Consider the following 72,089-nt stretch of genomic DNA (forward strand, 5'->3'; position numbering starts at 1 on the left):
TTGGCCATGTCGTGTCAGGAGGTGGTATCTTAATTGATCCAAGTAAGATAGAAGCAGTGGTTGATTGGGTGAAACCAAAGAGCGTGCAGGATGTTCGGAGTTTCCTAGGACTGGCTGGGTATTATTGGGGGTTCATGGAGGGATTCTCTAAGTTATCTGGCCCTCTAACACCGTTGACGAGGAAGGATATGAGATTTTATTGGACCGACAAGTGCTAGCTGAGTTTCTAGGAGTTGAAACACCAACTGGTCACTACTCCGGTTTTGACCATCCCATCTGAGGATGGTGGTTTTGTGATTTATAGCGACGCATCCCTGAAGGGTTTGGGATGTGTGCTGATGCAACAAGGGAAAGTAATTATTTATGCTTCTCATCAACTCAAGGAGTACAAGAAGAATTACCCCACGTATGATCTGGAGTTGGCGGAAGTGGTGTATGCACTAAAGATCTGGAGAGACTACTTGTACGGTGAACAATGTGAGATCTTCACGGACCACAAGAACCTCAAATACTTTTTCACATAGAAAGAGTTGAATATGAGGCAGAGAAGGTGGCTGGAACTGATCAAGGACTATGATTGCACCATTAGCTATCATTCGAAGAAAGCTAACGTGGTAGCTGATGCGTTGAGTTGGAAGTCAGAGCATGCATCAGTATCTGCAGTGGTAGGTCAGCATCATATCAGACGGGATCTGGAGGGGCTTGGCATGGAGTTGGTGGATGGTAATCATCAGGTTTTCATTGCTAGCTTGATGATCTAGCTGACATTATTTGAGAGGATTAAAGCCACGCAGGCTAATGACGAAGAGTTAGTCGAAGTTGTAGAGAAGGTACAATAGGGGTTAGCTGTAGATTTTAACATCTCCAAATGAGGTGTATTAAGGTTTGGAAATAGACTTTGTGTTCCAAATGATTAGGGGATAAGGAGGACGATTCTGGAGGAGGTGCATCGTTCTTTGTATACAGTACATCCGAGTAGCACAAAGATGTATTGGGATTTGCGCGAACCTTTCTAGTGAAGTGGCATAAAAAGAGAGATTACTCGATTTGTGGAGCAATGTTTGACATGTCAGTAGGTAAAGCCTGAGTATCAGAGGCCGGCAGAGCCGTTGCAGCCATTGAGCATTCCAGAGTGGAAGTGGGAGCACATCTCCATGGACTTGGTCACCGGGTTACCACCAGCAGTTCACGGGAAGAATGCAATCTAAGTGATCGTGGACAGGTTGACTAAGTTTGCTCACTTTGTACCGATGAAGGTTAGCTACTCCTTGAGTAGGCTAGTAGATCTATACATGCAGGAGATAGTCAAAATGGACAGGGTACCGGTGTCCATTGTTTCAGATCGACACCAAAGATTCACTTCTCGGTTCTAGAAGAGCTTACATGAAGCATTGGGGACGAAGCTTACTTTCAGTATAGCGTTCCACCCCTAGAATGATGGAAAGTTAGAGAGGACGATACAGATCTTATAAAATATGTTACGGGCATACGTGTTAGACTTCAACGGTAGTTGGATTCGGTTCCTATCATTAGTGGAGTTCTCCTATAACAATAGCTTCCAAGCTAGTATTGGTATGGCACCGCTCGAGGCATTGTATGGTTGGAGATGTCGGTCTCCTCTATACTGGCATTAGGTAAGTGAACGATAGATATTGGGTCCTGAACTTGTACAGTAGGCTTCTGAGAAGGTTAAATTGATCAGGAATATAATTAAATCAATTCAGAATCGGCAGAAGAGTTACGTGAATGTTCGCCGTCGTGAGTTGGAATTCGAGGTGGGGGGTAAGATATTCCCAAGGATCACTCCGATGAAGGGAGTGATGAGATTCGGGAAGAAGGGCAAGCTAAGCTCGAGATATATTAAACCATTCAAGGTATTGAATTAGTGGGTCCGGTAGCCTACAGGATTGCATTACCCCCAACGCTCTCTAGGATTCACGATGTGTTCCACGTATCCATGTTGAGGAGGTACGTGCCGAATCCGTAGCATGTGATTAGTTATGAATCTTTAGAGATTGGGGATGCTTTGGAGTATGAGGAGATACCCATTCAGATTTTGGACTAGAAAGTTCAGAAGCTACGTACCAAGGAGATACCATTAGTGAAAGTATTATGGCAAAATCATGCAGTTGTGGAGGCTTCTTGGGAATTAGAGACGAAAATATGTCGGAAATATCCACATTTTTATGAGGAGTAATGTTTACAGGTATAGTTTAGGTAAGTATGTGATGTATCTATTGTTTAGAGTGTTAATGTGCGGTTAGTCTTGGGGAGGGTTTTGTGATAAATACTCCCAAGACCCTGTGTATGTAACCATGGTATTCTTCCGCCATAAGTGAGGGTATGTTATATATTTGGGATGGGCTGCTATATGGGTAGCCGCCGGCTCTTCCTAGAGTTGGATGTGTGTTTGGTTATGTTAATGAGTCATTGAGTGAGAGATTACAAATTTCGAGGACGAAATCTTGTAAGGATAGGAGGTTGTAAGAACCTGACCCGAGAAATGTGGATTAAATAAATAAGAAAAGAGAAAGGAAATTGAAAGGAGAAAAATAGTAGAACTCGTCGACGAGGCTCCTTCTCTCATCGACGAAGTCCCTTCTACTGCTCGGCGACGAAATTCAGAGGTTCATCAACGTGTGAGTACCGAGAGATTTAAGGAATTTTGAAATCTTAGGCTTGTCGACAAGGCCAACTCCATCGTCAACAAACTCCCTTCTTATGCTCGTCGACAAGGGCACCGTCTCGTCGACGAGGCTAGCCGGGTCAACTAAATTATAAATATCTATCTCATTACTTAATGGAGAAGAAACCAAAATCCTCTCTCTTCCTTTCTTTAGAACTCGAACCAACCCTCTCTCTCTTTAAGATTTCAGGCTATTTGTTACCCATATCGACGATCCGATGTTACTACGTGGATCAGGGGAAGAATCACTACGATTATAGCGGATTAGATTTTTGTTTTGAAGATTTTCGGGTTTTGATCCAAAATCGAGGTAAGGGTTTAATTTCATTTTCGGTTCGGTAGATTGGTAGTGGTTGGGTTTATATTGAAGTCGTGTTCTTCAATTTTTAGGCTTTGGGAACTCAATTCGCTGTTTTGGAGCCGTATAGTTCGTGTTTTGGTTATTGGGGAAAGGTAAGGGGTTTCTATTTATATCAGTTATTTTTGTAATCTGAATCGGTAAAACTATGCTTTACAATTCTACAGATGTTTTGGTTACTTATTTGGGAAAATCTGCCGGGTGAAAATACGGGATTTTCGGGTTATATTTTCGGGAAAAATAGGGGGTGGTTTTGGGTATCATCTCCGTTTTTGTTGAAAAAGTATATATTTGGTTAAACTGTAATATAGAGATGACTGTACATTTGATTATGTTAAACTGTATTTTCGTGATATCTGATATAAGATTATTTGTTTCCCCAAATGAGTGTGGAATGAGCTGATATATTGAATGAAGTGTTTTGTGAAAAAGCGTGTCGATTAACTACCGTAGGTTGTGAATGATGTATTTTGTGGAAAAGCGGGTTGATTAACTACCGTAGGCTGTGAATGATGTATTTTATGGAAAAGCGTGCCGATTAACTACCGTAGGCTGTGAGTAATTGAAATGAGATATTGGAACATGAGTTCCAAATTGTACCAAGTTTTGTGAAAATGCCGAGTTGGGATAAAACCAAAGGCCTAGGACAATCGAAGCATGCCGGTTAACAACCGAAGGCTGAGATATGAGGCGTGCCAAAACAATACCGTAGGCGGCCGAGTCGGTTAACTACCATAGGCTCAGATATCTAGCTTGAGGCCGAGGGTGTGAAATACCACTTATGATTCTGGTTGGTCACCGAAGGGTATAAGTTTGTACCATGTTTGCACCGATTGAACGCTGTGGGGCTTAGGCTATGCCAGGTTACCAGAGCCGCCGTGTTGTGCGACCGGCTTAGGCCGAAGAGTACAACACTAGACCAAGGTGTTTTTTGAGATGTATACAAGAACTGTTTTGTGAAAATACAAGAATTGTGAAATGTTTATGTAATGTCCTGCTAATAAAATAAAATTTTTTTCCCCTAGTTTTAAATCCAATCATTAACCTAAACAGTGGAAGACCACTCATATAAAATAAATCCACACATAATACAATACCAGAGTGTCAAATCAACCCACGATATACAATCATCACTATTCTCTCGACACTACCCTTACTGATACCAAGAGTTTACAAAAAAACATGCCACCCCAAAAATACTCACTCTAAAAAAGGGCAGTACAATAGCCCCTCTACCTGCGAGCCTGCTCCACTCGCCTAGCTGGTTCACCTGAAAAATAAATCCACGCTGGGATGAGCCAACACTCAGTAAGACGAAACATGCTATTACTCGTGTGTGGCTACTAAGTTATATTTTTGTATTAATAATCTAATTTCAAAATAATATCAAGGATAACTGAAATTGTTAGTGTTGGTATAAATAAGATATATTAAAACTATATAAATTTACTTTTCATAATACTACTACTATTTCTGGAAATCTACTTATATTTATAATATCTGAGAAAATTTCCCTGGATTGTTGTATGTCATGATTTAACCCCTCATGATAGGGTTGTGCAGCCCGAAGGTGGGACCTATCCTGGCTGGCCGACCAGGGCAAGTCAACTGGACTCTGACAGTCTGATCAGCCCCTTCAATCCATATCTGATGGAGAGTCTGTCCTAACGTGGGCACGATCGACCTCATACCACTTACTATCTGAGTAAAGTGGTTGCGCTTTGAACTAAATATCTGTAGCTACAGTACCGTACTCTGTTGTCTGATCCATCAGGGTTTGATACTATATAGGTAATATATGTAATATACTGTTTTTACAGAGATTTATAAAATAATCATAACCCCATAGAATTTATCTGAAATTCTAAATAAACTAACTAAAAATCTGATGTATAATTGAATTGTTGTTTGAATATTTGTATATTGGGGCGTTATGGAATTGATAAACATGTTATTCTGAAATTACTAAAAATGCATATTTTTGAGTATACTGTACACTGAAAAATTCGTCATTCTATAAACATGCAAATATCATGGTATTTCTGTTAATAACTATAAACATGGTATTCACAAATTCTATAAATATAGTACTGTTCTGTTATCAACTCATGCCACACAAATAAATATTAATATTATCAAGTTCTAGAAACTGTAAATATATATATAATCTAAATAATAATTTGATAAAAACATATAGTTTGTACTGAAATCGTAAAAGGGTTTCCTAACATAGCATATTTCCCTTACCTGACTACTGCAAAGCCCCTATTAAATATCTGTCCTATACCCGCAGGGTTTCGCACTCAACTCCCTAAAAACAATATTCACCAGAACAAAACATCATTATTTCTTTGTCTACTTCATTTCCTACAACCGCTGGAAAGTCTAATTTCAAATAAAAGGTCTTACCTTGATTCTGGGGAGAAATTCGACTCGATCCCACCAACGATCCACCCCAGTAGACTTGAAGAGAACTTCACCAGGAGCGTCATGGTAGCCTCAGATCATCAATCCGGTGAATGACGGGGCCAAAATCGAAGAGAGATGGAGGAGAGACCGTAGGAGAGAGAGAGAAAGAGAGAGAGTCTCTGTTGAAAATCCTACATAAAAATCCAAGGTTTACACTATTTATACCGCGGCCTTCATCGACGAGTCTAAGAAGTAATTTTTTAACGAGCTCTCCCCTTCGTTGACGAAATTTAGAATCGCCCAAAACGTCCTCTCGATATCTTCTCATAGACGAAACATGCCCTCATCAACGAATCCCCTGTGTTCGTCGATGAGGCCATGAGAAAATTCCTTGGGTTATTATATCCAAAGTGCAACATTATTCTTACTGATATAACACTAGTAATAGCATGAGAAAAGTCGGCTGCCTCCTTCTATTACTGTTTCCATTTCCCTTCCTCTTTATTATTTAAATATCATAATTCTTCGGATCCTTACAGTTTATGTTTTATTGTTAAAATAACACTCATGTATCCACACACTAATATAATATGTTTCTCCCTTACTGAGAGGTGTCTTACTCCTATCATATAAATGTTTTTCAGATCTTTCAAGTAACCGACACTAGTGTCCTAGCATTTCAGGAGCGTGGTTGTTAGTTAGCTTTGTAGAAGTACTTATGTAAGTACTGTTCTTTGGCCGGATTGTCATTTTGGGTTATATAGACACTCGGGGTATGTTATGTATTTTGGGAATTAGACTATGGTTTTGTTAGACTTTGGTACGGTTTGATGGTATGAAATGGATGTAATAGGTTGTATAATTTCGCTGCGTATATTGTGTATGTGATGGTGTATAGGATATACGTGCACCCTGCGGGGTCGGACCCTTATACTGTGTAGTATCATAGATGGTTGTATGATACAGGGAAATGTTAGGTTACTAAATCACACCTGAGGCCCATTTTCGAGTTCGGGGCGTGACATCTATATATATATATATATATATATATATATATATATATAGATAATATCATTTTATATTATTATATTTATTTATTTATTTATTTTTGCACTTCTATACATATTATTTTTGGGGTCGTTACAACAATAACATGAATGTTGAACTTCTTGCGTTCTACATTCTATATTACATTTGGTTCAAAATCACAAAAAATCCAAACCATGGCTTGGACTCTTACTACAAAATTATAGAAGTTGGGGGCAATTGTCAAAGACTTCTATCCCAATTCCTATCCACCAAATGCATTGTGCCATGTAATGAATTATACATTTAAAACTTCCAACGCATTGAATACTTAAGCTCTTCATTAACAATATATGTAAGTTAGGGTTCATAGCTATTAAGAAATTTGTTTTCAATTTTCCCTTAAATCCATGTAAATATTGCCAAAAGTCGCAATTTCTCACAATTTATCCACATATTAAGGGATTTTTTTTGGACATGGAATTTTAGTAGAGTTGTTTGGATTGGAAGGAGGAAAAGCAACCAACCTCAATTTATCCCCATTTTCTATTATATTTTATAAACAATGCTCAAACTTTCTTCTATTATTTTCTCTTGTCATGATTAGTCAGGTAAAATTTGACGAAACCTCCATAGTAGTCATGGAATAGGGATCTCTTTCGAATTTCAAATATGGATTAAATTCATTGCATTGCCCACCATTACACATAGCAATAGCACATGCAACACCATGACTTATTGAACTCAAACATTAACCCAACTAGTTACATTTATTGCATTGCCCACTATCATTAAACTCCAAACTTTGCTACAACCAATTACACATAACATCACCACTCAGTACTTCTACTCAAACCTTAACCCGACGAATTATTGATCTAATTACACATGATTGTTCTGCATGCATAATAGCTTCCCATATCATGAGGGTCTTTCCTCCAACATGTGAAAGACTACGAAACAAAGTGCATTTAGAAAATTGAGGCAGAAGTTATGTTTTTAGACAAATTAAAAAACAAGGGCACTTCAAGTTTATAAAGTTACATTTATTTGCACTTAAACTAAAATCATGTTAAACAACAAAGTAGTAACATGATAATCATTGCCATTAAATCATGCTAAACAATAAATCAAAATTAATTGAAAACAACATCTTCATTGCCACCGCATAGTTATATCAACTTTGACTCATTATTATTTAGTTTAACAAAAATCAAGGACACATCACTATAGCCACAAAAAGGCATTATACAATTACATAACAATAAAAATATTTCTACATTGCATTGCCTATGCTAAGGACACAATCCTAGATCGGCCAAGGTCAACTATATGCTTCCTAGTTCCTAAGACACCAAAACATCACATGTAACATCAACTTGCATACACAACAAGATCAAAAGAGAATCTCCACTTTCAACTTCTTCGTGCCACTTATTTTTCTCAAACCTCCACACTTTTCATACCAAGGGAAGAATCACATCCTTGGCTCATCATACGCTACATAACTAATATTTTAAAAACTAAGAAATTCTTAGTAAATCATGGGAGTAACAAAAGTTATTGATGAAACTCAAAAAGCTTCATAAAATGACCAAAAATAAAATAAAATTGATGAATAGAATCAATGATAATAGTTTCCATGTCCAAGGAATCGATGCTTTTATTGAAGTTGTATCGCTATAGTAGTATATTGTTACAACAACATGCAAGGATGTGTATGAGTTTGAACTAGGCATAATTATAATAATGTGTTCCTTCTAGAGTTAGGGTTTGATTCCTATGTTTGAATAGTAGTAGAGGTCCTTCTTTTGCTTACTAGGGTTCAACCTAAGTTAGAGTTTGAATAAAGCTCCAATTAGTGCGACTTGTTCTTCAAGAACTACATAGGATTGATGAAATGAAGAGGTGACAAAATTTTCGCTAATAAGTGACTAGTTGCTAATAAAAGCCACGTCGGCCTTCCTTCCACTATCCTTAAATAGACACTAGGTTTTGAATGAAATTGAATAAATTTTGGAACTGCAATTGTAATGCCCCAAAAATAATTATTGCAGGAGGATGTGAGGGTTCCTGCATCATTCTGGACGTAGGCAGGTAAAGACGTTAGTTCAGGAAACTAGGTTTAGATTAGCAACTTGGAATATAGGGACACTTACGGGTAAAAGCATGGAAATTGTTGATACAATGAATAGAAGAAGAATTAATATAATTTGTCTTCAATAAACTAAGTGGGTGGGGGAGAAAGCTAAAGAAATTGATAAAGCAGGATTTAAACTTTGGTACACTGGAAAAGAAAAACATAAGAATGGAGTAGGCATTATTATAGACAAAACTTAAAGATAGTGTTGTGGATGTAACTAGAGTAAGGGATAGAATTATAAAAATCAAGATGGTATTATGACAAGAGATAATAAATATCATTAGTGCTTATGCTCCTCAAGTTGGCTTAGTAGAAAATCTTAAGAGACAATTTTGGGAAGATATGGAGAATATTATACAAGGCATACCAGGGACTGAGAAAATATTTATAGGAGGAGATCTGAATGGACACGTTGGAAGAGATAATAAAAATTGTGAGAGGATACTTAGAGGATATGGATATGGAGACAAAAATGAGTCTGGGGAGATGATCTTAGACTTTGCTATGTCATATGATTTTAGTATAATGAATACTTGCTTTAAGAAGAGAGAATAACACTTAATAACCTTTAAAAGTGGACAAAATAGAAGTCAAATAATTTTTTTTTAAACTAGGAGGATAGATCGTTTAACATGTAAGGATTGTAAAGTTATTCTAGGTGAAAGCCTAACCACACAACATAGAGTCTTAGTGTTAGGTATATGTATTAAAAAATTGAGGAAAAATGATAAAATAAACCAATGTAGAAGAACTAGATGGTGGAACCTAAAAGGAGAAAATATAATAAAATTTAAAAGACAAAATGATCAAAGATGGGGATTGGACCTTAGAGGATGGGATAGATACAAATATTCTTTAGAATAGATTAGCTAGCTCTATTAAAAAGATAGCAAAAGAGATTTTAGGTGAATCAAGGGGAAGATTCTCGAATAGTAAAGAAAGTTGGTGGTGGGATAAAGATGTACAAAAAATCATAAAGACAAAAAGAATTTGGTATAAAACGTGGCAAAAATGTAGAAATAGAGATAACCTTGAAAAATAAAAAGAGGCAAGAAAAGATGCAACAAGGGCCATTAGTGAAGCTAAATATAGATCATTTAATAGTTTGTATGATAGATTAGGTACAAAAGAAGGGGAAAGAGATATATGTAAATTAGCTAAAGCTAGAGAAAGGAAGAGCAAGGACTTAGGAAATGTAAAATGCATAAAAAGTGAGGATGATATTGTCTTGGTTAAAGACAAAGATAGTAAAGAAAGATGACGAAGTTACTTTAGTAGGTTGTTTAATGAAAACCAAATAGAAGGCTTAAACTTAGAATTGTCAAATAAGGAAAATATTAAAAATATAAGATTTATTTGCAAAATTAGAGTTAACAAAGTTAAGTTTGCACTAAAAAAGATGAAAAATGGGAAAGCTATGGGATCGGATAACATCCCAATTGAAGTTTGGAAATGCTTGGGTGATAACAAAATTATATGGTTAACTAATTTATTTAATACAATTGTAAAAACTAAGAAAATACCAAATGAATGGAGGAAAAGCACTTTAATACCTATATACAAAAATAAAGGAGATATTCAAAATTGTAATAACTATCGTGGAATTAAACTTATGAGTCATACGATAAAACTATGGGAAAGAGTAGTTGAACAAAGATTAAGGTTAGAAACGAAGATTTCAGAAAATCAATTTGGTTTTCTGCCTGAGAGATCTATCACATAAGCTATTTATCTTTTAAAAAGATTAATGGAAAAGTTTAGGAAAAAGAAGAGGGACTTGCGTATGATATTTATTGACCTTGAGAAAGCATATGATAAGATACTTAGGGAAGTTCTATGGTGGGTTTTAGAAAAAAATGGTATATGTTGTAGGTATACCGATGTTATTATGGATATGTAAGATGGAGTAATGACTAGTGTAAGGACTATACATGGAGAAACTAGAGAATTTCCAATTACCATAGGTGCACATCAATGATTTGCTTTTAGTCATTATCTTTTTGCTTTAGTGATGGACCAATTGAATAAGAGTATTCAAAAGGAGGTTCCATGGTGTATGTTTTTTGCAGATGATATTGTATTAATTGACGAAACTAGGGATGAAGTAGATGTTGAGTTAGAATTATTGAGAGAAATTTTGGAATCTAGAGGCTTTAGGATAAATAGAAATAAAACAGAATATATGAAATGTAATTTTAGTAATGATAGGAAGAATATTAGAGATAAAGTTAAACTTGATGATGAAAAAATAAATAGCACTTGTAGATTTCGATATCTTGGATCTATTATGCAAGCTGAAGGAGAAATTGAAGATGATGTAATGCATAGAGTTAAAGCAGGTTGGGTAAAATGGAGAAGTGCTTCAAGTGTGCTATGTGATCGTAGAATACCCTTTAAATTGAAAATGAAGTTTTAGAGGACAGCTATAAAACCAGCTATGCTATATGGATCGAAATGTTGGGCGATGAAGAAACATAATATCCAAAAAGTAAAAGTTGTCGAGATGAGGATGCTTAGATGGATGAGTGGTATAACATTGAAAGATAAATTAAGGAATGAACATATTCGTGGTAAGTTAGGTGTAGCTCCAATAGAAGATAAGATAAGGGAGGGACGACTCAGATGGTATGGACACTTGCAACGTAGGCCTTATAGTGCATCTGTGAGGAAGAGTGACTTAGTTACTATGGGGGGCAATAGAAGGGGTAGGGGTAGACCTAAATTAACTTGGGAGGAGATAGTGAGTAAGGATTTAATACCCTTGAATATATCAAAAGAAATGGTTCATGATCGCATAAATTGGCGGAAAATGATTCATATAGCCGACCCCACTTAGTGGGACTAAGGTTTGGTTTTGTTATTGTTGTATTATTATTATTATTATTATTATTATTATTATATCCAATGTTTCCTAAAGCTTTCTTCAGGAAGCATCTGAAGAATTTGAAATCGGGGAGAGAAGCCGTAGACCCCCTTTCTAAGTCTCTCTCTCTCACTCGTCTCCGTCTCTCTCCCACTTCTTTCAATTTCTTGACTGATTTTCGCCTGATCGAAAATCAGAAAATATCGCTGGACTCCATTCTCCGCCACCAACATTTCTATTGGAGCAGATTTGTCATACGAGCGGCGTAAGCATATCTCCTGGGGTAAACTCAATTCTAACCTTTACCTCAATTTCTCGTAAATCTTAAACTCAATTGACGATCGGACACCACTACGAGAATTTAAAGATGATTCTCTACAAATATAGAGTAGCAGATATCTCGTGGGGTCATCGTATGCATAACCCCAAAATTAAGCTAAAAGGGTTATTAAGGAGCTAATTATTATTTAATTATTGTAAATTTTGAAATGTTAAAATTGGGCATTCTAAGGTTGAATTAGGGTCATTGAATTCAGGGCTCGGGTAAGCGTCGCGGGGGTAAGTTCGGGACCCTGCGGGCATAGTTCAGGAAAACCAAGGTAATTTGATTATTTTGGAGTTTTACAATTTATTTAGGTTATTGGGAGCTTAAAAAATATTTTATGGAAATTATGTTGGAATTCTGTTGAATGTTCTAGGGAAATGAAAATTATAAATTTTGTGCTGGAAATGTCACGGGCTCAGATTTAATTGTGTGAGCATCTCAGTAAATCAGGTAAGGGGAAAAACTAAGTCAGTCTTTTTATAAAAATAGATTTATTATTTTATAACATTTAATTTTAGGTAAATATGTATATCGTAGAGTTATGTTTGGGAAATACTACTGTGAACAGGGATATGATTTAAATATGTTTTATCAGGAAATATGATCTTAGATTAAATTTTATACCAGAATGTTATCCATCTTGTGTGGCATGAGTATTATTTACCATGAAAATTATGCTTATGGAATATTATGTTATTTCAGAATAAACATGTATTTCCAATTTTCAGGAAAATTATAAAACAGTGTAGAAACTATGATTTCGTGAATATTATGTAAATAATTCAAGAAATTTATGTTCAGTATATTACGATTTGTCGGCACAGATACTGAGTTTACATGCTATGTTATACCGGCGTAGATGTCGTGATTCATGTTGGTGCCGATGCCATAATCATGTGTGATAAGACAGAATTCATGCAATATTATCATGCCAGATATTATTATGAAATACGAAACAGTTATGTTCAGTATGTGAAACATATTATACGTTATCAGAACCTGAATGGTATGGTTTAGTTCAGTTTTCAGGAGCATGGTACCGTAGCTATATGTTTAGAATTATGATAGTGCTACCACACGACTAGTAGTGTGGGAGATGACAGTCGATGTGACTTTAGTGTAGAGTAGAGTTGTTCTCCTTGCAGTTCGGGACCAGGTGGGACAGACCCATCGTACTTACAAACTTATAATTGATCTAGCATGGTCGGCCAACCATTGTTAGGTTCCGCTTTCGGGCTGTACAACGTAGTCATGTGGGGGTAAGATATGACATCAGTTAGCTATCCATCCTGAATGTTATTTCAGTATTGTACAGTTATATAAGATGATTTTCATATATAGAAATCTAGCATGCTTTATTATTATATGACAATCATGTTTTACTCAATTCTGCTACAGACAGATTTTACCAAATATGCTTATTATATTGGTTATATATAACACGAAAATGCTCATAACGCTACACACTGATATTAGTTTATTTTCTTTACTGAGAAATGTTTCACCCCAACTATATGAACATTTCAGAAAATTTAGGTAGATGAGTAGTTAGAGCTCCACGACAATAGAGTTTGACTGAGCTACCCTGTCAGAAGGATGAGTTGTTGAGTTAGGGTTGAATTTATTTTTGAGAAGTGACCCTAGGCTACTTTTGGTATTTTGTGAATGATTGTATATATATATAACAGTTTTAGTACGATTATGGTATTATGGTTGGTTGTATGATATGTTTGTAAATTACGTTTCCTGCTACTTAGGTATTAGAGTTGTATTTTAGGTATATCCCTAGTACCCATGAGTCCATGTTGATTATGTTTTAACAGTTGAACAGGATAACATGATTATTATATTAAATGATATTATGAAAAAAATTATTATTATGATAAAATAGACAGGTCCTTACAGCAATGCACAAACTACATCAAATTAAAGTCTAGTAGCCATTTTGAACTTATCTCACAAATTCATTGACTTAATTAATTAACTCACAAATAAGAATAGAGATCATTCTCTTAGTACCAATCTAATTCAAAGAATACATGCATCTTTAGAACATGAACTATAATGTTGGTTTTGTTATAAAAAAAAATATTATTTTGAATAAAAAAAGGGAAATTCATTAGAAGAAAAGGGGAGAGTACAAAAGGGCTAAAAATCTCCATTTATAAAATGCTAAAGAGACAAAGAAATAAAACAAAATTTAATTATCTGTTTTTACCACAGAACCAAACAAAAATTTGTGTTGACAATTATTATATATAATTTTCCCTCATTTATTGTTTTCAGAGGTTCTGAATTTAAAATTATATTAAATTTAAATAAAATATAATTTAATACAATTTTATTAAAATTAAATTAAAATTTATCAAAATTCAACCAAATTTAAATTCAAAGTTCCATTTCGGAACACTAATTTTGTATTTTTCTGCATTAATTTTAGAATTTTTGACAGGGATAACAAAAAAAAAAAAAAAAAACCCTTACAAAACCACTGAGGCCCTGATCAATTTGCACTCCGTACTTCGCAGTCCCCCTTTTCGTTTGCGTGGGCGAGTAGATGGGAGCTGAAACGAATCTAGCAGAGCCGGCGCCGGCCGAAACGACGCCGGAGATTGTGGAGGCCTTGATTGAGGTAAAACTCACAGCTTTATTTGTCATCTTCTGAAAGCATTCAGTTTTATGCTGTTCTGTACTATAGGTCCACTGTTTGGTTGCTGAGAAACCTGCAAAATCCCAGGGTTTGCCTTCGTTTTACAACTATTGTGGTCGTTAGAGTGCCCCCATAGTCATGCCCAACTGTTCAAAACAGTTATACCCTCAGTCTAGGTTGAATTTTAAGAGCTCGTGTTTGGGATTGGTAAGTGTAGGAAATGTGTTAAGAGGGTCTAGAAGAATAGCTTTTGGTAAGTTGATCATATCTCTTGAGAGGCAAACACAGACTAGCTTTTTCCTATACTAGATTTCCAGTTCACCTTGTACATAATGCTGGATACAATTCGCATAAATTTCAAATATTGTGAGCAATAAAGACACGTAATTGATCACAGATGCAGTTTTGGAATCATCAAAACATCATCAAAATCAATTTAAAACAACAAATCAATGAGAAGGTCATTGAAATAGATTACTCAGGGTAAACTCTTCCAAATCTCTTCACCGCACTAAGGTGCAAACCCAGATAGGTTGTCTGAATCTTTCACTCAAAATTTGCTTCCAATCTCTTCAAATTCCTTACCTCCCTTGTCGGGAAAAAGTTGACTATTTTTGGTGGCAATAGTAAGGTGAAGAAAGGCTAGCAGGAATTAGCAAAGTTGCAGTGTTCTGTTAATTAGATGGAAAGGGTTTAAAGGGGGCTTGTTTACTTAGATTTTGTGAAGTTATTTATATTTATTTTTCTTTTTTTGTGTTTTGGTTTTTCCTTTTCTTTTCTTTCTTTTTTTTGAGAATTTCTTGTCTTATCATGGTTGGAATTCTTGTCTTCCTTCTTGATACATATTATTTTATTATTAAAAAAAAAAAAATCACATTTTGATGTTAATCCTTAGCCTCAGCAAAGCTTCAAACTGTAAGAAGAACCACCTAATATACCATAATTTTATCTTCCTCAGCCCTGCAAAAAATGTTAGTCAAAAACAGCAAATGAGACACTTCTGTGCTGAATTATTGGATAGACCAACTTTAAAGCCTTTGATGAAACCCAACTCACCACTTTTTCTAATAAAGCAAAGTGGCACCCCTATAGTGAGGATGTTGAGGTAAGTGGAAATAGGGTTTCCTTGTCTTAGCCGGTTGGCCCTCTCAAGTTCAAAGAGCCTTTTAGAGTCTCATTGATGATGATGGAGAATTCAACCGAAAAGCTTGAAGTTTGATACATTTCTTCTGTTGAAGCTCAAATCCATTTTGTTAAGAATTATGAAGCAGAAAATCCCAGCAGATATGGCTGCAAATCCATTTTACAAATTAAGCTTGGTTTTGCTCTCCAAATCTGGGCATTCATTTCCTGCAATGACAGCATCCAACATCTGTCATCCAAGAGAGACAAATTACCCTACATTCTCTTTCAATCTGTAGGCAAGCACATTAGTAATCAGCTTGTGCACTCCCCTAATCAAGCTGATCAGTATAAAAGTCTTTGATATCCACTGCTCCACCTTTTGCAATTTTCAAAGACGACGCCACATCCTCTTTGGAGGTGGCTCTTTTTCTGGGATCTCATTTCTTCAAGAATCTCAATCGTAGAGAGATTGATGAGCTTCCTTTTTGTTGGAAGCTTTGGACTCCTTTCTTCTCCCATTTGTTGGAAAACTTCCAGTACTCATTATTTGGAAGGCTAAGACTCCTATTGAGATTAGGGCTTTCTTAGTGGACTTTGAATACTAATAACTTGTTATAGATAAGGAGACCCTATAAGGCTATTAGTTTGGGTATATGCATTATGTTTCCAGAGTCCAGTGTAAAACCAGTGAGCATCTTTTTCTCCATTGTTGGGTGGCTAAGCATATTTGGGATAATCTTTTCACTGTTTTTGATGAGGGAATGGAACTACCACAAACTACTGATGCTTTTTGGTGGGTGTGATTTTGGGGTTTTGGGAGAAGTAAGAAAGGGATGGTTTGGTGGAAGTGTGCTGTGTTTACTCTTTTTTTGGACTTTGTTGCTTGAAAGGAATGCTAGGATTTTTAATGACAGATAAACTACTTCCCATTTCTTACGGGAAAAAGTTATTTTCTTGCTTTGTTTTGGGCACACTCTTTGAGGTTTGCTCAGAGAGTTTTGTTTGATCTTCAGAGGAATTAGAGGGACTAGTGGGGCCTCTATTGTAATTGTCTTTCTGGCTGTTTTTAGGAGATGTATTATCCTCTGTGCTTTTGTGATTCTCTCTCTTTCTGTTAATGGTATTCTTTCTTTATCCAAAAATAAGAAGATCTAATTTTAACTATTATAAAACTGCGCAATATGGTTAGAAACCTCCTCCTCTTCAAAATAGCGTGCCCCCTCAATTGTAATTCTTTTGATGTACATTCTCGTTTGATGCATATTAGATATTTTATAGTATTTAATTTTACTAAAAGGGAAAATATAGGTTGTTATAAATCTAAAATTTTTTGCTAAAAATTATATGCCAAAAGCTTCTTGCCCATGGAATAATGTGTTTAAGTTGTTTAGAAAATTATAATTATATTCAACTTCCATCACCCATGACATGCCGAGGCTTGATATACGTTGTTACCATCAACTTGATGGCTTAAGCTTCAAGATAATGTTATTAGAGCATTAGTGCTAGGAGGTTTTGGGATTCTTGTCTGGTTGCTTGCATTTATTTTATGGCTGTTAAAAATTATCTTATTCCGTGTAAGGAGTGCTGGTCATCATTTGTTTCTCTCTTGGTCCGCAATTGGACCATATGTGTATACATATATAATATATTGTTGGCTCACTACCAGCAAGCTTTATGTGAAGTGATGATCAACACCCACTTGTTCTCTCTTACGTTTTATTTCTTCTTCACTCCCTTTTTATTCTCTTGTTGTGAAATCCCGAGGATTATTAGAAATCCTGAGAATAATGGGTTAATGATACTAGAGATTGTATAGGGATTTCTAGTCTAATACTTGGGCAAATTTCATGCTCCTATTTTAGGCAATTCTTTCCTTGTTGATATACGGTTTGTATTATTTATAGAGAATTGTGATTGTACAGAATTATTTTTCAAGAAATACAGAAATCATTCATTCTAATTTCATGGTATTAGAGCTAGGAGATTAAACCTAGCTATCAATGGCGGAAACCGCTAGCCAAAGCAGAGGTTCGATGACTTCTGAATCTAACGAGGGTGAGAACGAAGCTATCTCCACCATGGGCTCAACATGACTCGACAACTCATCCTTCCAGCTCACGGTGGAGAAGATGAATGGCAAGAATTTTCGAGAATGGGCACAATCGATCAAACTTGTGATCGATGGCAAGGGAAAGTTGGGATTTCTTATCGGCGAGACACGAAGACCTGCCTCAATCGAAGCTGCCGCCCTTTAGAAATGGAAATCGGAGAACTCCATGATCACGGCGTGGCTGGTGAACTCCATGAAGCCATCAATCGGGAGGACTTATCTCTTCCTGCCGTCGGCGAAGGAAGTCTGGGATGCTGTTCGTGAGACCTACTCCGATGCTGAGAACTCCTCCCAAATCTTCGAGCTTAAGTCGCGATTATGGCAGGTGAAGCAGGGAGAAAGGGATGTTACGGATTACTATATGGAGATGACTACTCTTTGGTAGGAATTCAATCTGAGTTTTGAAGAAGAGTGGGAATGCTCGGGAGATAGTGTCCGATATAAAAAATGCCTTAAAAATGAATGGGTGTTTGAGTTTCTTGCTGGTTTAAATCGGGTCCTTGATGATGTCCGTGGAAGAATTCTGGGTTGTCGTCCCTTACCATCAACACGCGAAGTTTTCTTAGAAGTAAGACGAGAAGAAAGTAGGGGTAAGGTGATGCTGAAGGAGACAGTCTCTACTGACCATACTAGACTAGAAATGTCTGCCTTGGTGTCTCAAGGGACTCTTCCAGGATCTAGTTCAAGACAATAGAAGGGTCGCTCATCATATTCACCTTGTGCTAGAAGTTTGAAAGTTAAAATTGCAGATGGATCACTCTCGTCTATTGCAAGCAAAGGGAATATCTGACTCTTAGCTCCATCACACTGGAGTCCGTTTTTCATGTTCCTAATTTATTCTGCAACTTACTATCCATTAGCCAGTTAACTAAGAATTCCAATTGTTCTGTTAAATTTCTTCCCTCTCATTATGTTTTCCAGGACCTATCATCGGGGAAGACGATTGGCAATGCTAAGGAGTGTGAGGGACTTTACTACTTTGAGGAGGCTAATGTGAGTGAACAATGTCAAATTGCTATCTGTGATTCTGCATCTGTTCCTAAGGATAGTGATATTTTGTTATGGCAATTTAGAATGGGTCATCCCAATTTCCAGTATTTGAGACAGTTATTTCCTTCCATTTGTTCGATAAAACATCATTTGATTTTCAATGTGAGATTTGTGAAATTGCAAAACACCAACGTACTTCTTTCCCAAAGTCCAAATACAAACCAACCTCACCATTTACTATGATTCACAGTGATGTATGGGGCCCGTCTAGCACTCTCAATCGTACCCACACAAAATGATTTGTTATGACCCGTCTAGCACTTTCAATCGTACCCACACAAAATGGTTTGTTACTTTTATTGATGACCACACTCGTATTTGTTGGGTATACTTGTTGAAAGACAAAACTGAAGTGCATTCTATATTTATCAATTTTCATTCCATGATTCAAACACAATTTCACACGAAAATTCAAATTATGCGTACAGATAATGGCACAAAATTATTTAATCATATATTGGGAAATTATCTCCAAGAACATGGAATAATTCATCAAAGTTCTTGTGTCGACACCCCCTTAACAAAATGGGGTTGCCAAACGAAAAAACAGACATACCCTTGAAGTAGCTCGTGCATTGTTGTTTACTACGAATATGCCAAAAATGTTTTGGGGTGATGCCATTCTCACAGCTACATATCTCATTAATAGAATGCCTAGTCGAGTTCTCTCTTTTGCCTCACCTCTTCAAAACTCCAGTCATTTTTTCCAAACTCTCATCTCATCTCAAGTCTCTCTCTCAAAGTGTTTGGTTGTACTGCTTTTGTCCATATACATCATCAACATAAACTGGATCCACGCGCCCTTTCTTGGCTATTCTCCTACCCAAAAAGGGTACAATTGTTATGATCCTGCAACAAAAGGGGTATTTGTTAGTCTTGATGTTACTTTCTTTGAAACTACTCCTTACTTTCAAAAGCCCTCATTTCAGGGGGAGACTTTGAGTAGTAAAGAAGCTTAAGTTTTGGACTTCAATACCTTTATTATTGAACTTGAGCATGTCCCAAACACTGAGCTTGTCTTGAAAAGTGCTTCTAATATGCCAAATACAGAAGAAAACTTAAATTTAGGGGGAGATGCAGGAAAATAATACTTTGTCTACAGGGTGTTGTGCTTTTACCCATTGCTCTTAGAAAACAAACTTGGTCATGTACTCTCCATCCCATTTCCAAATTCATGTCTTACAATACTTTGTGTACAGGGTGTCGTGCTTTTGCCTCTAATATTAACAGGATAAAAATTCCAAAGAATATTCAGGAAGCCCTTGAGATCCCTGAATGGAGAGAGGCAGTTATGGAGGAAATGCGAGCCCTGGAAAAAAATGTAATGTGGGATGTGATGAATCTACCGAGAGGAAAGAAACCAGTGGTCAGAAATGGGTGTTTACTGTGAAATATAAAGCTGATGGGACAGTGGAACAGTACAAAGCTCGCCTTGTTGCAAAAGGGTTTACTCAAACCTATGGCATTGACTACACAAAGACTTTTGCACCCGTGGCAAAATTGAATATCGTCTGAGTTCTCCTAGCCTTGGCAGCCAACCTGGATTGGCCACTCCAGCAACTTGACATCAAGAATGCTTTTCTGAATGGCGAACTAGAAGAAGAAGTCTTCATGACGATACCACCAGGCTTTTGTAAATGGGGTGAAAAAAACAGAGTATGCAAACTTAAAAAGTCCCTATATGGACTCAAATAGTCTCCAAGAGCCTGGTTCGATAGATTTACAAAGGTGATTAGGAGCCAAGGATATCGGCAAGGACAATCAGACCATACTATGTTTTTCCAGCAGTCTAAAGATGGGAAGAATACAATTCTGATTGTATATGTCGATGACATCATCCTAACTGGAGACAAAATAGTAGAGATGGACAGGTTGAAGAAAGGCTTGGCCACTGAGTTTGAGGTAAAAGATTTGGGACAAATGCGGTATTTTTTTGGGATGGAAGTTGCTAGATCAAAGAAGGGAATCAGTGTTTCTCAGAGGAAGTATGCCTTAGACCTCCTAACTGAAACCGGCATGCTCGGGTGCAAACCAAGCGATACCCCCATTGAAGCCGGAAAAAGAAAAGAAGACATCGGAAAACCTATTGAATGAGAAAGGTATCAGAGATTAGTTGGCAAACTAATTTACTTATCACACACTAGACCCGACATCGCATATGTAGTAAGTGTGGTGAGTCAACATATGCATTCACCAAGGGAAAGTCACTTAAAAGCAGTGTACAAGATTCTTAGATATCTCAAGGGATCTCTGGGCAAAGGACTATTCTTCAAAAAATGTGAAAGCAAAGAAATAGAAGTCTTCACAGATGCTGATTGGGCAGGATCAGCAGAAGATAGAAGGTCCACTTTCGGGTACTGCACCTTTGTATGGGGAAACTTGGTGACTTGGAGAAGCAAAAAACAGAATGTTGTGACGAGAAGTAGTGCTGAAGTAGAGTTAAAGCAGTGGCGCAAGGGATATGTGAAGGACTGTCGTTACGGAAACTCTTGGAGGAGTTGCATGTCACGGTAAAGTTCCCTATCAAACTCTATTGTGATAACAAAACAGCCATTAACATCTCTCTCCATCCAGTCCAGCACGACAGGACCAAACATGTAGAAGTGGACATGCACTTTATCAAGGAAAAGGTTGAAGAAGAGACCATTTGCATGACTTATGTTCCTACCAAAGAACAAACAGCCGAAATCTTCACCAAAGGACTACCTCGACAAAGTTTTGATGATTTCACATACATGTTGGATATGGTTAACATTTATGATCCAACTTGAGGGGGAGTGTAGAAATCCCGAGAATAATGGGTCAATGATACTAGAGATTGTATAGGGATTTCTAGCCTAATACTTGGGCAAATTTCATGCTCCTATTTTAGGCAATTCTTTCCTTGTTGATATACGATTTGTATTATTTATAGACAGTTGTGATTGTATTGAATTATTTTTCAAGAAATACAGAAATCATTCATTCTAATTTCACTTGTTCTTCTTAACTGTTCTTGGGGCAAGGCATGCATAGTTCTACTAGTATAATTATCAAAACATACTTTCCAAAATTATCCATCTGAAAGCAAAGTTGTTTCATTGAATGAGAGTTTGTTATGCAACTAGTGAACAGTGTGAAACTTTGTTAGTAAGGTTTGTGCTGGAAGTGATATGTCACAGTGAGATTATTTTGACAGGACTTTGTTGATGAAGAGAATGAGTCTGAGCAAAACACTTGGTGACAAGACGCAATCTTGAGTGGCATAAATGCTGCGACTTTGATCCTTCTCAAGCTCCATAAATTGGCTTTGTCTCTTAATTATTAGATTGTGGTAGATATGCAGATGCCTATGATTATCATATTATATGATGCTTGGAGAAATAAATAGAAACCCTTTTGAGCAAGAGGATGATGGTATAAGATAAATTTATAAAAACTTTTCCAGCCAAGACTTCTTCTTTGCTTCAGCATGGTAGTCATTGAGAAAGAAATTACTATAAAGCGACATCTTTATTTGAACTCTAGTAACCTCTTGTGCTTCTAATTGTAGTAAATAATCTTTTGCATGGTTATGCAGAAATTAATATCATTCACAAAAAAAAATAAAAATAAAAATTAATGTACCATGTTTTAGAACATTCATGCCAATTCGCAATTTGATAGATTATTAACATTTTTCGAAAACTATGATTTGGCCTAAATGCTCTTCCTATGACCCCCTGTTGGATTATGGTCTAGGTGAAGGGCCTTCCAGGCATTTCTTGTGGAATGATCCTGTGATGTGAAAGACGAATGGGATAACCCGTGAATTATCAAGGTTGACTTCAACGTGGTCTTATATCCTCATGGAAGGTTAGGGAGATCTAGGGATGACCATAATTCGGTTAAAACCGAATTAACCTAGTAAATTCGGTCGGTTCGATTTAGTTAAAAATTTATTCAGTTCGGTTCGATTTTTATTTTTGTTGAATTTCGATTTTTGGTTTGGTTTTTGATTTTTATATATTTGGTTAACCGAATTAACCCAATAGTATAAATTAATAATTAATCATTATATATATTAAAATATTTTATATATTATGTATATACTAAAATTATATATATTTTATATATTAAAATTTTATATATATATATTATATATATATATATATATTAAAATATTAAATTAGTTACCGATTTAATCAAAACTCAGTTCGGTCGGTTTTGAGTTCGGTTAATATGGAATTTCGGATTGATTCGGTTAATGAAAATTTTTAAACCGAATTAACCGAACTGACCAAATGCTCACTCTTAGGGAGATCCTCCGAGTCCATTAACATGCAGGATTTTCTTGATTTCGTGAGTGTTTATGCTCGTATTGACCTCCCTCTCATTGGTGGCCCTTTCACGTGGTCAAACTCGAGGGACAAATTCTTAATTTTAAATGATTGTGAGGAACACTTCTCAAGGCTTACCCAATCCTTGCTCCCTCTCTCCATCTCAGTTCACTTTCCTATCCTCATTGACATAGGTGGAGTCAAGTTGGGGCCAAACCCTTTCTACTTCGAGAACATATGGTTTAAACATGATGGATGTGATGATTAGCAAGAACTGGTGGCTTGAGCTGCAACTTGAAGGGGAAATCAAAAGAGGCATTTGCAATTTCTTTAAAACCTTGCATACAGAACCAGAGTCTTGGAGTACGAGTATTGATGGTATTATGTTTAGAAACCTGAGCCTCTCCATAGCTCGTTGGCTTGAGAGGCCCTTTGAGGAAGAGGAAACTGTCCAATCTATGAAGGGTTGCAACGGGGATAAAGCTCCCAATCCTGATGGCTTTTTGACATGGATTTCTTCTAAAATATTTTCAAGCTGGAAATCGTTGGAGTTTTTGAAGATTTCCATAGAATTGGAAATTTACTGAACCTTTATCTCCTTGATTCTAAACTCTTGGGGCTTGCAACATCATAGACTTTCACCAGATCAGTTTGGTTGGCAGTTTGTACAAAATCCTTTTCAAAGTCTTTGCAGCAGGCTCAAATATGCTATTCCAGAAGTTGTCATAAAGCACCAGCATATCTCCATTGCAAGTAGGAAAATCGTGGATGTTGCTTTGATTGCCAATGAGTTGTGGATGCCTACATTAAGGGTGGGAAAGTACGAGTGGTGTGCAAGCTAGATATGGAGAAGGCATTTGACTATGTAAATTGGAATTTTTACTCGTAGGAAAATGGGTTTTGGGGAATCTTGTTGTAGTTGGATCAGTCAGTGTGTCTCTACCCCATCTTTCTTGGTATTAGTAAATGGTTGCCCCATTGATTTCTTCAGATTGTCTCGTGGTTTGAGACAAGGTGACCCCCCCTCTCTCTCTCCTTTTGTTTATCACGATGGAAGTTTGGAGTCTTATGATGACTAATGCCAATGAAGGTGGCCTGCTCAAGGGACTTATAATTGGAAAGAACCCCAACTCTATGGAAATCTTCCATCTTTTTGCAGATGGCAATATCATTTTTTTTGAGGATGAGCTCGAGCAAATTCTTGATCTTAGATGCATTCTCCATGGTTTCAAAGTGGTATCAGGCTTAAAAGTAGCAAAGGTGAGATCATTCCGATGGGGACTTGTGATTGTGGACCTTTGCTTGCAGGTCTTTAAGGCTGCAAACTTGGAGCCTTTCCTATTGCCTACCTTGGTCTTCCCTTCAAGGATAAGGTTGGTTGGGACCCCATTGTGGGTAGGCTTGAAAAGAAACTTGCTGGTTGGAAATGGAACTTTTGTCAAAAGGTTGAGTACTCTATCCAATCTCTTAGTTTCCTACATGTCTCTTTTCTTTATCCTTGTGGTAGCCAAGAGATTGGAAGGTACTCAAAGAATATTTGTTTGGGGAAACACAAGTGTTAAATGGGGATTGGTTAAACAACCTTTGCAAAAAGGCGGTCTTGGCCTTAGGTCCCATCTCATCTTTAATAACGCCCTTTTGGGGAAATGGCTTTGGAGATTCATGACAAAGAAAAATCACTTTTGGAAGGATGCCATTGCCATCAAGTATGGTCCCATCATAATGGTTGGACCTCTAAAGAATCGAAGGAAGCTCATGGTACAAGTGTTTGGAGATACATTAGGAGAGGATGGCAGAAATTCTTCTCACATTTACTTTCATGTGAGGAATAGGGAGGATGTGTTCTTTTGGCATGATATTTGGTGTTGCAAATCCCAGATACGCCGCTTTTTTCCGTTCCATCTTTAGGCTTCTTGCCACAAGGATGCCCTCATTAGCCAATCGACACCTGGAGTTCACTAATCAGGTCATGGTTTGGAATATTCCCAAGAATCTGAATGCTTTTTATTGGGAGCTTGATACTAGAATACATTTTTGCAGATGTCTCTTAAGATCCAGTGCCGGGTGACTTCCAATGAGCCTATATGGGTTTTTAGCTAGGACGGAAACTTCACGGTCAGAACATTCTATAAACACCATAGCTTTAATTTGGAAAATGGCAGCCCTTACAAATGTTGCTTTTTTCACATGGGAAGCAACTCTTGAGGATCCTTGCGATATAGACAATCTTCAGAAAAGGGCTTACCTCTTGTTAATAGATGCTTTTTATGCCTGGGGCTGGTGGAAACGGTTGATCACATCCTTTTACATTGCTCTTGGACCAGGACCACAAAAATGTGGAACTTGGCCATTCCCATGGTAAAGTAGAAGTGGGTCACTGCAGTTATGGTGGAGGGCGAATTGTGGGCTTGGAAAGAGAACAGATGAAACAAGGAAGGAAGAAAGTCTCATTCCCTCATTCCCCTTGCTATTTTTCGGTCTGTGTAGAGGGAAAGGAACAAAAGAGCCTTCAAAAGAACTTCTTCTCCCATTCAGGTTGTCATGTACCATTGGTTTGCTACAATCTCTAGCTGGGCATACTGAGTTAGTTGGAAGAGACACCTTTGTAATCCTTGATACTTTTCAGTAAGGGATGTATCACTCTTGTTGTGTACTTGGGTAGCGTCCCCTTGATGTCTCTATTTAATAATACTTCTCTTTGCTGATTAAAAAATACAACCCCCTATTGTATAATTTGTTGTTGTTTAGTCTTGCCAAACTGGCACTGTTTGATAAGTTTTTGAAATTCTTGTGTATAGATGTTTGACATCCTTATCCCTCCAGTTCAGTGCATGCAATCTAGCATAGAGATCCCTTGCATAATTAAAAGGTGTAAATTTACAATGTTTCATCTGGGTCCAATCAAGTATAATGCCAGAGAATCCATGGCAAGACTCCATATATGTTCCCTGTGTGCTAGAATAACCCCTTGCATAAGTGACAGCCATATTAACTTTCTTCTTAGGTCTATACCCTTCATAAGTAAAAACTGGTTGAGCCAATCATATTAACTTATTACTGAATTGACTCGAGCTCTGGTCTCAAATCTGCTAAATCATGAAGTTCCCTCTTTTTTTTTTAATATTTATTTTTTATCTCGCCATCTGCCATCATGGGTTTGGGGTCCTCATTATTGCGTATACCTTCACCTTAAAGCTTAAGCTATTAGGTTGTGGGCAACAATGTATATCATGCATGCCTTAGCACTCCCCTGCACATGCAGTCTGATTGTGCTGAAGAGATTAATAAAAAAAATGAATAAACCCATCTTGGGAATACGATAATTTTTTAACAAACTTACATTAAATGTGGGTCGCAGGCAACATGACTAGAACCCAGGACCTATTGACGACCATGGCTTTGATGCCATGTTTGATTACCACTTACACCTAAAAAGTTTAAAGCTGTTAGGTTGTGGGCCAACAATGCATATCATGCCTTAACACTCAGGAATGGTCTTCATCTTAACAAAGTACTACTATTTAGTAACACTCCCCTCTCCCTGTTGTAGTTCAAAGTACTCCAGGGAGAGGCCATGCATGAGAGACAGTTTACTAGAGCGTAAGAGTTTTACAGTCCCGGATCTCCTTACAAATATCAAGGTGTATACACATTGTTGTAATTTTGGGTTTGAATTCCACAATGAGAAGACAATGACACATTTTCTTGAACCCAGATTTCCTTTCTCTTGTCATCACTGGGTATAGACTGAAAGAGATGTTCAGACTTGCCTAAGCCTATCAAATAAATCTTGATAGCACTACAAGTAATGATCGTCATTCAACTTATATATGGTAATTTGTGGCAATGATGAGGGAACTAAACTCTTGGGATCATGAACTCCATTGCAAAGGAAAAACTGAAAAAACAGCAGGAGAGATTAACACGCAAAAACAAATCAATTGTCATTGTCAATGACAGGAGGACATAAGGAGACAAGCAACTCTCAACAGCACAGCTGCCACCAATGAGGAGGCATAGGATAGAGGTGTACCGCTTTCAGAAAATCAGATTGCGAGCAGTTAATTGCCAAGCTGGATTCTTGGGCAATATAACATGGAAGTAATTGACCTGTTACTCTGTTAGCTTGTATTAATGAGAGGATTCAAACCATAATAAACCAGTCAGACAAAAACAGGCAGCATAGAAGCCTCAACGCAGCATCGGAGCTTTGTCTTGCTATTGGCCTGTCAGGGCACGTGAGGTCGCTGCTGGAGACAACCTTTCTTGGGTGGGCAGATTGGTGAGTTTGTGGAGGACCATGGTGTTGTTTTTTGAAAAGCTTACTGGTGGTTGTTGAACCAAACTGGCAGCAGTTTCCGGTGGTTTTCTGGAAAATTTATCTGTGATTCCAGCTTGACAATATACAAACAGTGCTCCAGGGGTGATGGAGAAGCATAGGGCTAAGGGAATTAGGGCTTGGTTTGGCAGTAATGGTGGCTCTGTTGGGTTAGGGCTTGAGTTTTTGCTTTGATAACAAGTTGAAGGATTGTGGTAGCTGGGAAATCCCCAGAATAGTTTGTTCTCCTTTCCATTTGTAATAAACTCGATGCACAATAAATGATGTTAATACCCTTACTGACATGCTAACCTGTAAAGGGTATGAGGAAACAAACTAGCAAGGGGAGCATCCAAACCAAAGTGTTCTCCCAAATCCATCTCCAACTAACATGTAAGAGGAAGAAAAGATGGGAAACTTTATTGCAACAATAACAAGTCTTAAGCCCGCTAGGTGGGGATAGAATTGGAGTTTATGTAATGACAATTTTTTAGTTTGGATTTGAGTGGATTTGCTTGGCGGGCCGGCGGCCCTTGCAAGGGGAAGCTCCCCCCCCCCTCCAACACACACACACACACACACACATATTTCTCTATTGCTTCTTGCCACACTGCTCCTAGGTTACTGTTTGAAGCATTTGATCACGTCCCTCAGTCTAATTTCTTCTTTTGCAAGTCCAATCAAAGATCATCTCTTGTATCCCTCAAACCCTGAACCCCTCCTCTACTTCTTGGCTTTCAAAGCCGCTGCAATACAAACAGAACCAGCCTTTGCTTGGTTTCTATGTTGTGCTGTATCATCCATGCGTGCATGCAGATATTCCTTCTGGCATAGTGGTGGTAGTTGCCTCTTCTTGAGCATTCAGACCGGCTCTTCCTTCTTCCACATCCATGGATTGGGCTCAGTATGCAGTCTTCACATGGTGGTTTGCAATGGTTCTTAGTGAAGTGGAAGAGCAATTTCTTTCTGCCATTTCTTTCCCAATGACTCTGGGCAGTTCTGCTGCCTTGATCTAAAGCCTTTCAGAGTAGTACCTTGGCCATTCCTTGCTAGGGGGCATGTTTTCCTTTGCAGGTGGAAATAATGGGAAATTATGAAAAAGATCATGATGGGAATCATGAAAACAATCAGTGGAAGTTCTACATGTATTATAGGCGGAGGTGTAAATGATTTGTGTTTTAGGAGTTTATTTTGAAATTCATTAATATAGCGATTCGTCTTATTTTATCCTTATTTTTCCTAATCCTTGTCATTCTTTAGATCTTTGGGAAAAGCTTATATAGGAGCTTCATTATGTATCACGGAGACAGCCTTGAATGTCAGAAAATTGAAATTCTAATTCTTTGTTCTTTGCTTTGTCCCCTTAATTGCATTTTTTCTGTTATTTTACCTTTATTTTCCATTTTATTTCGTTTTTTTTCTTTATTGGCTCAGCATCACATGCAGAGAGCATGACACACCATGGCAGGAAAGGTGATAAAATTGAGTGCCATTTCTTGAATAAGGTATGGTTTGTAAGGTCTTTGGAGATGGTATATACCTTTTTAGGTAGATCCTTCAGTCTTTGACACAGATTTTCACTTGAAAAGAATCATGGATGGACCACCTTTTAAGTGGACTTATTACCTATGGCCTGCAGTACTACTCATCCTCATTTAATTTTGATAATTTTTTCAATTACATTTTTGTGAAATCTTGTACTTCACACCTATAATGCTTCAAGAATTAGGGCTTGGTGTGGTATGTTTGTTCCCTCATGCATAACACAGTCTTCTCCTAGTTTTGGAAATATGAAATGCAACTTTTGTTGCTCATGCTTTGAGGCTCATATTATGTCAGTCCCCTCTCTACACAACCGAACACATTGAAGCCATATTAAATTGGTTGAATTGTTTATACGAGCCCCTTTTCCATATTTTGCTCTCTTGAGGGCCATAAATTCGTTGAATTGTTTATATGAGCCCCCTTTTCACTATTTTGCTCTCTTGAGGGTCATATTTTCTGCACCAATTGAAGGCCTAGTTTTCTCCTATTGCCTTGGTGAACACAATTTGTGTCGTGCACCTGTTCCAGAAGTGCGTTTGCTCTCCAACTTGAGCCACACTGATTTGTTGCCATTGGTATTTGTTGCATGCAATTATCCCTTGTGACTCTCTGGTCCTTGACTAGTACATGGTCAAGTTTCATCCATCAGCTTCACCAGGCTAGCTATTAACTTTGAGGTTTTATCTTCTACTGTTAGACTGTTTAGCTGTTAATTTTTTGATTCTTCATTTCATTTGCAAATGAATTCCACTTAAGAATCATTTGCAAGTAAATTTTATGTCTGGTGTATCAATTTTTTTTTTTTAATTGTGGAATTCAACTGAATTCTCACATCTGGAACAAATGAAAATAGAATTAAATTCTTAATTTAGACAGAAAGAAGAAAAACCTATTTCACTAGACTTCTCTCTGTTGCATACGCTTATCTACCACACAAAATTCTTATATACTACTTCTATTAAGCATATATGTGAGTTATCTTGTAAGAACAACAAAAACACACACACACACACACACACACAGAACTATAGTTCTAAAAGAAATAAAAAATATGTATAGTGCACTATGTCCATAAAAATTTGCATGCAGCAAGCAACTACTATAAATTTTTTGGCAGCTTGAGGGACTACATATATGTATTTACGAGCTCATCCTTTCAAAGTTCAAGGCATATAAAACTACAAATAAATAAATAAACAGGCAATAAATCATAGGATATAAGCATCAACTCAAAAAATAACAATTATGTATAGTTGTACAAAGTACAAGAATCATATGGGGGCAGCTGTTGTTTGACAATTGCTAGTGCTTGCAATATTTCTTTTCCCATAGTTCTCAAGTAATGTACTTATTACTTTATTGATTTCCTACAGCTAGATTTATCTGTTTGACAGGCTGCTAGATATAATGACATTGATGATGTCAAAAGCTTAGCATCTGATGGTGTTTTTCTTGATTCTAAGGATTCGCAAGGCCGAACAGGTTATAATTTATAATTTGGTTTCAGCACCTAATAAATTATTTAATTGATTTTTTTGATGGTTATGAGCAGTATTCATTTCTTTTCCTGACATATTATTTTGTCATGCTATTATTCATTACAATTTATAGGCTTTAAATAAGTCTATCCAATGAGTTATTTGGGCAAAAGTTGCAATGAAAGAATATATGCTGTACTTACATTCTATAAGTTAATGTACAGCGTTTCCCCGCTCTTAAACTTGTCTCATATTAGTGAATATTGATCAATTCACAGTGAATACTGTTTTTCTGTATTTTAAAATTTATTTATATTAAAAAAACAAATTAGAATTCAAAATGGTAAACCAGTATTTATTTAAGTTTACAACTCTATTAATTTCTTAAGATTTTTTTTTTCTTTGATACCAACTGTCATAGTGCAAGCTAATTGTCTAGCACATCATGTGACACTTGTTCTCTCTGCAAGTAAACTAAGTGACTACTGCAAACACCATGGATGAATCCACACAAGAAAATTGAGGTATTAGTATGGATCCGTGATGCTAGCAATTAACATGAATGGTATGGAAGCTAATGTGCATGCATCATTTAGGCAACAATGTAGGTGAAAGGCTGGAGTCTTTATGAGTATTTGCATTTATAAACTAGGTCCTTATGAGGGCTAAAATGTATAAAGATGAATGAAAAAGTTTGAAAGTAATGGAGATGATGGTTCGCATAAGTGTTTGCTTCTGGTTGAGTCTTTGGAAATTCTAGTAGCTATTCTTTTAAATCTGTCTCTCTCACACATTCATACAACTGCTGCTGCTATTACTGCATCACATTCTATTATGTGTAAATTTCCATGATCGGGGTGCTTTATACTTAAATCTTACATCAAAGCTGATGTATGATGGATCTCTTTGTTCTGTTACAGTATTCATTGCTGTGTTTCTGCATTGTCTCTTGTATATTGTGTTGTGTTATCTACTCTACTATAGACAGGGGTGTCCCCAAGCCCGTGTTTGGGAGCACTTGAAAAAAGTTCTTATAGCTACACTTGAAATGAGCACTTTTAGGAAAAAATTGCTGTTTGGTTTGTAGTGTAACAGGTACTTGCTATAAAAAGTGATTTTTTGGAACCACTTATTTGAGAGCCTTTTAAGTGAATTTTGAGAAGCAATTGGAGACATGGTTTTAAATAAAGGCCGCGACTGTTACGTAACGGCGTTATGTAACGATTTTTAGGGTTCTTGATACCGTTAGACACTATGAAATTGGTGAGAAAAAAAATCACGGCCATAGCGGCTGTTACGGACCGCGACTGTTACTTAAAGGCTGCTACAGCTGTTACGTAACCGCTACAGGATTGTTACACCAAAAAAAAATTATTTTATTTTTTACTTTTTCTTCTCACTTTTTCCCTCTCTTTCATAAATCATTCTCAATATACCATGTGGCGAGAGGGGGAAAAGATTATAATGGGGATGACAATGATACAAAATTTACTATTTCTTTAAATATTCACAATAGATGCATTAATTAAAAATCTGAAAATAGTAGTTAGGAAAAATTTTATTTTGATAATATTAATAATGTGAAATTTATGCTCTATATTTTTCAACTTCAACCATCTTTCTTTTCTAGTTATTTTATATTTGTATTATTTATATGTCTTATGTGTCTAATAGATTAATGGGTTGTATAATGTATTTTGTTCTATTAATTAATTTAGCACACATAAGAATTTATCGCAGAGAAGAACAATTAGAAGTATAAATACACACACACACACACACACACACATGTAATGTTTCTATCAATGGTGGTTTAAAACAAATGTAAACTTGTTGCTCTTACAAAATAACTTAGTTACTCAAACTAAAGGATCCAAAATACACTAAAACTCTTTCTAAGAAGGGCTAAAAGCTTAAAACATGCAAGTACGCTAATATGCACAAGGTTGTGCGTGCTTCAAAAAAATTCACAGCTGTTACACCTGCATCTCGTTATGTAACATCCGCTACTCCTGCTTCTTGTTACACCCGTTACCGTTACATTATGCTACCTGCACCCGCACCCGCACCCGCGATTTAAAATCATGATTGGAGATAGCTTTTGGGCCACTTATAAGTGACACTGTTCATAGGCAGTGGGAGCTTCATAAATTTTAAACCAAATTGGACATAATTGTAATTTTCCCTTCTTTTTTACCTTCTCATTCTCATTCTCATTCTCCTTCCATCCTTCTCAAGCACTCTCCAGATCTGAGCACTAAACTCTTCCTCGAGGTGCTGTTGCTGTCACCTTCTCCCCCTCTTCATTGTCCCCGCCTCCTTGCAACGCTGCCTCCTACTCCTACTCCTCCTCCCACCCCACTCTTCCATCCGCCTCCACCTCCTCCACCTCTTCCTTGACCCTCATGGATCTAGGGTGAGAAATAATAATTAAGGAAAATATTAAGAATTTTAATTAAAAATATTAAGTAAAAATAATAATTTATTTAACAGAAAACATAAAAATTGTAATTAAAAATGTTAATTAGCATAAAAATAATTAAACTGTTAATTAAAAATATTAATAATGTTAATTAAAAACATTAATTAAGAAATATTAATTAAAAGATCTTTTATTTTTAACTATGTTATTATTAACATAATTTAATAAATATTACATAAGAAGATATTTTTTATTTTAAACAATATTATTATTAACATAATTTAATAATTATATACTAATTTGTTATATATTAAAATATATTAATTATATGTTTTAAAATAATAATATTATTTTTAAATTAAGCACTTTAAGCTCATGCAACACTTGTCATGAAAGTTAGTTTCCAAATGGAACTTATCTCATCGACACTTATAATCAGTACTTAATTTTAAAGACAACCAATGCCACTTGTGACTTTCAACATTTCAGTTCAACACTTATTAACAATACTTTTCAAATTTAGCACTTCTTCAGAAAAGTACTTTTTAATTATTGTTGGAAGGTAATATAGATGGGGGTGAGGGTTGCAATCGTCAAGCCCTCTTTAGAGATCGAGGTATGGTGGCCAATAGGGAAGAGAGGTGCAGTAGGTGTGGCTGTGTGTGGCTAAAGGCCGAGCTTCTGAAGTTAGCTGCAGCCAGCAGTTGCCGTTAATTAGCCGAAACCAACCTTTGCCAACCAGTTAGCAGCTTCTAAAGGCTGCAATCATAGCCAACCAGTTGGATTTGCCTAAGAAGGTGGCTAGGGTTCTGATGGAAGAGTTGCTCTTCTCAGATATTGTTAGGGCTGTGCTCAGGGGGGAGGATGCAAAGAGACATAGGCCGGGAGGTATGTTTCTAGTTTTGGACCTGGCCTTACTAATTGATAAGAAGGGTACTTCTTTTTTTATATAAATTGGGCCATTTGCTTGAGCAAGCCCAAGACTTAGGTTTATCTGAGTTAGGCTCTAATGAGGAGTCTAAGGGTGGTCCTCATTCCTTGGGTTCTATTTAGAAGGTAAATTGCGTAAGTTAGGATGCTGGATGGGGAAATGGGGAATTAGATGAGTGCTAGATTTCAAAAACGAGAAGGACCAGATTTCAATCCTTAGAGCTCAAGAAATGAGCAGTGGGAAGGAGAAGGTTAGACTTTGTGCTTAGTTTCCATCACTCCAAACTTCGAGTCAGGCTAATCGAACTTTGGAACATACGCAGAATATTAATAGCTTGGAGCTAGAATTAGACTGTGGTATTAAAAATGTAACAAGCTTGGAAAGAGTTCAAAAATGGGGAGGTAAGACGTAAAAATCTAGGAGCAATTATAGGGGGGACTGATCATATATTGTGTTCAAATTTTGAGATATTTGAGGGTAGTAAGGTGTATGCTTGCACGAAAGTTAGCCCATATGGGTGCTGAGAATGGCCTGAGATGAGGAAGATGCTTGATGAGAAGGGAGAAAATTCTGGCGCGACAGGGTAGCATAGTGGAACTTTGGAACTTTAAAGGAGTTCGGGTGTGGCAATGGGGAAAGGAAAGAAAAGGAGGTTAAGAAATGGGTGGAATTTTAGGATTTAGAAAGTGATGATTTGAGAATTTGATTGTGGTGGGGGGGCTATTGTTGGATGAGATTTGAAAACAATATAGGTATGTTTCTAATTCTTGCGACGAAGTAGGGGGGATTTATCTTATGTTCATCCTGCTCCGTTGGAAGGTTTGGAGGGAGTGTCTATTTTTGAAAATGATGGTTTAGTCAACAACTTATAGCGTTGGGATGGAATGTTGCCTACTCCCTTGCGGAGGAAATTACCTAGGAGGATTTAGAAGCTCAAGATCTTTTGGATAAGTTGGACTTAAAGTTGAGTGATACTGGAGAAAATGAGGTTTGCTTGGATGGTGACAAAAGTCGTAAATTGAAGGTTTGAAGAGTTTGGTAGATTATAAATTTTAAAAAAAAAAAATTTTTTTTTTTTGTTTTGTTTTTTCTTTCTTTCTTTTTTGTTTTTTTGGTGGACTCGTTGTCCCTGCACATTGAACTTTCTTTTATTATAAAAAAAAAAAGGTGGTTTTGAGGAGGTGGAAGCTAGAGGTGTGTTATTGTAGATTCTTTCATTGGTTGGCTAATTGGAAGAGGAGGTAGGAATTGATTAAAAAATTGGAGGCTGGTGAAAGGGAAATTATTATAGACACTCATTTGATAGTAGAAGAGATCACAGATTTTTAAAGATTCTAGATTCTTTAATAAAATTTCTCTGTGCTGATTAAAAAAAAAAAGATTCTTTGCTGTAAGGAAGATTACTAGGCCTATGATTGAGGGATTGGAGTAGAGCCCTCTTTCTGTTGGCTGGAAAGCCTTTTGAGGAGGTTTTGGGGGGGGGGGGGGGGAGGCGGCGCTGCTTTTGGCATGGAAAGGGATATAAGATTCCTTGATCGGGTTAATTTAACAAGGCATGATTTTTTGAGGATTGTTGGGATGTGATGAGAGTAGAGTTGAAGATTTTTTAACAAATTTATGTCAGTTGGACTATTGATAAGGGCATTAATTCTACTTTATTACTTTGGTGCTTAAGAAGGGTCGTTCTATGAAGGTGTCAGATTTTAGGACTATCCACTTAGTGACCAGTGTTTATAAGATTATAGAAAAGGTTTTTGCTAATAGGTTGTGTGCAGTTTTTAGTGAATAGTATTTCTCATGCTTATTGCGTAGTGTGCTTTCATGGGGTGTTGTCGAAATTTTGGATGTTATCTTCGCAGATAATGATGTGGTTGAAGATGTTTGAAGAAGGAAGAATAAGGATGTTGTTTTTGAGTTGACATTTGGGAAAGCTTATGATTAGGTTAGTTATTTTGGATAAGGTTTTCGTGAAGTAAGGGTTTTGGGAATAGTTGGAGGTGTTGGATGAGAGATTGTTTGTTCAATGCTTCATTCTTCATCAATATATATGGGGTAGTCATTTTTTGGGCTTTGGGGGGAGGGTAGGGGAATCCCTATTACCAAAGGTGCTGCCATCCTATATGTCTCGTCCACATGGTATCATGACATTTTCTTACAAGTGTCTTCCTCAGATCTCCAGTTCATGGCACAAAAAGCTGGCTACCATGGGTCATCAGCAATTCGTATTCTATCCAAAACTAGCGTGCTTTGCCCTTTTTCATAAGTTTCATGAGGTTTTGGGCAATTGGGTATTTGGCAAGGTTTTCCTTGATGTGTTCCCATATTGAAATGGTTACGCTTATTTTCAAGTGGGCTACACTTTGTAAGGTTGCCAACTCGGCCTTCTTGCTTAGTGCATCTGCAACTTGGTTTATCCGTGCCGCCTTGTGCTCAAACGAGAAATCAAATTCTGCCAAAAATTCTTTCCAATGACCCTGCCTGCTTAGATTTTCGGCTGTGTAAATATGTGACTAATGGTTGAGTTCTTTGTTTTTTTCACCATGAATTTTGACCCATGTTGCCATGCATGGAGACAATGGATCACTACTCATCTCCTTCTATTAAGCTATGTACCTCCATTCAGCTTCACTAAGCACAACTCTCATATGGAACAAAATGTCCCTTATGTAACAAGATTCCTCCAAGGGCATAGTCTGATGCATTTGTCTATACTTCAAAAGGTTTCATGATGTCTAGAAGAGCAAGTACCAGATTTGGCATCATGGCATCCTTTAAGTTGTCAAATGCTTTCTAGCACTTCTCTATACAATTCCACCCTTGATCTCTTTTTAGCAATTCAGTTAAAGGAGTAGCCCTCCTCGAATACCCTTCCATGAACTTTCTGTAGTAATTGGCAAGACCAAGATAGAAATGCAACTCGTTCACTATAGTTAGGATCTTCCAGTCTTGAATGACTCTTTCCTTTTCCATATCTATTCTGGTATGACCTTGTTCAATCACATGATTGAGGAATTTTATGCCTCGCTGAGCGAAAGAGCACTTATCTTTCTTCACGAATATACTGTTCTCCTTCAGCTTCTCGAACACCTTTTGTAGATTCTCTTTATGTTCTTCCAAAGTGGAACTATAGAAAATTATGTCATCTAGGTATGCCACGACAAACTTGGCGAGGTACTCATGAAATACCTAGTTCATCAAGGTATAGAATGTCGCAGGCACATTTGTTAGCCTGAATGGCATCACCAAGAACTCATATGCCCCATAATGTGTCGCAGAGTTGTCTTCGGTACATACCCATTTGCTATCCTCACCTGATAGTAGCCTGACCTTAAGTCGAGTTTGGTGAAGTACTTTGCGAGACTCAACTAATCAAACAAATCAGCAATCAATGGAATAGGGTACTTGTTGTGTACTATCACCTTGTTGAGTGTGCAGTAGTCTACACACATCCACATGCTCCTATCATGTTCCCTATGAAACAACACTGGTACTCCAAACGGTGCTTTGGAAGGACGTATATACCCCTCTTCCAACAATTCATCAAGTTGTTTTCTTAGCTCTGCTAGCTCTAGAGGCACCATCCAATATGATCCCTTAGCAGCAGCTTCACTCCCAAGAGCAACTCGATCTAATGCTCCACACCTCATTGTGGAGGCAAGTTGTGAGGTTGCTTTTTCGACATAACAATTTTGTACTCATCCAACATAGCGTTGGGATGGTCATAGACACTCGCTCTTGGCCTACTTCTTCATTTACCACCAGCGTGGGTAGATATGTATGTTCACCTATTCTCAATCCTTTCTTGAGTTGCACGGCCGAAAGGAACTTCTCATAATACCCTTTTTTTGTAACAACTTGCATTATGCAAGGGTGGTCTTCTCTTAGGCAAAGGAAACTAGCAAATGACATTGGCACTGCCTTGGTCTCGCTCAGGAATTCCATTCTAAGAATGACTTGGAAGTCATTCAGCAGCAAAACTGTGAAATTTGCATGTCTTGCCCACTGCCCAAGATTCATAGTGACTTGCTTGACTACTCCCACAGTAGGCTGAGCGGTGAAGTTAATTGTTTTGATGCGTCCTAAATCCTTCTCCAAGGATAAGTTGAGTCTCTTCGCTTCTACCTGTGAAACAAAGTTATGGGTAGCCTCGGTATCAATCATAGCATGGGTGCTTTTCCCATTGATCCTTAAGTCAACAAACATTAACCCTTTTTCTTGTGTGACTTTTGGTTCTTTCATCTACCTCTCCAATGCATTCATTAACCACATTGCACCCATCCTCGAGGTTTCCTCTCTGTACATTTTTCTTCCTTAGTAAATTTCTTTTTCTATCCAAAAAATTTATTGACCACATTAGGTGCCTACATTATGCCAAACATTGCCATCTTATATTCCTACAAATCATTATATGAGAGCTAAACAAATCCTATTCCTGGGCATAGGATACCCAAGAAAGAAATTTCAGAAGCATTTCTGATAACCCAAGCCAAATGCCCCTTTAGGTTTATAGACCAAATGTCCCCAATATTTGCCATCTGGGACAGAAATACCCTTATATATAAATATATATTGCATAAATATATATAATTGAGACACAAAAATTGGCTCAGGTTAAAATAGAAATATCCAGATGATGATCAAATACAAAACACAAACTCTTGAGCTGCTTTGCCATAGCACGTCTACTCTCAACCTTTCCACAACAAAAGGCCATGCATACCAATAATGATTTTAATAGAAAATCCAGACTCCATGCTATATAATTCTGCCACCACCTATCTAGCACCCAGTTCTGGCAAAGGATACCCAACAGCAGCAATGGCAGAAAGCTATAACTTACAGAACATAGCAGGCACCTCCTAACTATGAAAGCACTAAAACACTAGGAAGAGTTATCAGGAAAATATAATTATATTATTATGTTGGATTTCACCAGGAGAATCCACCCGTGGAACCGCACAGTTTTCTTTTCACCCTTCTTTGCTGTAGACTTGGTGATCTCCCATTCTAAAATTGCTTTTTAACTTGATTTTTAAAATTTTCAAAGTACTCTTGTAAACTACTTCTTGTTTACTTCAAAAAAAAAAAAAAAAAAAAAAAAAACTAACAATGGTATAATAGTGAAAGAATATATAAGTATCTTTTTAAATTTTAAAAATGAAGAGTTAGTGAAGCACGCATGAGTATTACATTATTAGCATATGTTTTATACTAATATATTTATAAAATGATATACAAATTATCTTACTTTATAAGAAATTTCGTGAAGAGAGAAAAACAATATACAAATCAGAGGGTAAGCAAATCCTCTAGAAAACAGAATATTACAAATAAAACCATAAAGAATATATAAATCACATCAAAATAGCCTGAAAGTCATGTTGGAAGTCACAAAAACAAATCCCCATAAAAAAACTAGGAGAGAAAAGCCCAAAGAGAAGCCAAAAACTGGAATCTGTCCCAAAGCAATGATAAGGACGAGTGCTTTTCATGAAAAATTTGTGCATTCCTTTCCAACCAAAATTTCCAGAAAGCAGCAAAACTCTCACATAGTCATTAAAAATTCTTCAAAATAAGTTAAAAAAACTGTCCACTAGTTTTCGACAAACCCATCCCAAACAAACCAATCTAGAACACAATCCTCACGCTACAGAACAGTGGGAGACGTGATGAGAAACAATCTCAGAAGTCAGAACTCTTGTAACTAAAAGCACACATATCTTGGGATAAAGCCTCTTTACTATGCAGCAGCACATTGTTGGTGTTAACATTATTAAGATCTACCAACCAAAAAAATGGCTTTATTGTGAAGGGAACTTCTGCCTTCCAAATACTATGATGAAGGGAAAGGACTGGCAAGAACAAATCAAATTATCCCAAAAATAAAAATAAAAATAAAAGAAAACTTCCTGTAAGCATCCATGCACACCCTTAACATCTCTCCCATGAAAGGGTGGTCCAAACTCAATAGAGAAAGCAAAGGTGAAAGTTATCAGCCTCCCAATCATTAAGATTTATGTGAAATGAAGATCTTGTGAAATAGAATCATCAGCAATCAACATAAAACAAGAAATATGTGTTGTGGACCATGGAAATATGATAGAGACAAGGAAAACAACTAGAAAAAGAAACCTCACCCATGTAATGCCTAACAAAAGCAAAAACAAGAACCATTCCTAATTTTATACAACATGAAACTTGAAAGGAAATAACTCTAAATTTATGAAATAAACCTCCAAGGGATCTCACAAGTATTTCTAGTCCCCATATTAACATCCAACCCATTCTCATGCAAGTCAACTTTATTATTAGTAACTTCATGCCAAAAGGAGTTCACCTTAAATGGAAACTCTCATAACCATTTATCAAAGTTCACATCATCAAGGAAGAAGTGGCATGAGCTCTTAGTTTTGAAATGCTTTGGAGATGAATAAATCAATTGGATTTTTTTGGAAGACACGCAATCGTTTGTGGACAAAGTTGAAGAGTACCTAGCATCAAATCTATGGGGAGCATCATGAGCCAAGCTTGTTTAGGGTAAAAATGGGAGTATGACTCCTCGAACAGTTTGATATTTCCAAGAGCCAGAGCTAGATTAGCATATAAAGCTCTTTAGTGGGAGGTTGAGTGCTCATCAATCTGTAAAACTCACTAGTCATTGTAATAATGTTTAGCCTACTTGCCTCCCTCGCTAGACACACATGGTTAATGGAGATGCTGCTTTAAGGAATTGCGCTGCTTCCATTTTTACTGCTTGCTTGCCGTTACCTTCATGAATTGCTTACTGCTTTCACTAACATTTCATTCAACTGCTATAAATGTGTTTTGTTGGTAAACTGTGGTAAATTTTTTGGTTGACTAGTTAAGTAAGAGTGCTTTAGCTAGTGCTGCACGACTCTTCACACAGGTGTGAAATACTTGGCCCATGACATAGGGCTTTGCTCCCATCATCATTCCTTTTAAAAGAAGAAATTTTATTAAGAGGATAAACGGCCAAAGGGAGCATAAGAAATCCTTGGAATATAGAAGAACAAAAAAAGAACAATATCAAAACAATTTACGCCCAAAACTCAATACTTTTATGGTTTACTATGCCTCACACCTTAGATTCTCCCCCCCCCCCCTCTAAAATGAAGTTACGATGTGATTTTGCAACTTTTTAGGCTTTGTTATGCAAAAATATTGTCTTAATGTAATTGCTTTATTTTACGTGTTGGAGTTAGACATATATCTTGTGAAACCATTAAATGTTAGTTTGTATTTTATAACTCTATACATATATTTGCCTATGTTGTGTATAATTTACGCACACTTTTTTGTAGGTGCGTCTTACTATTTGACTATTCTATATCTTTTTTCTTCGCACTCCCATACTCACCACTTCTGCTTCATGTTACTCTGTTGCATACATCCCACAAGATACATATCATATTCATGGAATACAATTCACTTTTAAGATGTGTGAAATTGGTAGACTTATGACCGTTGAGATCTCATGCTAAAGAGGACTGAGTTGTGAATCCTCTTCAAAGCTCACTGAATAAAACGAGCAATTCAATGAGTGTGTCTCATATTAAATCAAGCCACTAGGTGACATCTTAGTTGTTAGAACTGTTGGGACATTTATGTTGGAGGTCTCATGTTCAAACTTTGGGAAGGGTGGGGAGGGATTTAGGATGTGGAAGATGGGTTTCCTCCTGTGTTGCACAAGCTGATGGGCGTACCAGTGGACCAAAAAAACAAATTGATTGGATTCAATACCTTGGAATTGAAATATGTTTTGTAGCAAATTATTAAGTCTTTATGATCTTCTCTATCCAAATAATGGCTGGTCCACTTGAAATCATTTGCCCTGCAGCCTCCTGTGAGCAATTTTTTGGTATAGATCATGTAGAGGTAAGACATTTCTATTAAATTGTTAGTGCTTCTTGGTTATGAATATTTAAATGGGATGAACAAACTTGTGTATATCTTTGCTTCGGGTGCTAAAAAATTAAAATTAGGCTAAGTCATCTGGAATGTTTACTGTTCATATATGGGATCGTCCAGTTGAGAAATCATATTGAGACGAGATGAAATAAGAGAGTTATATCTATGTTATTTAGTTATTTTGTTCTTTGCTAGTATGGGTTGGATGACTTTTTTTTTTCTCTTCCTTTTTTTTTTTGCAACAACCATTTCATCTTGTAGTTGCATTTGTATTTTTGATTTTCCAATGGATTCACATCTTTCATAATGGAAATTCTTTTCTTTAATGGGAAGTTCTTAAGCATGTGTTGTTCAAGCAATTATCAAGCATGTGTTTTCCAGCAATTTGTTTTTAAAAGGCGTCTAGTTTGAAAATCATTATAGGACAAGCAAGATCACCATTGCTAATTTGAGTCCGGCTAGGTCTTTAGAACTTGGTTCTTCAGCAGTTTGCAGAGTTTTAGATGGGCTTTTGATTTAACTAGGTGTTTATTTGGTGGTAATTGTTAGAGGTTATTTATGTCTTTTAGTATTATTATTACTGTGTTAGCATGTTAATTAGTGAGAGTTAGTAAGGGTATTATTGTCATTAGAATGTATTTAATTTGTGTCATGAATAGAGGGAGAGACCTATCTTCAAGTTAGTTTAATCAAAATCTCAACATGGTATCAAAGCGTGGTCCAACCTAAACCCTATCATACTTGGTCGTCGCCAAAAAAACCATTCCCATCTGTCCTTCTCAGATGCACCTCCACCCCTCATTATTTCACAAAACAAACCATATACCCAAACACAAAATCCTCCGAAGCCTAACCCCACGAAACCCATCGCTGGAAAAGGCCCCATGCTCCGGTCAATTGTCAGCAATGTCGACCCCACGCGCCGGCGCATGAGTGAGTTTTCGGCCACCTTTTTTTTTTCTCTTTTCTTTTCCTCTGCCACGTTATGATTCCTTCTCTTGACAATATTATCAAGTTATAGGGCATGTTTTTTTTACAAATAAAATCCAACCTTTTTTGACAATGCCCTTGCGTTAATTTCTGTTCGGGGTTTGTGAAGGCTTCTTGGTGAGTTTCTTGGAGTAGTGGCAGCGTTCGTATGTCTAGTTGTGAGGCTGTAGCAGTGCTATATCAGTTAGTGAGTCGTTCACCTCGTCCACAGTTGTGTCGGTGCTTCACATAGTTTGTGATTGTCCCGATTAGTTTTGATTGTTCTTGTTTGAAATTGGTGTGACTGCAAGTTTGTGAGTATTGGGATGAAGCCTATGAATCCTAAAAATCTGTTTCCTACATCGCTGCCACAGATAATGACTCAAAAGTTTGACGGAAAGAACTATGTTCAATGGTTTAAAGCTGTTTGGGTTTATTTAGCAGGATTAGGAAAATATGACCACTTGCTCCAATCTAACCTTTTGATGAGAAGAGAAAAGAAGTGTGGGTTCAAGAAGATGCCTTGATTGTTTCCCTATTTTGGAATTTGATGGAGCCATAGATTGCACGGATGTGTATGCATCTAGATACTTGCAAGGAGATTTGTGATTATTTCTAGCTTCTACACTCTAGTAAGTAGTAACATTACACATATATATGATTTATTGTAGGAGTACTTTCAGTTACAACAAGGAGATAGGAGTATTGCAGATTATTTTGGGGGGATAAAGTGTATTCATGAGGAGCTTTACTTTGTGCAACCTGTAACTGCCAACATTCGTGAGATGCAGAAGCAAAGGGAGCAGATGACAATCCTTCAGGTTCAAGCGGGCTTGAGACTTGAGTTTGAGGCAATTCGGTTTTAGATACTTAGTAGTGCTGAGCTGCCATCATTCTCAGATGTTTATTTTCGTGTCCTTTGTGCTTCCTTTAGCATGCATTCTCCTACTCTTGCATTTTGCTTTGAGAGGACAGCCTTTTCTACATTGGTGATTCTAGTTCTCTACCAAACAACCACAAAAGTTATCGAGGTGGTTTGAGTGGTCGTGGTGGTAGAGACATATGAGGTAGAGGTACTCCTTGCAAGTGCACTCATTGTGGATGGAGTTATCATACTATTGAGCAGTGTTGGGATCTCCACGGTAGACCTTCACATGTTGCCAATGCAGTCACCATCGACTTCACACCTTTGAGGGCAGCTAATGCAACCACCACCGACTCCTCACCTTTGGGGCCAAGTGAGGGGCAACATACTGTATCCATGTCAGAGGAAGAGTATTCCAAGTTCCAGCAATAGCAAGTGTCACAACAAGCTTCTCTTCCCACTACATGCCCAAATGGGGAATCCCACAGTATGCTTGTCATCCAGTACTTTTTGTCCTAGTCCTTGGGTCATAGACTCCATCGCCACTAGTCATATCACAGGTATACCTAATTTCTTCTCCTCTTTAATATCTTGCAAATTTACCTTGTGTTACCCTTGCTGATGGATCCACACTGTAGTTAAGGGAATTGGGATTGTAAATCTCACTTCTTCTATTTCTCTTCCTTTGGTTTTGTATATTCCCAAATTTCCTTTCAATCTTATATCTGTTAGTAGATCTAATAAATCTATGAATTATTCAGTAACATTCTTCCTTGATTCTATGGTTATTTAGGATTTTTGAAGACATGGAAGACGATTGGTGAAGGGCATGAAGTTGGTGGAGCCATTATCTCCCTTTATCGCCTGCACTATTGTTGCCACACCTTTCCAAATTCATTGATGTCTTGGTCATCCTTCACTGGAAAAGTTAAAATGTCTTGTTTTTTATTTGGGTTTCTAATACTTTGTAACCTTTGTGGATGATTATTGAAGAATGACCTGGCTATATTTAATAAAAGATTGTTCCAATTTATTTCATATATTTTGTGCCTTTTGTTATGAAATAAAGTCTTAATTTGGTTTGGCAGTTCAAATATTTCGAAGTGACAATGCTAAAGAGTACTTCAGTGCTCAATTCACTACTTATATGACTCAGTTTGGTATTGTCCATCAATCATCCTGTGCTTACACTCCTCAACAAAATGGGATTGCAGGGAGGAAAAATAGACATATCCTTGAAATCACTCACACCTTTCTTTATCAAATGCATGTACCTAAAGTGTTTTGGAGTGATGCTATACTTACTACCTGCTATCTGATCAACAAGATGCCATCTTCTGTTCTTAGTGGTAAAATTCCCTACTCCATTCTCTTTCCTAATTCATTTATATTCTTTCTCCTCCCTCGTATATTTGGGCGTGTGTTCTTTGTTCATAAACTAACTCCTGGGGTGAATAAGTTGGATCCTTGTGCTATAAAATGTGTCTTTCTAGGCTTACACATATACCCAAAAGGGATATCATTGTTATAGTTTTGTGCTGCATCGTTTCTTTGTTTCTATCGCTGTTACATTCTTTGAGTCTACACCTTACTATACCTAGTCCTTGAGTGCTTTTGAGCTCAATGAGTCTCTTCCTTTGCCTAATCTTCCAAATTCTATTTTATTGTCCTTGCTCAACCCACCGTTTGAGTCTTTATGTAGTTCAAGTCATTCTCATCATCTTGATCATCCTAAGTTGCAGATGTATTCACGACGGTGGCTCCAAGGAAGAGAGTCCCCTCTAGCTTCTACTACCACACCTTTGGTTTCCTTGTTTGATGACCATATTCCCCACGATGTTGATTCTTCCTTTGTTGTTTGGAAAGGTAAACACACATCTACTCAACATCCCATTTCCAACTATGTTTGTTATGACTTCTTATCACCCTCCTATTATTGTTTTGATACTACTCTATCATCTACTATCCTTCCTAAATCTATTTTGAAAGCCTTCGCCCACTCTAAGTGGAGGAGTGCTATGGTCGGAGAGATGAAGGCTTTACATGATAATGACACTTGGGACTTGGTACCTCTTCCACCTGACAAGTCTGTGGTTGGTTGTCTCTGAGTTTACATTGAAAGACAACTCTGATGGTTTTGTAGTTTGTCTAAATGCCCATTTTGCTACTAAGGGAAATACTTAGGTGTATGGTTTGGGCTATTATGTACTTTTTCTCCGGTTGCCAAATTTACATTAGTACGTTTGTTCATCTCCTTGGCTACTACTTGGCATTGGCCTTTGCATCAGTTAGATGTGAAGAATGCCTTCTTGCATGGTGATCTTAAGAGGAGGTTTATATGGAGCAACCACTTGGATTTGTTGCTTAGGGGGAATCGGGCTTAGTATGCTGGCTCAAGAAGGCTTTAGATGGTTTAAAATAGTCTCTCAAAGAATGGTTTGGTCGTTTAAGTGCTGTAGTGCTTGAGTTTGATCTTTGACGGTATGCAGTGGATCATTCCGTGTTTTATCGTCATACTTCTTTGGTTAAGATCCTTCTTGTTGTTTATGTGGATGATATTGTTATTATAGGTGATGATGATGAATTAGGCTTAGTATGTCGGCTCAAGAAGGCTCTATATGGTTTAAAATAGTCTCTCAAAGAATGTTTTGTTCATTTCAGTGCTGTAGTGCTTGACTTTGGTCTTCGACGGTATGCAATGGATCATTTCGTGTTTTATCATCATACTTCATTGGGTAAGATCCTTCTTGTTGTTTATGTGGATGATATTGTTATTATAGATGGTGATGATAAAGGTATTCATAGTCTCAAACTTCTTCTACGGTCTAAGTTTCAAACCAAAGCTTTGGGACCGTTGAAATACTTCTTGGGTATAGAGGTATCTAGATCTTGTATGGGAAGTGTTTTGTCACTTAGGAAGTCTGTTCTTGATCTGTTGGATGAAACTGGATTGTTGGGATTTAAACCAGTTGATACACCCATGGGTGATTTGCTACATAATCTTGGACAATACCGGAGACTTGTTGGGAAGTCAAATTATCTCATAGTCTCTCAGTCAGATATATCTTTTGTAACAAGTGTTGTGAGCCAATTTCTGTATTCTTCAAGGACAAGTCATTTGGACGTAGTAATTTACATCTTGAGATATCTCAAAGGTGCACCTGGGAGAGGTCTTTTATATCGTAATCAAGGTCACACTTATATCCATGGATATATAGATGTAGATTAGGCTGGGTCGCCTTCCAACCAGAGATCCACAACCGGGTATTGTGTTTTGGTTGGTGGTAATATGGTTTTCTGGAAGAGTAAGAAACAAACTGTGGTGGCTAGGTCAAGTGTTGAATCAAAATATAGAGTATGGCTTACACTGCTTATGAACTTAATTGGTTGAAGAACATGTTGGAAGAATGGGGTTTATCACATTCTCTGCCTATGAAGTTGATGTGTGACAATCAAGTTGCTCTTCATATTGTCTTCAACCCAATCTTTCATGAGCGAACAAAACACATTGAAATTGATTGCCACTTTGTTCGGAAGAAACTTGTGTAAAAGCTCATTACTACTGCTTATGTGAAGTTTGATATGCAGCTTGCTGATTTGTTTACCAAAGCGTTGGGTGGGGTGCTCGTGTTTAATTTATTTGTAACAAGCTAGAAGCATATGACATTTATACTCCAGCTTGAGGGGGAGTGTTAGAGGTTATTTATGTCTTTTGGCATTATTATTATTGTTAAATGTGATAGTATGTTAATTAGGGAGATTTAGTAAGGGTATTTTTGTCATTAGAATGTATTTATTTCTATTATAAATAGAGGGAGAGGCCTGTCTTCAAGTCAGGTCATTCATTGTAATCAAACTATCAACAGTAATCATAGGTCTTTAGATTTTTGGGACTAGTAGTGGCAAAGTGTCTAAACGTCTTCATGGGGGGAAGGGTGCCTCCTGTCTTAAATATCCTTTAACTGTCTCCAAATTTTCTTTCTTACAATTGTCACTTGAGTTGATTTAAAATTTTGAACAGATCAGCTCTGGTCTTTTGATTTCCCGAAAGGCCTTTGAATCTGTCTAAATTTTAAATAGAACTACACCATGACTCCAGAAAGCTGCAAAGGTTGCATGACTAAGTGCCTTATTTGGAAGGCTGAAGTGTTCTAACAAAATAAAATTGAAGTTGCTTATTGTAGGGGGCTCAAATGTTGAAGCAAAACTGTTGGCACATCTCCCTAACTTTCTCTCTCCAAAAAAGGGAGACTAGTATCATGAAAAATTATTTGATTAATAATATTATGTGTTATCAGATATAAACGAAATATTGTTTTAAATGTGATTTAATTATAAATCTTGGTATTTTTAACTGTACAGGTATTTTAAATCTGTCAAATTGCACATGATCTTGAGTGCTTAAATAAATCATGGGCAAAGCATAACTTGGCATTTTCTGAGTTAAGATTTTCTTCACTTTAATTTGTTCCAAAATTTGACAATTATGTTGAATTGATAATTCTATGGAATTTATGCAAACTAGTGTGGAATCTGCTGCCAATCTACAATTTTGAATATTTGTTTGCAAGATTGATATAATCTACGATCGTAGTTATAAAGAATAAACTGTTATTTGCCCTGAAATGTTGCAGTCTTCTCAGCACTGGTTGACTCGGTTTCAATGATATTTGCTTGCAGCACTTCACATGGCGGCAGCTAATGGAAATATTGATATTGTGGAGTATCTTATCAGTGGAGGAGTGGTGAGGAAGCTGTCTTAACATCTCTCTCTCTCTCTCTCTCTCTCTCTCTCTCTCTCTCTCCTGATTTTTGTCCTTTGAGTTTTACATTTAATTTGATTTTGACTCTGATTGCTGGAATGCCAAGAGGTTTTTCTTTGATGTGTTTTTTTGTAAGATATCTTTCACTGAAGAATAAAAACAAACAAAAAAACATTAATAATAATAAAAAAAAAACTAAAATGGGGATGCGGTCTCAAATTTCTCTAGGAGGTTGTACTCTGAGAGTGACGAGAATAGGCTAATTGATTTGGCTAGAAAGACCTTTTTATTTTGAGTAGTTCAGTGGGGGTTGTATTTGAAATGGATAGAGATAAGGCCCCTGGTACAGATGGTTCACAATGGCTTTCTGTTAGGATAGTTGGGACATTATTTGAGAGAATATGTTGGAATCCTTTAGTGAGTTTCATAGGAATGGGGTGGTGGGGAAGAGCATTAATTCTGTTTCTGTTGCTCTTGTCCCTAAAAAGGAGCGCTCAAAGAAGGTGAGAGATTTCCACCCAATCAGCATCATTACTAGTCCTAAATGAAATCCTTGCCAAGGTTTTATCAATTAGGCTCTGGGAGGACTCTGACACTTGAACTGCCTGCCTTCATTATAGACGGACCAAGCATTGTTAGTGAATGGCCAACCTAGGGAGTGATTTAAGATCTTATGGGTATTGGGGCAAGGGGATCCCCTTTCCTCCTTTTTTCACTCATGGATGTGCCGAGTAGGATGATCGACCATGCTTAGGGTCTTAATGTTGTCCAGGGCCTTAAGGTAGGCAAGGATGAGGCCATAGTGCCCCATCTTCAATTCGCTGATGACACTCTCCTATTTCTCAAAGATAGCACCCCACCCAGAAATTTTGAAAGATTCTTACCTTGTTGAAAATATTTGAGAATATTTTGGGCCTTAATATCTACATGTCTAAGAGTAGGGTGGCGAGCATAAACATTGACAGCTATGAGCTTGAAGGTTTGGCTGACTTAGCGGGGCATTCCATTCTACAGTGATCTATGACATGCCTGGGTCTCCCTGTTGGTGGAAACCGAAATTCATTGTCTTTTTGGGACTTAGTGGTGGAGAGAGTCAGCAATAAGTGGCCAGTAGGTTGGGGGTTGGAAAAGGGCTTACTTATGTTTACAAGGGCACATCACCCTTATCAGTTGTGCACTTTCCAGCATTCCAATTTATTATCAGTCTCTTTTTAAAATTCCAACAGGGACGGTTGAGGCTTTGGAAAGGATTATGAGAGATTTCTTGTGGCTTGGAATCAGAGAGGGTAAGACAGACCTCAGAGTTAGAAGACCCATATCTGAAGGGGCTTGGGCCTTGGGAGTTTGGTGTTTAGATCTTTCGTTGGAAATTGGCTTTGGAGATTCCCCTTATAGGTTGACTCCCTTTGCACATGGTAACTAGAAGCAAGTATGGTTTGCATTGAGGAAGTGGTAATGCTTCTAGCCCTTGGAAATTCTTTTCTCAGGTAGTCCACTTATGCTAACCTCTCACTCATTTCCAGTTTGGTAATGGTAACCTCATTTGGTTTTGGGGAAGACATTTGGGTATTGGAGGTTCCATTGGAGTCTTTGGTTCCTCATCTTTTTAGACTTTCCACTTTACACAATTAACCTATTAATGTTTTCTAGTCTTTGAAGGGGTGTCTCTCTCTTGGGATTTCCCTTTCTTCAGAAATATCAATAAGAGAGAGGTAGATAAACTGACTTCTTTATTGAGAATGCTGGATTCTTTTTCTCCATGTATGAGAGAGGACTCGAGGATTTGGATAGGGGATACCTCTGGATCTTTTTCCAAAATATTTTCTCTCAGAGCTCATGAAATCCCCAAGTCCTTTTTCTTTTCCCTTGAAAGGATCCTTTCAAAACCAGAGCTTTCATGTGGATGGTAGCCCTTTATTGGCTGAATCAGAATTGAAGGGAACTGCTTGAATTTGGTGGATTAAACAACAGAAGATCTTTAGAAGGAGGAGATTTGGTGAGAGTACAAAGTGGGATAAGATGAAGAAAATCATGCAGGAGCAATTTGTGCCTCCCAATGACCAGCAGCGTGTTCATCTCCAACTCTTTGATTTGAAGCCAGAAGAAAAGACAGTAAAAGAGTACATTGGTAAGTTCTATCATTTGGCTAATCGTGTCGACATAGATGATGTGATGATAGCCTTATACAGGAAAGGGTTGAAGCCGGCTATTGCCACCAAGCCTGCTGCATCTTGTCTCATTACAGTTAGGGATGCAATACAGGTTACCACTTAGATTGAGGAGTATATGTAGTATAATCCTCCTAGAGCTACATCAACCCCTTGGTTTAGGAGAGTACTAGTGGAATTGTACGAGAAAAGATAGTAGAGCAATTGGGTAAAGGGGTTCAGACTTCAGACTAGTATCACTTGGAAGACTCCTGAGCATTCTGGAACAACTTCTAAGGTCCAACTGTCAATTAAGTGCTTCAAATGTCAAGGTTTTGGGCATCAAGCTGCACACTGTCCTAATCAAGTCATGGTTGTTGCAGAAAAAGAAGAAGATGATGATGATGGCATTCATGTCCAATGATTTGATTGGTATGAAATCATGCCATAGAGTTTCCTCATAGGAATAGTTGGTTCATGGATTTCCTGTGGCTAGGTCCTTTAGATGATAATATAGATGGTGAGCTTGCAAAAACCAAAGAGGCAACCATAGTTTTAGAATACCAAGGTCACTTTGAATGACTCTCACTGAGCTCAAGAGTGGTTTGAACGGCAGTTGATTGGAGCTTTTGTCTACGGATTTAGTCCTGAGATTTGATGAGAAATGAAGTGATACCCATCATGCACTATAATAGCTGCCCTTTTGCAAAAATCACCCGAGTGCTTTATTGGATCATCATGTTGTGATGTCTCGAATAAGTATTTACGAAGTATTGTTGAAAGAGTCAGAGAAAAAAAGTTAGTCAAATGAAAGTAAAGTAAAATTCACCCAAGAGCTAGAAGAATGAGCAGCAAAAGGTTTCTGTTGGTAATGCAATGGCAAGTGTCATGAGGGTTACTATTACAAACAGAGCAGGGTAATTCTACTGATCATGATATGCAAATATTGGAAATGATGACACCTTCTGGATTGATTTCAAAGCTGAGGGTTGGGGTGGGGCGGTGGAATGGTAGGATCCCATAAGTCATTATTAATATGCTTGCTTTATTTATTTATATTGATGTAGGGTTCCAATAATTGACCAAGAATTTTGTCTTCATTTCCTGTTCAGATTCTTAGTTGATTACAGAGTAAGTGTATAAATATGTGACAGCTGAGGGCTTATTATACTGGCTGGCAGAAAATGAAAATCAAAGCTTGTTTAAGGAGGTCTGATCCTATTTAAGAGATCAAAACCATTTCCTTTTCTTCTAGGTTTCCTTGCCCTATTTTTTCCTAGAAAAAGAATCTAGTGAATGCTTGAGCAAACTAAGGGCGGGTTAAGTGGGAGTAGACTTCCCTTAACAAACCCCATTCCATATCTACCAAGTCAAATATTTCTAAGCATCCTAGGGCCGGGATTGATTGGGGATCTACTACATATTCAAGGACCATGCTGTCACAGGTCCAGCCTCCTGCGAATGTGTAAACATGAGATAATCAGCAAATGCTTAAGAATTTATTGAATGTGAGCCTGAAATTGTAATTTGGAGCTTTTACATACTTTGATCACTCTGCCTGTATTCTGATACTTGAAACAAGCTCCCTTGATTTTTCTGCCACCAAATAATATGCTTGTCCTATATTCATGGTAAGCAAGTCAGTGACCTCATTTGTCCTAAAAAAGATGAGGCAGGCCCAAAATGCCTTGTGGTTCACTCGAAACTATCTAATCCTAGAAGGGCCAATGCACTGTACATTGAGGGTTACACATTTGTTCTGACATGCCTTTTTGGGATTTTTTTAGTTGAAGCTTACACATTTAGGGTGTGAATCCAAGTTACTCTTGGTCAGAAAAATTTGACCGCAGTTGTATTTGAAAGGAACGTCTTAATGTGAGTTATCTTTAAAACTGTTGAACCTCACCCTTTCCAAAATAATTGAGAGTTGTGTCTAAGGATCATGAAGATAATTGTACTTTTTTAATGTGATAACTATATCTTGGCATGATATTAATAAATTCAAGTTAGTATGTTTTGACTGGCCAAAAAATTGTTTATAAATTATATATATATATTTGAAAAAAAGGGTGTCCCCGAACCACACAACTCCCCACTTTATGAGGATAGGGGGAGGGTGGTAGCCTTACCCCCGCTTTTATGCTTGTATAAATTTATTTTATTTTCTAAAATTTTTCTTGGAAGTTTCTTAATTTTTTATTCATTTTAAAAATGTGCAATTTATTTGCATATTTTTTATCTAAAAAAATGAAATTCTCAAAAGGCTTACACCTAATCACATTAAGGGTTAAAACGCCTTGCCTTGCACCTTCACCTTTTAAATTGTCGTGACATAATGATGGGTGAATACTAGTGTATGTAAATTGCATCTAGGATTGTTGATGGTTAGTTTTCATGGAGGAAAACCAAATCAATAGTTTTAGAATCTTAACTATGTATTGTTGTAAATACCCAATTTATTTGCATCTAAACAGCATATGTTTCTTTTGCTTTCATGTCATCATTGGTGGTGTTGTTGCTGTTGTTTTGTATTTTGTTTTTTGTTTTGTTTTTATATTAAAAGAATAAAGGAAAATGTGGCGAGTTCTCTATGGTTTCTTCAGTCTTGATTAGTATATTTTTAATTATCAGCATCCCCCTTCTTTTTGTCTATTTGTGAGCTTTAATTAAAAAAAAAAGAGGAAATTTGACAAGCTCTATGGTTTCTTCAGTCTTAATATGTATATTTTTAGTTATCACTTATCAGCATCCTTTTTATTTTTTTGTCTATTCATGAGCTTTAATTAAAAAAAAGTCCTTCAAGTCTTTATAGTTTCTCTGAAGTTCTCAAAAGATCATTTGATTCTGGATTTTATATATATGTTTGTGTTCTTTTGGTGCCTTGCTGTTGATAAATCATTTTTAGAATAAAACCAAAAGAATTGAGGCCCTCTTGGCAGCCATTTTATTTTCTCCCTTCATATTTTTGAAAAGCAGGGACAAAACACTGAAAGCATCTTTGGTGTTGCATTTCCTGTAACTGTTTGAAAATAGGCCAATTAATGAAATTGATTAAAATTTATTCAAGAATTTAGTTTACCAACAATTGAAATCTCCTAAAGCTTGCTGTTTATTTTTCTTTGTAACCAGGATCTTAATGCTTCTAATGATGAAAAGAATACACCTCTTCATTGGGCATGCCTCAATGGTCATGTGGAGGTAATTTTTGTGTTTCCCCTGTGCATTAAAAATTGTATTTATATTTTTAAATTTTGTGATTAAGTTGTTTTTAATTTTTTCAGGTGGTTAAGAAATTGATACTGGCAGGAGCAAATGTGAGTGTTCTAAACAGGTGCGTTTTTTCCATCCTAAGCCCTGATGTTTATGAACATGTGCACTTATCCTTTTTAGAGAATCATTGTGGTTTTGAATGATGTAGCCATGATCGGACACCAATAGATGAGGCAGTGAGTAGGGGGAAGATGGACATTATTAATGCGATTAATGAAGCTGTCGCACAAGTTGAAATTACCAATGTCAGAGTTTCATAATATTGGAAGCTGGAACTTCATGAACAAGTGGAACTCATAGTTCTTCTAGCTTCTCGTCCCTGGAAGATTGCCTACTTCTTTGAAAATGTTGATGGCAGCTTAAGCAGGTATCCCCCCACACCCCCACCATTCTGTTGCTTGTTTGCTCAACAAATGTAATCCCAAAATTTATACCTTCTGATGCACGTCTTGGTACTTTTGTTATTTGGAATAATTCATCAAACATCATATTTATGATCCTTAAATATTTTTGAACTTCTTCAATTGTAAGAGATATATACTTTTGTCAGTAAATATTGAAAATAGTTAAAAGATTATCAAATTGAGAACTTTAGCTTAGTTAATGTCATTTTATCTTTATTTTGAATCTAACAAAGCTTGCCAAACGAATGTTGGACCAAATTTACTAGAGAGAGAGAGAGAGAGAGAGAGAGAGAGAGAGAGAGAGAGAGAGAGAGAGAGAGAGATCTGTGGTGGAACAAAGTCTGTTGGAGGTAGCTTCCTTAACCTTTCCTTGATGTTCTTTATGCCTAAAAAACCGACGTACTTGGTGCTCGACATAAATTAATGGATGCCAATGGAGGACTGAAGAATTAGTTCTTTATTTTTTAACAAAAGAAAGAAGAAAAAGTGGTGCACAAAGCTTGATGTTATTGAAAACAAACAATGAGCAAAAGCATGAATGGAGAAAAAGGTAATCCCAGAGCTTGTGCACTGGAAATACCATTCCCCAGCCTTTTCATCATTAGAGAAGAGAAATGCCTAATGCCCTTAACCTTAATCAATGTGCTGCTTTTCATATCAGCTTTTATTCTGTTTCTTTTGCTCGTCTTTAATACCTCATTAGGAAATATTCCTTTTGGATCTCAAAAGTAGGGCAACTTGCCTTCACTTTGTTCGTCTTTAAAGTGCCATCCCAAGCTATGTTTGTGTCTTATTATTCACTTGCTTTCCTGCGCTATCTTTTTCTGAATTCTAGTATTCTTATTTGTTAACAACATTAGGAATCACAAAAAGAAACAGATACCTCAAGTGATATATTATAAAATTATAATAATGTCTGGTGAATGAAAGAGAAAAACATTACCCTCTGACCTTCATCCCTGTAAAAGAGAAATTACCCAACTGCATTTAATTTGTGGGGACTTGGATAAAATGTGACACAAATTTGTATTGAATTTTATTCAAAGTTATCTAAATTCAAATTTTAGATCTGAAATCTATATTGCCTACAAGTGAACTTGGTTTAGTGATTCCAAACTCAAGAAAAAAGGATTTGTCTTTATCCCTGAGGATAAAAATCAACCGACTTTCAAAAGCCTTTTGGGTTTGAATGTAAGAAACAGGGTTTATTATACTTTGCTGAAATTTTGAAGTTTAATCTAATGAATGAGAGTGTTGAAGATGCAACTGTGGACATATCAATCAAAGAGGTTTTGATATTACGTAGGAGAACCTAATCACTTTAGGTAAAAAAAAAAAAAAAGAGAGTAAGCCCTTAATTGAGGCACAAAATTTTGGTAGAGCAACATTGCACATTCGCACTGTATTATTGATAGAAAATGAAACTATATGAGGGTTTCCTCCTCAATAAAACAAAGCATAAAATGGAAAGAAAAAGATTTAAAAAATGTATACAAAAAGATTAGGCTAAAGAAGCCATAGAGTCACCTTGAAGATTAGAAAAATAAAAACTGCTAAAACAATTGAGAAAGAGGATGCCCACAGCAATGGCGAAAAGGTAAACAAAAAAAAAAAAACACAAAAAATCATGTCCAATGAATAGATTAACATCAATCAATAAAAAAATGTGAGACCGAACTACCTAGAAAATAACATAAATACACACCATCATGATAACTTTTTATCTTTACGCCTAATTAAAGAGAAAGCTTCTAAGAAAGTTGGGCACACTTAATACTTTTTAAACTAATTGAAAAATTTATCTCGTAAATTCCAAGTAGCAAATCAATGAAGTAATAGATGAGTATGAGACTCGTCACTTGCGTATAAAGCCTTGTAAGTTCTTTAAATTCATAGTAGATTGTTTAACTCAATAAGAATGAAAATCCATGCAACAGCCTTGATAGTAGTTGGTATTTTCAGATTTTTGCCAACACTTAGTAAGAGAAAAATGATTTGGAGAATGAAGCAATTGAGAATAAAAAATTTGCAGGACAATAAGGCAAAGACATTCATAGTCCAAATACTAACATCCTCTTCATATGAAGGTTGAAAAGAATTTAGGAAATTAAGAAGCAAAGAAAGCCCTTTTGCACCCAGTATCATTGAGGTCCATGCAAAAGTGAAAACCTAATAAAAACAATCCTTATAAGAAGGAATTTAGGGCAAAAAATAATATTCTCCAATTGAAAAATTGAGACAAAAAATGAATTCAAGACCCACTCCTCATCTTATACTCTAAATATAAAGAAAGAAAATGGGTGAAATCCATAATATGAATCTCCACTAGTTTTTATGAGAAACTCTATCCCAATACTAGCATCCCAAATATTCTCTTGCAAGCCAAGTTAACTCTAGATCTTGATCGCAAAAATGCTAAAGAAAATTAGCTCCCTAATGGGAAAGATTATAGCCACTTTTATGCAAGGATGGATGCTAAATTCTTGAGACAGCTCCCTTGATTTAGACTTACAAACATCCTCTCAACTCATAAGATTATCCCTTTCTTTGTTCAAAACACAGTTTGGATGAAAAATTGCCCTGTATAGCTCCTCTCAGAAGTTTACCGTTGTAGACTTAGAACATTCATAGGAACTGAAACCAATAATTAATATAATGTCTGACAATCTCAGCATCCCAAAACTATATATATATTAAAACTGTTGGGACCATATATTCTATGTTTCTTTTGAAGTGGCAGGAAATGATTTTGTTTTGCCGCAACAAAGGCTAATGATTAGGAACATAGGGGAGATTCTATTCTAGAAACATAGAAAGCATGACTTATAAGAGCTGATGGGCCGTAGGAGAACCAAATCATAATGGCATTATATTAGACAAAAACTTTTACAAGATTCTTTCCCAGCCTTAAATTTATTGATGGAGGGTTAAGCTACCATCAGTGTAGTGTAGCCCTTAGACGCTGCCAAGGGCTCTCTCTTGATTAAATATATTTGTGGGCAACACTGGAATATTGTTAACTTCCAATTTTGCTCATTGGTGAAAGTAAAACATTCTCTCTGCCCTTCATTTCCAAATATGTATCCTTTTTTGACAGGAAAATAAGGTTTATTCAGAGAGAGAGAGAGAGAGAGAGAGAGAAATTCGAAGGGCAAGAAAAAAACATAAAAAGAACAATGACAAATCAACATTCGAAGGGGAAAAACATTAATGATGTCTTCCAATAGTACACAAAATATTAATTGGTCATTTTTTCGACCCTTTATGGCTAAAGAATAGTACATTTTCACAGACTATTATTCCTCTCGATCTCTAAAAATAAAAAAAAATCACTTATCACACACGTACACACGCTAGTAGAGACCCCGCACTATGCACAAGGTTAATTTTAATTATTTTTTAAATTTAAAAATTAAAATTAAATTATGAATCAAATTATCATATAATGATAAAAAATTTCATAAGTATAACATGATGGACACCTCATATGATTTATATGAAATTAAGCATCATCAGAATTTATGTAAGAAATTAAATATATCATCTAGTCAAGATTGTTTGACTCTCGATGTCTTCCTATAATATAATAATTCAATTATAAGAACATTGGTTATATGCATAAAATTTTTTTAATCAGATAAAAATCTAATCAAATACTAACAATTACATTTTAGCGCTACTATAATGTCAATATTCATCTTCTTAATCAACATGTGCAATTAAGGATTGAACATATTCACATGTTAATAAAATGATTAGTATTTTCAAACCTTTCCATAAATTTGTATTTTAACTTTTATAATATCTAATAATTAACTGCTTATCTTAATTGAATTTATTGATTTTTTTATCTATTGGATGTTATTAAATATTGTTATTTTTGAATTCATAATGATTTTGTACTTAAGCGGTTATATGCAATGCTAAGAGTACTTATGAATTTGCATAAAAATAATACTCTATGTTTACAATAATTTCACTACCAGCAAAAACTGAATTGAACGTTTTGTAATATATAATAATAGTTGAATTTTTCGATATATTTTTATTCACTGATACTATTATAATTATGTAATTTATTTCTTAAATTGGTAATTTGATAATTGAATTAATATTTTTCATAATCTATAATTGAATTAATAATTTTAGAAATCATTAATAAATTGATTAGATTTTTGATTAAATTTTTAATGACTATTATTCAGGAATTAATAATTTAATAATGGCTGAATCAGTGGTTTCAATAACAACTTTAATAAATGAATTAATTTATGAGATAATAAATAAAATAATTAATACTTTAAAAACTCTCTATAAATAAAAGAATTACTATGTTTTAAAAACTATCTATAAATAAAACAGTTAGTATTTGAAAGCTTTCTCATATGTTCATAATTTATTTTTTGTAATAGCTTATAACAATTGAGTTAATATCTTATTAGTTATTAATTAATATTAATTGTATAATTAAAAAATATTATGAACTTTCAAATAATAAAAATCCAACTGTAGACACCCCAATTTTAACCAGGCCTTTTCGAGAAGACCTCATGTTAAAACCTTCCCACACTGGTCGTGGACCCCACACATTCTTGTAGGTCCCATGGTGTTCATGGACCCCGCACATTCTTGTAGGTCCCACACTGCTTGTGGACCCCGCACATCCTTGTAGGTCCCACACATCTTTGTAGGTCCCGCATGGCTTGTGGGCCCCACATATCTCCATTGGGCCCCACATCTCCTGGTACGCTAGCTTGGATTCCAACATCCGATGCACGTTACCCTCTGGTACGCTAGCTCGAATTCCTACATTCGATGCACGTTACCCCATCTGGTATGCTAGTTCGGATTCCTACATCCGATGCACGTTACTCCCTAGTACGCTAGCTCGGATTCCTACATCCGATGCACGTTACCTCCTTTGGCATGCTTGTGCCTGTTGGCTCGAGTTCCTATAACCCTTAAATGGCTCGTGGACCCCACATTGCTTGTGGGCCCCACATATCTCAATTAGGCCCCATATGGTTTGTGGGCCCCACTTCTCTATGTACGCTAGTTCGGATTCCTACATCCGGTGCATGTTACCCCCATTTGGTACGCTAGCTCGGGTTCCTACATCTGGTGCACGTTACCCGCTCTGGTACGCTAACTCGGATTCCTACATCCGATGCACGTTACCTCCTTTGGCGTGCTTGTGCTTGCTGGCTCGAGTTCCTATAACCCTTAAATGGCTCGTGGACCCCACATTGCTTGTGGCCCCACATATCTCAATTGGGCCCCACACGGTTTGTGGGCCCCACTTCTCTTGGTACGCTAGCTCGGATTCCTACATCCGGTGCACGTTACCCCCTCTGGTACTCTAGCTCGGATCCACATATCCGGTGCCTTACTAGCTCGGGTTCCTGTAACCCTCAAACGGCTTGTGGACCCCACATGGCCCGTGGGCCCCACACATCTCCGATGGGCTCCGCACAGCTTCTAGAACCCGCATATTATTATTATTATTATTATTATTATTATTATTATTATTATTATTATTATTATTATTTATTTTAATTTATCAAATGCAAGCATTCTTTGTTCCCACATCATCACTCACCACATGTCATGTTTCTTCCCTTTATCATTCTTCCTATGCTATATTTCCTTCATAATTCTTCATCCCATACTTTGTTCCCCCCATCATTACTCACCACATGTCATGTTTCCTCCCTTTATCATTCTTCCCATGCTATATTCCATTCATAATTCTTCATCCCATACTTTGTTCCCCCCATCATCACTCACCACATATCATGTTTCCTCCCTTTATCAATCTTCCCATGCTATATTCCCTTCATCATTCTTCATCCCATACTTTGTTCCCTCCATCATCACTCACCACATGTCATGTTTCCTCCCTTTATCATTCTTCCCATGCTATATTCCCTTCATCATTCTTCATCTCATACTTTGTTCCCCTCATCATCACTCACTACATGTCATGTTATCTCCTTTTATCATTCTTCCCATGCTAATTTCCCTTAATCATTCTTCCCCCCATACTTGGTTCCCCCCATCATGACTCCCCTATGTCTTCTTTCCCATGCTTGCCTCAAGTTAAGTTTATAAATAGCCCTCTCATTCTAAGCACAAGGGAGGAGAGTTCTTAGTGGTAGTAAGGAAAAGATTTCAGATATTGAAGTTTTCTATTATAAGTTTGTGAAGTTAGTTTTTTTTGAGTGAAGATCAAGAGGTGAACTGATCCCGTTTCCTATTGGTGCTGAGTCACCCTATTTGAAGAAGGCACTCCGTAGTGCCTCGAGTTAGAGCTCAAGAACAACTCTCGGGAAGATGCTGTAGAGTGGCTATAGTAGATTTACCAACAGGAAAAGAAGACTGGAGTAGAGGAAAATGAAAGAAGATCAAGCAGACGACTGATCCCAATTCCTACCGGTGCCGGGTCACCCCATCTGAAGAAGGTACTCCATCGTGCCTCGAGTCAGAGCTCAAGAACAACCCTCGAGAAGGCGTTGTAGACTAACCCCTACAGATTCATAGACAAGAGAGGAAGATCGGAGGAGAAAAAGATGATAGGTAAAACCAACGAACTTTCTCTTCCTATGTTACATCTCCGCCCCCTTTCCGAACCGGCCTCTGTTGGTTTATTTGATTTTATTTGATTTTTTTTGTTAAATAGCTTCTTTTTAACCCATAAAAAAAATTTTTTTTTTTCATAAAAGACACAAAAATTCAGAAAAATTTTCGAAGAAGATTCAAAAATTTTTAAGGCTTTCAAACTTATTTACATTTGAAAATTTTTAAAGAAAATCCAAGAAAGTTTCCAACATGTTTGGCAAAAGTTAGATTTGTTTCTTTACATTCAAAATTTTCAAAAATACATTCTAAAGTCATATCTTTAAAACTATGACTTTCATGATTGTTGTCTAAAATTCTGTTGTATTCGGAAGAACATTGGAAAACCCCAAAAAATCAATGGTCTCAACCAAGACCTTAAACTGGTTTTCCCCAAAATTGGTCAACGTTTGACCGGTTCACCATTCCCGGACCGGTTCACCCCAGTTTTCTCCATTTCACTTGTATACTATTATTATATCCAGAAAATTCACAAAAATCGCAAAATTTTCACATTTTGATTTCAACTGATTTTATTTGTGTTATTTTGAAAGTTCGGGAAAAATCACAAAAATCATTTTCACACTTAAGAAAAATAACAAAAATATCTTTTTAGGCACAAAAATTATTCTAATCCCGAACAAATTTCAAAAACCTATTTTTGATACTAAAAAAAAAACCTATAGATTTCAAAACCCCCGGGAGCGTATTTTGTATCCTATCTTCGATTTTCCTTCCCGATGATTGCAAACAAGAACATTGACTCTTCAGAGTACTAGATTGCCCCGGTTATGAGGGAATACCTATATAGTATTTTCATTTTTTTGATTTTTGAAAGGGAGTAATCTTTAAAGACATATTACATTTATTTCGGGATAATTCTTTATTAATCTGGTACCATTATTACATTTATTTTGGGATAATTCTTTATTAATCTGGTACCGTTCGTAAGAACGGACGTGTAGGGGGTGCTAATACCTTCTCCTCGCGTAATCGTACTCCTGAGCCTGACTCTGGTAACGCAGGCCGATTCTACCATTAATGGGGTAGCAATCAAGTGTTCTAACTGCACTTCCAAAGGTTAGTGGCGACTCCACCACACATCGTTTTTCCACAAAAATCACATTTTTTAAAATCACACATTTCCATCCATTCTTCCCAGTTCGCAAGCCGAACCCATTTTTAAAGCAAAGATTGGTTCTCTGGACCGGGTCCGGGACGTCGCGGCACCAACGAAGAAGTTAGATAAATTATATAACTCACAAAAAATTGACATAATCTTCTTTATATTTCAAGCATTCAATAAATTTGAATATAATATCAAGATATTATGAAGTAATAGTTTTCATGAATTTCAGTTAACAATTTAACGTCGAAGTAAAAACATTCATACATTACACTCAAATAATTTTCATTGGTTATGTTTACTTTAATGATTTTTGTCATTCTCTTTTCTAAAGGAACTAGTCCAAAAAACTTCCTTATAATTTTATAATTTATTTCTTAAATTGCTAATATGATAATTGAATTAATATTTTAATAATCTATATGAATAACGAAATAATTTTAGTAATAATTAATGAGTAAATCATTTTTAATATAAATTGGCAACTAATTTTTAAATTGCTATTGGTAATGAATTAATATTTTATAATAAATAAAATCATTATTTTTAATAATTTAATTATCAATTTAATTTTTTATATTGTTGTTAACAAATGAATTAATTTATGATACAATAAATAAAATGATTAATGTTTCCAAAACTCCCATAAATAGATTTCTTAGTATATAAAAGTTCACATAAATTTATAATTTAATTTTTTAACTATAAATAGTAATTGAATTAATACTTTTGCAATGAGAAGTCTAGACAAATGAAATGATTTTAGACAATTAATTTGCTAAAACCTACAAATGGATATTGTTGCTGTCAAAAATCAAGCGGCTTTTGTAAATCATCCTTAGACTACGATCACGTGAAAAGAACCAAATAATAATGGCTTGGAGGATCCAAGATGTACTCTAAGGGATCACTTTGATGCCTAAGTTAGGGAATGAGAGGTTCAGATTGTAATAGTAAGTGAAGAGCGAGTAATAATGAGATGCTTACCTCCTCCTGGGATACCCTTTTTATAATGGTGAAGGTAGGCTCTCCTTCAGCTAGGGATTTATGAACATGTTATTATGTCTTGGGAGGTTACGGGTAACTCAATGGTGGTTATGTAGGATATCAATAGCAACTCTTGTAACCGCATCAAGAGTTATGGATAACCTAAAGGTTAATAGCAATTCTTGTGACCACATCAAGAGTTATGGATAACCTAAAGGCAGTTATGCAAGACACCAAATGCTATTAAATACCGGCCTTACAACTGCTCGCCTCTATGAGCACACCTATCAACTTTGGGCGTACCAATTTTGAGTGTATCAATTGCCCCTCCCCCAAAAAATACTCTCGGATATTTAACCCCTGATGCGGTTACAAGAGTTGCCATTGATGTCTTACATAACCATCCTTGAGTTACATATAACCCCCTAAGACATAATGACACATTCATAAATCCCAAACTGAAGAAGAGCCTACCTTCAACACTATAAAAAGGGAATCCCAGGAGAAGGTAAGCATCTCATTTTTAGTTGCTCTTCACTTACTGTTGCAATCTAAACCTTCCATTTCCTAACTTAGGCATCCAAGTGATCTCACAGAGTACATGTCGGGTCCTCCAAGCTATTATTATTTGGTTCTTTTCAGGTGGTCACAGTTTAAAGACGATTTACAAAAGCCACTTGATTTTTGACAGCAACAAATATGCTTAGGCGTACAAACATTTGTAGATGCTCTAGTGTACAAACATTACTATCTCCTAGATAAGCTCTACTTACCTTGATTCAATGAGATAATTTAATTTTCATAGAATATTAAAAAAAATGCCTCATTATATATGTACCTAAGAAGTTTTAACATAATTGTTCATAATTTTCATCTTTATTCAAATAAATTAGAACAGATAAACTAAATACACAAATAGTGGGTAAACATACTAATATTTAAATTTAGAGTTATGCCCACTTACATACCCAGTTGGATTTACCAACTACTCCTAGCAGATTGTGTGAGCCAGAAATAAGACCCTTTATAGCATACTGGACAGCAGTTAGTAGGCCAATAGACTTATGAAATTTGTTAGTTGTTGGTTTTAGTGTCTTGTATTAAGAATCACTTGGTATTCAAATAATCTCTAGTTTTGGCAACTAATCAACCCACAGAAGGTTATAGGGGAATTTGGTGGTCCTAATTCACATGGCCAACATCATGTGCCTTTTGTTAATCTCCTTTTATAATTTGCATTGATAAGTTTATATAGTCACAAATAGCTAAAAAAAAACATGTGACTGTAAAATGACCTACATTTTAAATAGATTCAGTACCTTCAAAGTGAAGTCTAAAGTAAACTTTCTTTATGACCTTGATCAACTGAACAATATATATGTATGCAAACTTTGACCCTTGCAAAGCCAATTGGAACAGTGCTTTAACTGAAAAAAAATTCTATTGGATGATAGTGTAAGGATATGAGGATAAAAGATGAGTCTTTCATTGAATCATTAGCGTTTTACAAGCAATTAAGATGACTTATATAGCCTACAAAAGTAAAAAAGGGAAAAGTCATTCTACCTTAATATAATGTAAATAATTATTATCACTAATATCCCCCCTCAAATTCACGATGCGGCAGCAAGAAGCATCGAGAGTTTGTCAATCAAAAAACGAAAATACTGGACAGTGTGAGACTTTGTAAAGAAGTCAGCAACCTGCATGGAGGAGAGAACAAAGGGCAAAGTAATAGTCCTTTGCTGAAGGTGGTGTTTGGTGACATGACAAATCAATTTCAATGTGTTTGGTCCGTTCATGAAACACAGAATTCCTTGCAACTAGATAGCACTCCTATTGTCTCAATAAAGAGGAGTAGGAGCAAAAAATATAACACCCATATTAGCCAACAACCAACGTAACCATACAATCTTAGTTGTGGTAGATGCCATCGCACGATATTCAGCCTCGGTGGAAAAGCGTGAAACAATAGATTGTTTCTTGCTTTTCCAAGAAATAAGGGAGTCACCTAAAAATATGCAAAATCCGGTAGTAGATTTTAGGCCAGTAGGATCAGTAGCCCAATCCGCATCAGAATATGCACAAAGTTTCAACGACGAGGACGAAGAGAATAAAAGACTATGATAGAGAGTCCCTCAAAGATATTGCAAGATGCGCAAAACCGTTGACCAATGCACAAATGTAGGTAAAGCAACAAACTAACTTACGAAGTTGACAACATAAGTAATATATGGGCAAGTAATAGTCAGATAAACCAAACTACCAACAATAGTGTGATACAAGGCGGGATCCGGTAGGGTAATACCATAAGTGGGAGTGTAGCGGGCATTAACCTCAAGAGGAGTATTAGCAATCCGACTATCAGTGAGATGAGCGCGGTCAAGAATATCTGCAACATACTTCGATTGGGAGAGCAAGTAACCTTTGGGGGAGTAGGCTACTTCAATTCCCAAGAAGTAGCGGAGTGGCCCCAAATTCTTCATGTCAAACTCCTAAGCCAACATCATTTTCAACTCCAAAATGCCATCAACATCATCACCCGTAATAATCATATCATCAACATACAAAGAAAGAATGATATGACCAGAAAAAGTGCACTTAACAAATAAAGCTGAATCATGAGCACTGGAAGAGAAGCCAAGAGAAGTGGCAACCAACGAAAACTTCTTATACCAAGCTCGGGGGGCTAGTTTGAGACCATATAAAGCCTTCTTGAGTTTGCTAACCTCACCTGGGTTATGAGAGACACCAGGTGGAGGTACCATGTAAACTTCCTCCTTTAGATCCCTATTCCAGAAGGCATTTTTAACATCCAATTGAGAAATAGCCCACCGACGAATAGAAGCTACAACAATAAGAGCACGAATAGTTGTCATCTTGGCAATTGGGGCAAAAGTCTCCTCATAATCCATACCATACTCTTGGGTAAAACTTTAGCAACCAAACGAGATTTGTATCGCTCAATAGAGCCATTTGACTTCGTTTTGATCTTGTAAACCCAACGAGAACAAATCGATTTCTTACCAGGAGAGAGTGACACCAAGTCCCAAGTATGAGTTTTATGCAACGCAAAAATTTCCTCAACCATAGCCTGTTGCCAAAGAGGATCACAAGCAGCATCCTTATACGAGGTAGGCACACAAAGTGAGTGAATAACTACTAAAAAAGAAGTGAAAGGACTAGAATAACAAGAATAAACAAAATCTGGTAACTGAGTGGACTTACGAGGACGCTTGGGATAATGAAACTGATGAGAATCCACAACCACAGGAGATTCTTGGGGGACCGCAAGAGGGACATTATTATCACCACCATTTTCATCGTCATCACCACCACCATCGCCACCATTTTCATCATTAGAGAAAGGGTCAATACGAATAAGGTTTGGCTGCGCCATATGAGGAGAGTTAGGAGGAACGGTAAAGAAAGGAATGTGTTCGAGGAAGACAACATGACGAGAGACATATAGTTTCTGAGCAATAGGATCAAAACACCTATAACCCTTCTATCCCTCTCCATAACCAAGGAAGACACACATGGCAGAACGTGACGATAATTTAGTATGCTCAACAGTGGGACAAAGGACAAAACACATGCAACCAAAGACTTTTAGAGAGGAGTACTCAGGGGGGTGTTGGAATTGGTGTATTCCTAAGAGGGGGAGGGGGCTGAATTGGGTATTTAAAATTTCCTGCCTAGGTTCAATTCAAATCCACAAACAGTATTTCCCAACCTAGAGTCTATCTATGCAAAAACCAATTACCCAATAAGAATTGAACTGAGTAGATATGCAAAATAATTTAAACAATCTCAGTATTTCACAATCATTCACAATAATAAAAATATAAGCGTATAAGTGTGGAAATTAAATTGCAAGGGAAAGAGAGAATGAAACACGATATGTTATCGGGGTTCAGAAACTGTGCCTACATCCCTGCCTCTAGCTCACCATCTCGAGGATTCCACTAATGCTCTCTTGTGGGTGGAGTGACACTAGTTACAACCTTCTCTCCTTACTGGGCGAGGAAAACCCCAGGTCATAGTCACAGGGTTGATCCCAACCTTTACAACCTGATCCTTATGGGCTAGATCAACATCCCCTCAGACTACGCCTGGAATACAACAATGAATATAAAATTTGCGTACAATTCAAATGCTTCTCAACTAAGCAAATATGTACCAGCAATAAGCACAGTATGATCAATACACTTAAGTATGATAGAGAATTAATACTCAAGTGAGATTTGGTTAAACAAGTATATTAGCTCACACCAAGATGTGTATCTATATGTATGTGTGAGTGAGTGAGATCCTTGATCTTTGTTTCTAGAAGGTATATTCACAATATGAAAAATCAAAGAATCTAAACAAACCAAATCAAATATCTCAAAGATATTTTTAATGAGATGTCTTGGGTTAAAAGATTGCAAAAAAAATATCAAAGATAATATGCAAGCTTTCAAGTCTTGCAATTAGGATGCCAAGACTCAGAAGCAAAGAAATGATTTTCCCAATCAATATTTATATATGAAATACTATGGGAATAATCACACTAACAAAACTCTCAAAGAAAATTTTATCAAATATGTATTTGTGTGAGAGTATATGCCAAGGGAAATGATGTAAGATAACACACACAATTACAACAATCAATTTCCCTACAACTTGCAATTAATTTGCAAGTGAGGATTTTTAATAAAATGACACTCTCAATTTCAAAATGGTTTTAGCAAAGAATATGAGAGAGAGTATGAAAAATTAGGCTTAAAATTAATGGAGTATGGGCAAATGAGGGTATACAAAATTTGAGAGGATTTTTGTTATTCAATTTGCTAATCCCATGGTAATCAAAACAAATGAGGAGTATATATAGAATACCTTCAAAAAATAGTCGTTGGGGACACATTAGGTATTTTGAAATAATTAAATTTTTAATCCTAATTATTGCAGTTAATTTTCAAGAACCCAAGAGGTTCGGTCGCCCGGTTCATAGGGCCGGTCGCTTGAACAGAAACAAAGCTCATATTGGGTTCAGTTGGCTGAGAACATGACTGGACGGCCGAGCCAATGCGAAAAACTTTCATAGGTTTGGTCGCCCGATTTAGGATTCGGTCTCTCGGTTTTTGCTCTTTGGTTGTCTGGGGTGATTTTGAACTATAAGTTCGGGCTATCGGGGCTGGTAAAAAGTGTCAGCATTTAGGTTTGGTTGATCGTGGAATTTTAGTTCGTCTCTAGACCGGTCGCTTGAGTCTCAGTCAGCGTGTTGACTTTCTACTAGTTCGGTTGACTGAGGCATTTATAACGCATTATGTTCGGTCAGCCGAAGCCCTTTCAAAGTTAGATTTAGGTCCAAATTATGATTGAAAGTTTCCTCTGTTCATATAGGTATTACTTTTGACTTTGTTGACTTTTTGAGTCTGATCCCTGGTTTTGATAATGACAAACCGCAAGTTGCTTATGTGTGTATCCAGTGTTTGAGTATACTTGATATGTTAGTGCACACATAACGAGATTGAAAATGGAAGTCAGAAGAAACTTAAAGGACATGTACATTAGCTATCATATTCCACGGAAGTCATAAGAGCAAAGAAGATTGAAAACATTTAAATTTCACTTGTATTGCATTTAGTTTTTCTATTTGGTTTATAATATTTGCATCTGCATGCATGATATGGATAAAGCTCAACATGACCATATACTGATCATAGGGAGCCACAAGACCTTAGGGATCAAGGTCGACCAACGCTGGATTTTTTTGGTGTCCTCAGAAAGACCTAGACTAACCTTAGGTCCCCCATGCATGCATAAATGAATGCCCTATCAAATTTAAGTTAATCATCATATGAATAGGGGCAACATTTCAAAGAGAAAAAGGCCAAAAATGTCGAAATTGGCATGTTCGGTTGATCGAACTTAGTTACTCTAAGTTCCTCGGTCGATCGAACTCCCACCGGGTCAACAGGTTGACCTCTCAGTCGACCGACCAGAAGTATATAGGTTAGCCCTGGTTGACTAAATATCCTTGGGTCAACAAGTTGACTACTCGAACGATTGATTAGGATTATATGGGCAACGCCCTGGTCAACCGAACCCCCACGTGGGAAATGCCAACCACCCGGTCGACCAAACCTCGTAGTTCAAATTGACCGAGTCGACTGAACCGCGCGGATTTGAAAAATCGCTCTTGAACCTTACAATTCTGGTCGACCATCCTTCAAGTTCAAATTTCTCCCGGTCGACCAAACTTAGCCACTTGGTCAACCGAACCTTAAGTTCGGTCGACCGGTGCTCTCGGGTTGACGAGAATTACCGAGGTTAAAACACAATTAAAATCTATTAATCTCACTTAAACTTTTACAAAAATGTCTAATATATCCTTAACGGTCATATTTTCTAAAGAATCTATATATACGCCCTCATAACTCAAAATTAGTAAGATGATTAGTTAGAAAATCCTCTTAAATTTTTATATCATATTTTCATCTTCCTAAACTTGTTTTTCATCCTCTCTTTGTTATATATTCGAAAAATCATTTTCAAGAGAGTATTCTTTATCTTGGGCATTTTATTTTTACAAATCATATTATTTATACTCTCATATTCCATTATTTTCAAAATCATTATCTTGAGAGCAAATCTTAAGTTTTCTCCATATATTTTCATTGATAAATATCTTTGGAGAAAAACTTATTTATTGCTTGTGAATCTTGCACACATATTGCAAGACTTCAAAAGCTCATATATTCTTCATTGCAAAATTATTTTTGAGCAAGAATCCTAATTCCCCTAAGCTTTATTTGAAAAAACTAGTTTTTGGGAAAACTCCTAACATATTGAAAAGAGTACCTTGAGCATATTTTAATTTTAATATCTTTGCTTGGAAGGTCTCTTACTCTTGTTAGTAAGAAAATTATTTTTCACACTCGGTCTTTATTGAGAAATAATTTTTTAGTGAAAAATACACATTCTCACATTGAGCTTTAATTCATATCATATATGAGTGCGTTATTTGGTTGAACATATTGGTGCAAATTTGTTTAGAGTAAGAAGCACTTTACTTGTACGGAATTTACATTAAATTTGTTGTATTCCAGGCACGGGCCTGAAGAGGGAGACTAGCCTTGGAAAATAGTCCCGAATTGGCTTAAACCCGGTTAGGAAAGTTAGGTGCACCATCCTGGTAAGGTATAGGTTGATGTCAACCCCGTTAATTGACCTGGTTGTAACCGGTGTCATTTCACCCGTTAAGTGAGCATTAGTGGAATCCTCGGGCTTGCAAGCTAGAGGTGGGGACGTAGGCAGTATTGGCCGAACCGCGATAACATATCCAGTGTCAGCTGTCTCTTTCCCTATACTCTTTATATTTCTACAATTTAATTTATGCACATGTATATTTATATTTGAATAGTTATATGATGTCGTGCATGCTTTAAATACTGTGAATGATTTGAAAATACTGAGTCTGCCACATCTGTTTTGTATATCTGCTGAGTATCATTCTGTTGGGGTATTGGTATGTGCTTAAACAGACCCTAGGTTAGGAATTACTGATTGTGGAATTGAAATTAACCTAGGAAATTTTAATTATCCAATTCACCCCCTCTCTTGGGAATACACCAAAGCTAACAATTGGTATCAGAGCCTCATAGCATTGACTTAATCATTTTTTCTAAAAGATCAAGATGACTCACATTGGTGTATCCCTATTCAAAGAGGGATAGTCACATACTAGTCCTCCATTGTTTTGTGGTGTTAACTACACCGCCTGGAAAATTAGGATGAGCATATTTATAAAATCAATGGATTGGAGGGCTTGGCATGTGATTGTCAAAGGAATTTGTATGTTTGTAAATAAAAATGATATTACTGTGATGCATGCAAATTCATATGAATGGAATTATTATATTGTGCTTTAGATTCTAATATTCTACTTGAGATTATGGCATGTTCTAGTACAAAAGGAATCTGGGATGAGTTAGAAAAGAAATATAGAGATCCCAAAGAGAAGGAGATCACTTCTCTGAATGCTCCAAGCTCATATGATCAGGAGGAGGTAAATCATGAGCTAGTAATCAGCGATGAGGTATATGATTCTAACTCCGACTCGATTGATGATTCTTATAGTGAATGTTGTATTGTGTCACATGCTGAATCATGAGTTGATAATACTGTTAATGATGTATGCGATGATTCTTATGAAAAGTATTGCAGCATATCGTATGATGAATCATCTGATAATCTTTGTGATAGTCCCGTTGAACAAGCATGCAATGATTCATATAATTTGTGTGATATATCTTTTGATGAATCATGTGATGAGCTAAATGTTAAAAGCATGCCCTTGTATGGAGAACTAGAAAAAGGCTTCATTTAAATTTCATAAGTTTCTAGTTAGATTATCTAAGCAGGAAATTGTGGTGAAAAATGAAAATAAAAGATTGGCAAAATAATTAAGAGATTTGAAAAATTATCATGCCATCTTAGAAAAGAAAAAGATTGTGAAGATTTTGAAAATCATCTACTTAGAGAAAGAGATAAATGATTATTCTAGAGGTATAATTAAAACTGAAAATGACATGAATAATCATAACGAACGCTTTGTAGTTAAAATGAAAAATATTTTCAAAAAAGGTTCATGTTCTATTTATCAAACCCACAGTAATGCCTCAATGAGTAAAACCAGAATAAATAAGCATAATCCTTCACGCATATATAAAGCTTGCTTATCTTGTATAAGAGAAGGGTACGTTTGGTTTAATTGTCTACTTAGATGTGCTAGAGGCTTAGATAAAGAAATGATGGGGGTTATCATGAAGGCAAATCCCATAGGACTTGAGGGAGAGTGGGATCAAATAAGAATTAGATATTCGTTTTAAATTCTTCCTTTAGTTCATAGGTTTAAGGGGTAGTGATGTTCAAAAAGTTAGGAAGTGGTCTATGCTTAAAATGTCAAATCTTAGTAGGTGCATTCATTATACACTTTCACTATATGCTAAGAACATTAGAAAATATAACCATTATGCAATCTCAGATAAAATATCCAATTTAAACTTAACACACACACACACACACACACACACACACACACACACACACATATATATATATATATATATATATATCATAATGATTGGATAAAATATGAAAACATTGGTTATATCATACTTGAATGAAAATCCACTTCAAAATGGACATGACATCTTTGCCAGGTAAATAATTCTAATTGCTTAACTCACACGCAAATATGAAAATCCTAAGTTAAGCATACATT

General features: G+C 36.5%; 1 protein-coding gene across 1 annotated transcript; it reads left to right on the forward strand.

Moving 5' to 3' along the window:
• The first annotated feature begins 14,221 nt into the window (after nt 1-14,221).
• On the forward strand, nt 14,222-54,265 carry LOC131148515 (ankyrin repeat domain-containing protein 2A). Its single transcript, XM_058098252.1, has 6 exons — nt 14,222-14,442; nt 30,304-30,391; nt 48,184-48,248; nt 53,543-53,611; nt 53,695-53,744; nt 53,832-54,265. Exons 1-6 carry the CDS (start codon nt 14,368-14,370, stop codon nt 53,941-53,943), a joined length of 459 nt encoding a protein of 152 aa, XP_057954235.1. The 5' UTR covers nt 14,222-14,367; the 3' UTR covers nt 53,944-54,265.
• The last annotated feature ends 17,824 nt before the right edge of the window (nt 54,266-72,089 follow it).

This window comes from Malania oleifera, chromosome 2 (genome assembly GCF_029873635.1).
Source record: "Malania oleifera isolate guangnan ecotype guangnan chromosome 2, ASM2987363v1, whole genome shotgun sequence".
NCBI lineage: Eukaryota > Viridiplantae > Streptophyta > Magnoliopsida > Santalales > Ximeniaceae > Malania > Malania oleifera.

Coding starts and splice junctions, on each gene's coding strand:
- LOC131148515 (XM_058098252.1), top strand. CDS start 14,368: ATGGGAGCTGAAACGAATCTAGCAGAGCCGGCGCCGGCCGAAACGACG. Junction 48,249..53,542: donor ATCTTATCAGTGGAGGAGTG/GTGAGGAAGCTG, acceptor CTTTGTAACCAG/GATCTTAATGCTTCTAATGA. Junction 53,612..53,694: donor GCCTCAATGGTCATGTGGAG/GTAATTTTTGTG, acceptor TAATTTTTTCAG/GTGGTTAAGAAATTGATACT.